Genomic DNA, 72089 nt, shown 5'->3' with positions numbered 1-72089 from the left:
ACAATAGGAAAGCACGCCTCAGGTTCTTCAAAATTGGGGACTTCATGCTTAAAAAGGTTTTTCAATCTACAAAGGCAGCTAACGCAGGTAAATTAAGTCCAACATGTGAAGGACCCTATAGAGTTCGTGATATTACAGGAAAAGGAGCATATGAACTGGAGACAATGTATGGAATGATACTACCTTCACATTGGAATGTTGTTCACTTGAAGAGATACTATTTCTAAGGAATACCCAGGTCAGGTATCAACATTTTGAATTTAATTTTTGAATTGTTAAAATTTTACTAACGATTTTAGATGATAGGCAAAACGTTAACCCGTACTAAATGATGAGTCAGGACCTATAAGGCACACAGAATAAACTAAAATTCCTGGCCTAGGGTTACAATTATTCTGATAGAAATACGAACGGGTTAAGCAGTCTTCATCTATAATCATACCTCCGAGTCTCGTATGTTTTCCTTTTCAGGAAAAGGACCGAATGAGAGAAACAATCAAGTGCTCGAGGCTTCATACTTCAACACTCAAACACTTGGGGGACTACATAATATACACGTACATGTTATAAAGAAGGCAAAGCAGATGGAGGAAAAATCAAGCCTGAAAGAGTCAAGTGCAGAGTAAAAGTCACGAAGTTACGAGCCAAGGCCAAAGAAAACCTTACTATAGTTAGGGTAAAGGCTATGTACTAAAATAGGTTATAAATAAAAACCTCGTGTTTATTATTTTTACTTTTTAAATCTGTTACAAGAAAAATAGTTACGAGAAAGTTATAGATGTACTTTAAATACATGTAAAGTATTATTCAAAACTAGACAAAGTTCAAATAAAAACTTGTCAAAGTTATTTCAAAGAAACATGTGTGTTCCTATTTCTTTTATCGTATGTTAACACCATTATGAAGTTGAGACGTCTTCTTCATTAAGTGTCGAATATAAAAGGGCCCTCTTTTATAAAACTCATATTCAAATTAATTAGTCATGAAGATAACAGAAGCATTTTCGATGAACAAAAATTCAAATTATTCTGTAAATCCTTAAAAATAAAGGCAAGAATAAAATAAACAGAAGTTCAAGATAATAACATGAAAAACTTCTTAATATTTAAAAACTTAAGACTAAGTACGAATTTAGTCACAAAACTATGAATTGTTTATACAAACTGCCCCATAAAAGGTCTGGGGATTTTAATTCTCAAAATAAACCCTTAAATGGAGCCAAGGGTTTCACCACAATTTTTCAAATGAAACAAAAACAAAGTTATTCAAATAACTAAGGCTGATCACTGAGAAATTGGAGGAACTGAAGTAGAAACATCAACAACAACGAGCTCAACTTGGGAAGGAGTATCAACAGTTGCCGGCTCAATTTAACCTGCAGCAACAGGCTCGACTGGACTTGAAATAGTTGGGATACTCGTATCGACTTCAAAATCCACGGAAGCTTCGGCCACGGGAGAAGGAAAATCTTGAGTTTGCTGAATTTTCTCAATAGTTTCATTGATTTTTGCCCACTCAGATTCCAAGTTGAAATTTTCTTGGCCATCTTCAAGTAGGGTATCACGGCGTGAATTCAAAAACGCCCAACTTATTTTAATAGCAGATTTATCTTCAAGGATCTCATAATCCCTTTCCCAGTCATCAATTTCGTTCTTTAACTTCTCATTTTCAGCCAAGGCAAATGTGTAAGAAGTCTGGAGAGAGTCATGGGAGCTTTCTAAAGAACGCACCCTATCAGAAAGAAGCTCGAAGGTCTTCTTGTGCCTGAGTCAAATTTTGTACGAGCTCCCCAGCGTAAGCTTACTTTTTATTCAAAAGAGCCTTCAACTCTCTGATTTCTTTACTAGCCTTGGATAGCTATTCTGAATATGAAGTTTCAAGGCGAGTTTGTCTTTATCTGCTTGGCCTAAGGAAGCCTTTTCAACTGCCAACTCCGAAGTCAAAGCTAGTACCTGCTGCTCCAAGGTACTCTTGCTCTCTTCTAAATATTCCACATCAATTTGCAAGCTCTCAAATTGTTCCTTTCAATTGCACGCCTCTAACTTAGAATCACGCACTAATTGATCTGAGTGGGCAATTCTTTCATCATCTTTGTGCCGATAAGGTTGGCCTAAAAAGGGGAAAAAGAAAAAAGAATCCTCAAAGATAGAAAAATTACAAAGTAAAAAAAAGAGAAAGGGAATACCTTCAAAGTGGCGTGCACAATATCGTTCATCAGGGTCAAGGAACTATGGCTCTCTAGCTTAGCTTTCTCAATTGGGCCAATTAAAGGCTCTAGCCATACATCTGCTTGACCTGATTTCCTTAAGAGACTGCCCTTAGCAGGAACTTCAATGACTACTCGCCTCATAGCAGCATTCTTACTTGAGGAGCCAACCTCAGTGCGATGAATGTTGGAGGAGGAATTATCGAAGGAGGAACATAAGAGGTGGTAAAAATAGTCTGGGGAGGAACAGAAACAATCGAAATTGGCAAAGAATGAGTTACAGACACGGGTGTCGAAAAAGAAGCCAAGGGTCCTTCATCCAAAACAGGACCTAAGCCTTCACTACCAAACCCGCTAATAAAAAGTTGCTCAGCAGAGTCATGAGCAGCAGCGGGAGCAACGTCATCATCAAGAATTAGTACCGGAATCTCAGCAGACTCGGTAAGAGGAACAGAACGACGGGGGGATGCCTTTGCTTCATCATCAGAAATGATGCATCTTCGAGCTCGTGGCCTTGTCACCAAAGAGCCCCCCCTCTTCCTCCTCTTCAGAGTCTTGTTCCTCAACGGCAACGACTTTTCTTTTTTGTAGAAGAACCCAAGATTATTTCTTGAGCCCTTTCCAAAGAGATGCGGGAAGCCACGACTGCCTCGGCAGTGACTCCGCGAATAGCAAATCCTGATAAAAAGATGGATTGAAATTAGTGCAATAAAAAAGAATATACACGAAAAGATGAAATAACTTACCATGAGTTTTTACTTTCCAACCAAAATGGTTAGAAATTATCTTTCAAGACCTACCATCCATTGGTGCGGTCCTCAATAACTTGTCTACCCAATCACGGAAATTGGGAACGTCTTCCACAACTCCCATGGTTGCTAAAAAAAAGAAGCAAAATTAGAAAAGTTGACAAATTTGAAGAAAAAAGGTACGAGAAAGTTAAAAAGACTTACGTGCAAAATTCCACTTCTTAGGGAAGGGAACATTATCATCACCCACTAAACCAACAGTAGGGGCAGCAACAAACCTGGCATACCAGCCACGGTCTTTGTCATCCTCAGGGCTCACCAAAACTCTCTTGCTCCTGGTTACTAGTGTGAAAACACCATTGCGGAAGAGTCTAGGGGAGTAAAGGTGAATCAAATGAGGGAAAGTAAAGGGAACACCGACTGTGTTGGTCAAATGCCTCAAACAGGCAATAGCCCTCCCTATGATTGGGCCAATTTGACCCAAGCAAACATCGAAGAAATGACAGAACTCGAGAATAACAGGGTCAATAGATGGTCTAAACCCTAAGGTGAAAGGGTATGTATAAATAAAAGAAAACCCGGTTATGTAAGAGGTGATTCTTTGATTAGGATTAGGGATAATAATATTGAAATCACTATTCCAATGACAGTCTCTACGAACTACAGAAATCAAACCTTCTGTAATTTGAGTGGGATAAATATCAACACGATCTAAACAAGAGAGTTGGTTCCTAAGAGATTCTCTGTCATGATAAAAAGATAGTTCCGTAGGAACTATCTCCTCTACTGTAGGCTCACGAAGAGGTTCAGAAGGTTCTTTACCTCTTGAATAAGATCTTTGTGAAAGTGAACCCCTAGTTCTAGAAGAAGGGCCAGAACTAGGTAAAGGATTGGAAGAATCACGAACAAATCCTAAATTACGAAGTCTACCTCCCCTTCTGCTTCTAATGGGGGCATTAGGGAAGGAATCAACTATAGGATCCTTCTAGGGTTAGAATTTGAAGAAGACATGATGAAGAAGGATGATACGATAAAGAAGCAAACAGGGATTTGAGAGGTTGAATATTCAGTAAACTTTATGTGGAAAAGACAAAGAAAGAAGTTATATTTATACTGATAAGCGACCGTCGAAGGAAAAAGTGTGATGGTGGAAGTACCATAATAATGATAACTGACGTTTCGTGAATAATGGAGCCATGAAAAAGCCTTAAAAGGGCTGCAGAATTGCAGAACTAATAAAAAGGTGACACGTGTAAAGAGCATTAAATAGAAGTGACAATTGAAGCATCAATTTTGTCATAGCATTAATGGTGACAAAAATTCTCGTTTTAATGAAATCTACTTCCCAAATATTCAATTGATGAATAAATGGCAAGTGGGGGACTATCTGTATTGGGAAAAATTGAGTTTACATATTAAAGTGGAATAAAGATGACGTGTCAAGACACGTAGATTAGTCACAGAGTTACAACTGGCAAAGAGACACGAGTTGCAACAGATACGAGCAAAGGCAAAGGAAGAGACACGGGCAAATATTCAAAGGACTCGGCGCCCGTATCTATTTAAGTCATTTAGGTAAGGGAATTAAGGGGAATGAATCTGACAATATATGAGAGTACAGATACAGTATTTAATGAGCATTAAATACTGAATATGTTAGAAAATCTGTATTAAATACAATGATTGTGTAACGTAGCATTCAATGTCTTTAATTACTCATAATAGCCTTATTAAGACAAGGGCAAAATGCATATCTCCCAAATAGCTATAAAAGGGAGATAATTGAGATCAATTGTAGGGACACGAAACACTATTGGAATATATTTTGGTTTACTTGTTTTTCTCCTGATTATATTCTTGCTACCCAAATTACTCTCTTTTACATATTCTTTCGATTATCAGTAACTCGTGTTCTTCTAAATTCTAGCTTTGACTAAAATTCCATTTTTTTGGTTAAACAGTTTGGTACGAGGAAGAAAGAATAATTAATCTCAAAATTAAATTTGAGATGAATTTATCCCACGTTTCGTTGGGATAATTAATTGCAGAGTAAGTAAAATAAAATCGCGGTATAACTAATCCCGTGATTAGTTATCCGGAGATTGTAGTGTATTTTTATCCCTATGTGAAGGTGGGATAATAATTCCGGGATAACTGATTGGTGTAATTAATCTTGGGATAATTTGCCCAATCAAACGACTCCTAAGCGTTTAAATTAAATACACTTGCATCCTGCTTACTACTCTATTCTCTAGGCCATCATGATATGAAAAATTTCAGACTTTACCTCTTAGCACGGTAATAAAATGCATAAAACATAAATTCATGTTATAACCTGTCAGAAATATTAGGTCGACTCGGCTTATTATCGTAGCCCAAATCTACCGTTTAAATCTTGAACCTCGTCTTCACGTAGACGGCACAACTTAACAACGTTATATTTTTAGGAAAATATCTCTTGTAGCATTAAAAGATGAAACACTAAATGCTTGAAATGATGTAACACTACACCTACTAGGTAGTATCGTCCCTTGGATATTGAAGCATTGCTGCCTTCATATTTCAAGATGTTAATAAATGCATTCAATTCCCAGTCACGAGCACTGCAACAACTGGTTTACTTGATCCAACCTTTGGCATTTTTCATGCAAATATTAGAGACGCCAAAAGAATTCTCAATAGATTCGTAATCATACAAAAATAATTCCAGAGTAACTGCATGGTTGATTTTTGGACTAGCATTAAAAGGTTGCTCACTATTCAAGAATATGATCAAATTTCTTTTCATAATCTAGAGTGCAACCTCCTACTCATAGAGAACAATATAATGTGGGAATTCAATCACTGAGATTTGTAGTATATATAGAGAGAAGAAATAGTTGATAATCAAAAGCTTCTGCATACCGCGTGAATGATACTTAAAACTGAAATAGAACAAGAGATGGGACTGTCAAATTTTCAAAAATCAAAGATTGTTGTTACATGCTTTCACCATTTTACAAGCGGCGAAAATTGCACGATCATCAGCCGATGAAGTCGAGTCCATGGCTACCATTCTCACAGGAATTGAAGCTGCAACTACTGTTAGCAGTACTATTGCTATAGCCATGAGGTGAAGGTAAATTAGTAGCATTTCCAAGACACAATGCTTCACCTAAAGGACCTCCTGGTGCTGTTGAACTCATCCAAGAAACAGGGCTAAGCCACTGTGACCTCAAAACCTCGTCACTACTTCTCTCGGAATCCAGCATTCTATTAATGCTCACTTGCGCATGTTCGTTATCCTCATCCATTCCATGATTCCAACCAGACATTGATAACGTTAGCGAAGTAAAAGACCCGTTGTTGCTTATACCATCATTAAGTCCGTCTTTTGACCAAGCATCGATGAAATCCCTAGTCGTTCTTCCCTGTAATGAGGCAATTACCGAGTCACTACACTCTTCATTCTTTAGAGGACTACTTTCCAATGTCTGGCCACTACTCCTATTTGATATGTACTGATTAAAGTTGTTCATAGGATATAATTTTGCCTCGTCTTGCATTTGAAATGCTGGTGTATTTCTTCTGTTAAGGTCCGTGTGGTCATTGTTGAATCCCATTCCAGAAGATGATTGCATGAGTTGCTGCAAATTTTGCTGGTTACAACTAATGATAGGGATAGTGCCACCTCGGTCTCCTCTCCCTAACCACTCAATGCACCTTTCATAAAAGCAGAAAAAGAAAACCAATCAATTTCACATTTATTTGCATAGGTATAAAAGTCCAGAAAAGACTAGTCCCACCCACATAACTCCTTAAGATAAGAACAAAAAGTGAATCAATAAGATACCCACATAGGAAATTTAAGTATAGTCACATCACATATGAATGAACATGGAAAATTGAAATGTTCGAAGGCAGCCCGGTCTATTAAGCTTTCGCTATGTACGGGTCCGAGAAAAAGCTAGACGACAAGGCATAACTTTACCCTACATTTCTGCAATTTGTACGAGGGACTATTTTCACGGCTCGAATCTGTAACCTCTAAATCACATGACATCAAGTTTACCAATTAAGCCAAGTCTCCCTTCAAGATTGAAATGTAAGATTCAAAGGAAAGATCTTTCAAAAAACTACACACCTGGTTTGTTCAGAGAGTTGCACAGTTGGAAATTGTAAAGAGCGGTGGTGGTTGCGAGTAGTAGGAGGAGGAGGGTGTCGATTATTGGAATTGTTGTTGGTATTGTGAATTTCCACAGGCTTTCTTGAACGGGGTTTGCTTTTATGAGCATGACGCTCACAATATTTCTGATCAGGAGCTACATCCCTTGTGCACCTCCATTTTTTACCGTCTGTTCTCTTACACCTCCATGGCTCTGGATCTGACCCTCTTGAGAACTTCAAATCCAAACCCGATGCTACACATACAAAACAAACATTCGCACCCTTTTAACATACAAATAGTGCAATAAAAAAGGTAAAGAGGATACATTAATATAGACAAATTTAAAAGGACAAGATTTACTGTTAGATTGAGGGAGGTGAGCTGAAGATGGATTATTAGACAAAGGTAGGAGTAGCTGGGGAGGAACAGGAACGGAAGCCATTATGTATTTGCATATTATTGTCTGTCTTTGAAACTCCTGCAGCTGCGACGCTGTAAAAGGAGCTTTTCCAGAAAGAAACATGCTTTCTCCTGCAAAAACAAAATAATCCCAAAACCTCAAATCTTGTTTTTTTCTTCTGCAACTCTTCTTTTTTGGTACCCAAAAAAAAGAGAATATGTAACAGAGAGATTGAAAAAACGTACTAGCAGAACAGCTGAAAGGTTGCAAAGCCCTAGATGAAAGTGCTGCTGCAGCGTAGCTATCGCTCCCCACAAAATCCCCGGGCCCACCGCCGCCTCCGCCGCCGCTTCCTCCGTCATCAGCAAGACAAGTACTATTACTGCTAGTCTCTTTATCAAAAGCAGCCAAGTGAGGATGAGAAGAGGGGGACATGAACATAGTTCTTTTATAAGGGTATGAAGATGGTGATGATTCAGTGGTTTTCATCTTCAAATCCAGAAGCTCAGTGTTTTCGCCGTTCCCCATATTCTCCAGCAAAAGCTCTCTAATTTACTACAGTAAACTCCAAAAAAAAAAGTTGTAGCTAAAAGCCCTGGGATTTTTTAAAGCTAGGTAGAGCCAAAGCTGAAACAAAGTTTTGTTTTCTTATCTAAAAAAGAGACAGAAATTGAGATAAATAAGTACAGATTACAGAGGCGGTTCAAGAGTTGTAAAGATTAGCTTAAGTTGCCGCCATTTTACAGCAGATATTTGCTGCTGCGTTGCTTCCTATAGTTCCAACATTCGAACCCCGTTGTGGTATTACGGGACAAACCCATTAATTGGTCCCCTCGTGCCTCATCCTTCTACCCCAACTATTATTATGTAAGTCATATTCCAAATATAAAAGACAAAATAAAAATATTTTGAAAATAAAGGAGTAAGAAAATAGAAGAATTGCGCGTTGTTGGACTACCAAATACCTTCTTTACTAAATTATGTAAGAGGGGCGGAGCTAACCTATTAGGTGCTGAGTTTGGTCAAATTCAGTCATTTTTGCGCAATCAATATATATTTGTATCGAGAAGTTTATTAAATACATATTAATATTTAATTGTGAATCTATTAACTAAGATGAGCTGTGGGTTTTGTTGGATTTAAAATTTAGATTCGGGTTCAACTAATTAGATTCGAAAGAAATAGAGTCAATCTTAATTAATATGAATATCCAAAAATAAATTAATCGATATTGTAGTTGATAATATATATGTTTGACCGAAAGGCAATAGATGTTGAAGATACTAACAATGTTCAATGACCTAAAAGGTGGAGGATGACATTAAATAGTATTCCCTCTGTTACAGTTTATGTAAACCTATTTCTTTTTTGGTCCGTTCTAAAAAGAATAACCCCTTTCTAAATTTGGTAACAATTTAGCTAAAGGTTACAATTCTATCTTTAATGAGAAACTTTTATAACCACACAAATACTCTAGGCCCCCTTTTGAGTTGTTTAAGACCATAAATTCCAAAAGTCTTTATTTTTTCCTAAACTCCGTGCCCAGTCAAATATGTTCACATAAATTGGAACTGATGGAGTAATAAATAACAATGAATGGCAATCAAGTAAATAAGAACATGCAAATCACCCGAAAAGGTGTGAGATTTGAGGATATTCCTTCTGACAATGATGAATGATTGATGAGCTTTCGAATATTCAAGTAGTTATTGGATTAACTGGAAAATTTATACGAGAATCTTAGTGAAAAAGATATTTCTCGTACCCTTGCAGATAAGCCAGATTCTTCTTTTAAAGTCAATGTGTTTTCTTACAAGTGAATATCCCCCTATCATTGTGTCTCTTTCTATTTATAAGGAACATATTCCTAAAAATCATAATAGTACAGGTGCAGAAAATATCAACTAGAATATTCTTTCTTTTTTTTGTCTTATCCCAAAACTAGCCCTTACAACTCTATCTAAGATGCTCGACTTCGACCTTAATCTATGATGACTCTTCGATCGTTCCCTTCGTCACTTGAGAGACCACTTGGATCTTGGGCAAGTCTTTTTTGAAGTCGAACTGATGATACGTGGCAGTTTGCGAGTGCCTCCTTAATATTAGCATAGTTGGATCATATCAAAGGTAATTTTCGGCCCATACAAGTTCCATAGAAAATTTATAAGCTTCAAATTCTGGGTCTGCTTCTATAAGAAAATAGAAGGAATACGTATTATTGGACTGTCAATTAGTATCTTCTTTTATAGTTTACTATAATTTGAAACTAAAAGGATTTCTCAATATAGAATTGAAAATAGACGCTATTCCACAAGGATTAATTTCTACTTCAAAAATTATTCCAAGCAAAGGAGGAGTTAGAATTTAAACCCTATGGTTTTGTATTTTAGAACAATGATTTCAAATATTAATAACTAAATTTAATATTTGTACATATTTAATAAACTTTTTAAAATAAATACACAGTCTAAACAAAAATTATTGGATTCATTCGAACTCGTTGCGAGACTACTAGCTTCACCCTCCCTTTTGGTTAAGAAAAAATTAGTATCCCCGATGATAATACGACTAATTTAAGTTAGAGGAGTTTTACTTTTCTTATTAACTCCTTTGTTATTGGGATGCGAGTGAGCTCGTGAATATTGAAAGAGGCTTGGGTATTAAAATAGAAAACCTTTATAGAATTGCAACCTTAAGCCTAAATTGTGTAAACTGGAGCTGTCTACTATTCTAATTCCATAAGAAGAATTTTAGGTGCAAATAGAAAATCACATGAACCAGATACCAGATTATCAATTTGGAAGTGGCAAAAAGGGAGATTCCTCAGGCTCACTAGATATTAGTGACGCATAGTTATTGCTATCTCGCAATACAACTGTGTTTTGTGAGACAATTATTAAAAGGGAATTTAAACTTTGTAAACACTTAATGTAGAGAAAGACATTCCATTTGTCCAGAGGCGGATCTAGGATTTAAAGGTGGTGGATGTCAAAATTTTCTTTAATGTACACCTTATAATAACTACTAATATATAGTTTGTTCGGAACGTTTGGCCGGTTCATTTTTTTTAGTTTACTTGGGCAATATAATAAGCACTTTATTTGCAAATATAAAAATTACATCAATTTTCCAGACCCTACTTATAGAATTTCATTGGGTATATATATGTTATTATTGTCGTATGAAAATTACATCCCAGACATTAAGAAGCAAACATAATTAACATTTTAAAGAAGGAATCACACTTTTATTATTAATAATACAAGTAAAATCATTATTTTCACTAGGAACTATATTTTTTTGTATGCTAAAAATAAATTTGCGCAAGTAAAATAAAATCTTTAATAAGGGAACTCCACCGATCAGAATAAGAAAAATAAAAAAAATATCTTCAATAGATAAATTATACCCAATAAGTAAATGCAGAATTAGATAAACTATAAGATCTATAAAAAAAAATCATAAATCTAATGCTTGTGAAATATTCATCATAATTTATTACTAAAGAGATTTAAATTGTATTTAACAATCATAGAATAACACAAATTTTTATGTTATAATTAAAAAATTATAAATTAATTTTGATCTCAATCTAAATACCAAGACTCAAGTTTTTCGATTTTGAAAGAAGAAAACTAAAAGATTCGAGATTAAGAGAAATACTTATATTATGAAATTTTTAAATTTTGGAGCCTTTGTTTTTAGTTTTCTTGCTAAATATCACAGATTACGTAATAGAATAGAGGGAAAAAATAAAAATAATAAACGACAAATATGAAATTGGGGGTAGCCAAAAGGAAAATGACCGGGAGCAAAGAATTAAATAAAAGCACAACGAAATGGGAAAGTAAGAGAAGGTTCAAGATAAATTCGAACTTGAATTTTACACACGAGAAAAGCTTTCAAAAAAATTTATCAATCATGACACATTTGTCTAGTATGTGAATGGGAGTGACAAGATCATATATTTAACCTAATTTAAATTTTTTATACATAAATATATGATAATTTTACCAACCGAGTGGGTGCCCTACCACCCCACCCACAAGGGTGGATCCGCCCCTGCATTTGTCATAAACTTAGAGATTTTAACTAAATAAACTTTTAATAGTATATGACCAAACCTTCCATAAACAAGGTTAGTAAGGGTACACGTTTATGTGTACTCTATCTATAATTGTTAAAAGCTTAAAGTCAATTCACTTGAAAGAACTGTACCCCTGCATTTGAAATTTATTTATGTAATTAATTGACCAAAACAGAGGTAAAAAGAGGAGTAGATTAGACAGGAAACAGAAAGGAAATTACTGTAAAAGTAAAATAGTCAACGCCGAAAAAGAGTAAAATAGATGGAGTAGTTGAAAGCATCGTAGAAAGTGTTAGTAGGAAGAAAAGCAAAGTAGCCGTCGTTGTAACGAGGCGTGGTTTGATTCATTGAGGTGACGGTGATGTGCGTGACAACAAATACGTCCATATTTATTTACAGTAGGGCAATGCATGCCTATTGCTATATTTGGCATTGGGAAACGTAATTTTGGAGGCCCACTGTGCTTAGATGAAGTGGGGACCAAAACCTGTCCACGTCTAAGAGCCCCATGGGTTTGGTTTATTGCATTTAAGCCTCATCCTTTTGATGTTATTACATTTAGCGTCATCCTTTTACAACATTGCACTAACTACAGATATTTTTTGGTACAAAATCAATGAGTGATGCTAAGTAAGCGTTTGAACATAAAAATTATAATATTTTAATAAAATAATATTTGAAGTTAAGTTTAAAAATTATATTTTGACGTATATTTCACTTAAAAAATATTACGTACAATTTTATGAGTGGGAAAAAAAATATCCCGAAAACTGAAAAGTCAATCACTTTTTGATCTTTGAAAAACTCATTTTCGAAAAATCTTCAAAAATTTACAAATTTTCTTAGACAAATATGTCTTTGGAAAAAAAATCCAGAAATAACGCAAAAAAAGTCTATGGAGAAACGGTCCTTAATCGATCGCCATTTGAGGTAGCAGTGCCTATTATCATCCAATCCTTCATTTATAATTTGGTACTTCATCTGTCTCAAATTATCTGTCGTGTTTCTCTTTTATACGTTTCTTAAGAAAATATTAAATAGGAAAGTTTTTTGACTATTTTACCCTTATTTATTTCTTAAAATATAATCTCTCTTCATTTTATACTTACTCATAATTAAGGTATTTATAATCTTCAAGAACAATTAAACGAATAATTTGGGAGTGGTGTTGCATTTGTTAACGAAAATGTCAATTATGTGACCTCGAGACGAGTTACATAGTCAATTAAAACCATAGTAGGTAATGTCATAGGAAGTGGAAGTTAAATTTGATTACGTACTTAGCATTTCAAGTGTAATGCCACATAATCTTTCCAACTGTTTGTGATAATATATACTAGAAATCTCCTCATTGAAGCTGATCACAAGAAACAAATATTTTGTAGTTAGGGTATTACAGTTGTGTGACATTTAAGACTTTCAAATGGCCAATTGAATGGTTAAATACTTGTTATATAAGCTTTAGATGTATTTATTAGGAGTCACATGTTCAATTGTCTAATTAGTTATGTGCACGTGTGAGTTGAGTGATGAGTGTATATATGTATTGTTTCCTCCTTGAATGAAGATATCTGAATTTTATTTTGCATCATCTCTTTTTCCTTCTCTCTTCTCTGCTATCTTCTAGAATGTGTGATGACCTCCAATGGAGGTTCCTTATTCTAACATGGTATCAGAGCAACGAAATACTAAATTGATACTGCTTCTTCTTCACTCAGCCGATTCACAATTATAAGTTATAGAAAAATTTGACATAGGAGATACCTCTATACCTCAAATTGACCATCGTCATCCTCTCTACCTTCAGTCGTCTGATACATCTGGAGAAATTTTGATAAATATCAAGCTCACAGGTCTAGAAAATTATGGATTGTGGAGTAGGTCGATGCATTTGGCTTTATTTGGGAAGAACAAGTTAGGTTTCATAAAAGGAATGTGTGAAGAGCTTGTACAAAGGCGACTTAGCAGATCTGTGAGAGCAATGTAATGTTGTGGTACTTTCGTGGATTGGAAGGAGTGTTTCGCAAGAATTACTGTCGACCATAGTCTATGCATCAGATGCTTCAAAGGTGTGGGCTGAGTTCAAGGAAAGGTTTTGCAAATCGAATTTGACCAGATTCTATCATCTTTGGACTCAAATTGGAACCCTAACTCAAGGTACAGATTTAATTACTACATATTTCACTAGAATGAAGGACCTTTGGGATGAACCAGGCACCTTGATACCAGATCGTAAGTGTAATTGCAAAGAATCAGAACCATTCTTTGAAACATTCTATCAACAATACCTAATGCAATTTGTTCTGGGATTAAATGGGACTTATGCTCATGTTCATAGTGAAATAATATTGAAAACTCATGTACTAACAGTAAACCAAACATATGCCTTAGTAATACAGGAAGAGAGCAATGGGCTCTTGGTGTAGTGGACTTGAATAAGGAACCTATTAGCTGGAAGAGGACAAATGATGAAAGGAAAGAAACCTGGTGTAATTTTATGAACACTGTGGGTATAAGGGATATCAAAAGGAAAATTGTTACAAAATTATGGGGTACCCACCTGATTTCAAAAGTAAAAAGAAACCAATGCAGGGTACTGGTTTTAGAACCTATGTGAACAACACAACAATTGAGGGAACTAACTCTACTGAAGGTCAATCACAAGGCCATTTCCTTACAGAAGAGGAGTATAATCAGGTGGTGAATTTGTTAAACAAATCAGCATCATCTGGTGACTGTAGAGCCAATATGGCAGGTATTGTTTCCCTGCTATCCAAAACCTGTGGAATTGAATGTATTATAGATTTTAAGGCATCTCGTCATATTATTTCCCGTAAAGTAAAACCAGTTGACATTAGGAAACTAGGGAATCTGGAAGGTAGAAAAGTACAGGTGCCAAATGGGAACAAGTCACAGATAACTGATATAGGAGATGCAAAAATTTTAGGAGGTCATAGGATCAAAAAATGTCCTACATGTGCTAGATTTCAAGTTTAATCTGCTTTCAGTAGTCAAGCTAACCAGGTTTAATTCTTTCCGAATTTCTGTCTTCTTCAGGGTCTTTATAGCTGCAAGGTGATGGGGATTGATAGAGAATCTGATGGTCTCTACCTTCTCCAGAAGATACAAAACTAGTATTAGGAGCAGCAGTAATTAAAGGGAGACATGACAAAAAAATGTGGCAATCAAGAGTAGGGTATCCTTCTATGAAGGCAAAGCAACACATATCTGTTTTGAGAAATCTAGCATATGAGTATGTCCAACAGGAGTGTCAAGTATGTCCAATGGAAAGCCAAAATAGATCAATATTACCTGTTAGTAGCAGTAAATCAGAGTGTATATCACGCCCTGAATCATGGTCTGAGCGTAACACGACACTCAGTGCCTTATTGCATGTGACCGAGCGAACCAACTAGATGGATGGATCAACATGTGGTATAAATGTAAGCTGAATATAAACATGCAAGATGTTAATCTACTAAAGAGTTTGACTGAAATATCATAAATACGGAAAGTACTGAAAAGTCTGCAAGTATAAATGAGAAACTGGCAAGGCTAATACATAAAAGACTACTAACATCTGACTGACTAGACTATAGTCTACGAAGCCTCTAAAGAATACTGAAATGCGAATTGTAAACATGGACAAGGTACCCGACATACATTCTTAATTGAAATACTATAAAGACTGAAAAAATGGATAATGCCCTAAAAGACTAGGGGCCACCAATAGTTGATACAAGATGTCCTAGCAAGTAGAATCGTCAACCTATAAATCATTACCTGCATCGCGAGATGCACGATCGGAGCAAAAGGGACGTCAGTATATTTGAATTGTACTGGTATGTAAAACAACTGAAAGAAAGAACTGTAAATACTGAAATTGAAATTTTGAGCTGATAACTGATAAACTAAACTGAACAAAGGAAGTAAGGAAATGAATACTCCCTCTTCTGAATGATGAACTACTTGTTTATCTGAAAAAATAAACTGTGGCCTTAGGCCCAATATATATGTGCACAAACTGCAGCCTCGGTCCCAAGTATACGTATACATAACTGCAGCCTCAAGCCCAAAAATGCATAAAGTATAAACTGCGGCCTCAGGCCCAAAAATGCATAAAGTATAAACTGCGATCTCATGCCCAAATACAAGTGTTCAACATTCAGGATTTAAAATCAGGAACTGAGAATCATACTGCAATACATGGTACTGAAATACCGAATCATACTGAGGTACATGATACTGGAATGCTGAATAGAACTAGACTGAGACATGTACTCATAATAAAATAATTTGTCATACCTGATACTCATAAGATATTGAACGAAATATGCAACTACGACATCTAGAGAATAGAAGTTCTACAACTATTCATAGAACTGAGGCATAATTACTTTTTGAGAAAATCCGTAATAGTCATAAAGAATGAAACGTAGGGAGAATTATAAACATTCCCAAACGTAGAGAGTTAGCCTCACATACCTTAACTTTCTGCTCTTTAGCGTAATACAACGTTTGTCAACCCTTTCAATTTAATATATAGCAGTTCAAGTCAAAGGGATTCCATATTAACAATAATACTCATATTTTGGTCACTTGGGCATTTTATCAAATACTTGGCAGGTATAAAGCTTTATAGCCCTTATTAATGGTGTTTCTACACCCAACAACCTATTATCTTCCTCCTAGATAAATTCTAAAATCTCAAATGGTTACAATCAACATAATTCTTCATCACCTATAAGATAAACAACACCCTTAACCAACAATCAACAATTAGTAACCCAAACCTATAATTGTTCATGCTTTTCTGTCAAAACCATCAACTCATATCTCATGAACTAGAGTCTATAATAATTAATCCACTACTATAATCAAGTAGAGGGTGAAAATATTACCTTTTTTTATATTCAAACCTCTTGAATTCGAGTTCTATAGTTTCTTTTCTCAACAATGATGTCCCAATCCAAAATCTAATGATTTCAAAGGTTTACCCATGTTAATAAGGTGTTGAAGAATTGAAATTAACTTAGAATCACCATTAGAACTCATCTTGGATGGTGGAGGGACCTTGGGTGAGGTTAGGTTCTTGAGAGCTTCCTTTTCTAGAGCAAGTTTTTGTATTTTGGGGTGTGGGAGATGAAGCAGGGCTTTTAAAATGACCCCTCGGGTGCGTTCCCGCAAAGCTGAAGGCCCAAACGCGCACCTGAATGTGCATTAAGGGATGTAGCACTACTACAAATGGGCGGCCACGCACAAGACCATTTGGGCGCGCACCTGAGCACACATACTGTGGATTATTCAGTAAAACACACATAACTTTTTGCACAGAAGTCTCTTCAGGCTCTATTGTATATCACTGGAAAGATATTTCAAAGGTATACAATGTTTATATTTTAATTATTCTCAAATTCCTAATATATTTACATGAAATTAGGTTGGAACACAGACCTTCCATAAACTTAGTCGATTTTTGTCGAATCTTATGCACCTTACCTTCCGTTTTGATTCCAAAATAACTATTTTCATCCATACTCATCTCAATAGGGCTTCACATGTCTAAAATGTCATACTAATTGTCACACCTCCTTTTTCACCAGCGCCCGCAGGGGCGTAGATGGGAGTTTTTCCATTTAAAGGACAACCGAAACAGGATTTGTTCACTTAATTCAGAGTCGCCACTTGGGAGATTTATGGTGTCACAAGTCACCGGTTGAATCCCGAATCGAGGAAAAGAAATGACTCTGTATTACAGTCCGCGAACCAGAAATCCGGATAAGGAATTCTGTTAACCCGGGAGAAGGTGTTAGGCATTTCCGAGTTCCGTGGTTCTAGCACGGTCGCTCAAATGTCATATTCGGCTTATTTATCTGATTTTAATACATGCTGAACATATGTGCAAATTTTAACTTTTTACCGCTTTTATTATTACTATTTTTAATGAGAATTGCAACGCCGTGAAAACACATCTCGAACCCCGTCACATCAATGCACCTGTGGTTATTGACACATTCTAACTCCGTTGAGATTTGGATTTGGGTCACATAAATGTGCACCCGAGTTTAAGAAAGTACTTTATTAAAAGCGCGCATAAAGTGACTAGCGCGTTATTATTTTGAGGAAAGCTGTGAAATTCATTAGACGGTTCGTCCCGAATCTAAAGTATTTTAACGCAATATTTATTGAGGGCCCCACAACTTCTGCGTTTTATTTGGCGAGGTTCGTCTCATTTATTATTTAAAGGCTAATCCTAAAACGACTATTATTCTTCTATTTATTTGTCTTTAAAGAAATAACAAGGGCCCTAATTAGTCAATATTAGAAAATTCTATAGTCTAGTAATTGAAAATTAGTAGACCAAATGCCATTTCAACTTTTGGGCCCAATGGAACCCAATCCAGGCGATGGACAAGGGTTCTTATTAAATGCGTGGTATTGGGCCTAGGACAGGCCCAAGCTAGATTGGGCGAAATCAGCCGCACAGACGGGGCTAAGGGGGCGAACCCTTGCAGCCGGGCAAGCCAAGGAACAGCTCACAAATGTGCTCCTCATTTAATCAGACATATTTAAACAGTGGATACGTTTTGCTTCGTAATTTATACTTTCTTCCTTCAGCTTCCTGTTATTAGAGCAGATATGAAATGTGGTACTCGACATCCCTTTTTAGGGCTAATTGAAAAGAAAGGTAACTACTGAAGGTTTATATTATTATTGGCTTACTTTTTCAAACATATTTACAACACAAGATGATAGGCAACTAGCTGAAGCTAACCCAACTTATTCTACCAATTTAAATGAATCTAATTACAACTAACACTTAAACTGCAGAAGAAAGCTCATATACATTTGAGACAAAATGATTAACATTCCATGCTAATACAAACAGTTTTTAATTTATTAAAACAATTTTGATCCACCTAGTACAACTCTAAGCAAAGGTCTTAATAACGTTAAGAAGTCAAACGTTCTGATACGTAAACTAGAAAACTAAATTAAGTGGTCTCATGCTTCAATTACAGGTTCATTCTTTGCATTTCAGTTCACAATTACCCAAGATTAAGCTGTGTACCTGGAAATTAGTTACAATGGAAGAAGAAGAGATCAACCACAACAATGCAACAATAGCAGCAATAAACAATAACACCAGCAGGTTGACAATCAACAACAGCAAACAGGGCCAAGCTCAAGACCAAACCACAGTCACAAAGCCCAAGAAGAAAGAAGCTTAACCAAAACACTGAATCTACTAGAAATTAAACTAGGCAGTCATAGGACACCTTTCAGCACTCAGATAATACCCAGCCCCCTCGAGTAAATCACCAAATATCTTCAAATGCCCTGAACATCCAAGCACAGAACAGGAGCAGAAAGATTTGAACTACTTCTGCTCTTGAGATCAATGGAACAGTGTGAGCTGGTTGTCTAAAGCACTCTCTCAAACTCTTAAGATTTCAAAGTGTAGAAGAATTCCACTTTAAAAGCTCTCAAGAAAACTGATTCTCAAACCCTCTCTATGAGTTCTAGTTCTCAGAAACTGATTCAAGAAAGAAGACCCTCTCTCAAAGACTGAAACCCCAGGACTCTGTTAGCAATGCTCTTCCAATACTCTAAAAAAAAAATCCCCCCATGTTTTTTCCTCTTCCAGCTCTCTGTCCCAAGTCCCTCCACTTATACCCAAACACTGGCCTTACCAGCTCTCAAGAGCACTCAGGCAGAATTTAGAAATTGATTCTGCCCATGATCCTCTTTTAGAACTCCACTAGAGTATGTTTTTTTTCCATTATCCCTTATCTTTTCCTTATTTAAAGTTCAAACAGGTATGGACAACATATTTTAATCAATGCCTTTTAAACATCCCCATACCATTATGTTTTGTTCCCCACTAATACATTAGATTAATGGTTAATTAAGTGTTTTACTGACAACCCACTTAGCAAGACCATTTTGCCAAACCTTTAAACCCCAAATTACCCCTGAAATTACTGTGATTTACTGTCCTAGTCCAATCCCCTTTCAATCTGCACCCAAAACCTATCGGCTATAACTCATTCCCTAATCAAATAACTAAGTTGATTCCTAATTGATCACCAAACTACAACAGGTATAACCAATTTAATTCAAATTCACTTTGCAGTTCGAACTTAAAACTCAGATTAGATCAAATGGTATACAAATGAAGGCCAATGAATCAGGACAAAACATATTTGAACATAACCAGGTTAAAACTTCTAACCATGATTGACACATTACGTGGGAATGATTAACTATATTCACAACTCTAAACTAAACAAAATAAATGAAATACTGTCATATACTGGACGAAAATAAACTGAATTTATATGTAAAATGATGAACAACAAAAAACAAGGAGCCAAACATCACAGAAAATGAGACCATTTGAACTAGTAATACTAGTAACCAATTACAAGACTAGACACAGTTTTTGTACAGGAATATTACGGACACTGACTTTTACAACCAAACTAAAAAACAAACATACTCAAACGATTCAACATATGCCAATCGACCAAGATGAGAAAACTGGACCAGAAAAAGGTCCGAAAGAGGAGGAGGATTAACTGACATAAATGACGAACTAATCAGTCAGAAATAAAACAACAACAAAAAAAAGGCAAACAAAAGAAATACCTCGAAACTTCAAATCAAACCCAATCCGTTTAAGTCTGAACTTTGTCTTGAAACTTTGAAGCCAAAACGGACCTTAATCGAGTGTTCTCGTCTGAAAACACTCGACTAAAGTCGGTTAAGACCTCAAATTTCCCCTTTACTCGGACATGTACCAGGTTTTGGCTCTCTAGGGTTCTTCAATAGATTTAAAATTCGACCAGTTCTAGCAAGATTCGAGCCAGAGTAAGGGTGATTTGGGAATGAGGGAGGTCAGATGGAGCTGGGGTGTGAACTTGAGACTGGTTGGGTAGGTTTAGGGTTTTGCTCGAATCTTCAATTGAAGATTCGAAACAAACCGGGCTGATTCGAGGTTAAAGGGATAGGGATTTGTGTTGAGGGTGGTTAGAAGGTTCAGGGGTGTAAATTTCGTGGTCACCAGCATCGTTGCCGCCGGCTTTCAAGCGAAGAGGTATGAGGGCGGGTAGGGTTTGGTTGGGTCGTTTGGTTCGTCTCTGAAAGAGACGAAAGGGTGAAAATGAGGCGGGTGAAGGGGTTTGGGGTGTTTTGACATATTGAAAACAAGTTGGTTAATCTGGGCCGTTGGATGATGGGAACCAACGGTCCAGATTAATTCACTTAAGACAAACTGGGTCATTTAGTAGTAACGGGGTCGGGGCGGGTACAGGGAATGGGTCAACACGGGTTATGGGAGGGGTGATCTGGACCGTTAGATAAAGTAATATCAATGGTCCAAATTGAAACGCCTGAAACGGCGTCGTTTGGTTGAGGCTGGAGACGAGTCTGGGCTAGTTGGGCCAGTTTCGAATGGGTTTGGACGGTTTTCTCATGGGTTTGGACTGGTTTTGTGTTTGGGCTGGGGATTTTTGGCCCAGATCTTGTTTCCTCTCTTTTATTAATTCTCTCTTTACTTTCTTCCTAAATTATTTTCTAAAATTATAAACCAAGTTAACTTATTAAAAATACTAATTATCGTCTAATAACATTTATCACATATAATTAAATTCCAATTAACAATAAAATCACACAATTCAACATTAAATGCTAAAAAATGCAAAATACATTATTTTTTATGATTTTTCATTTTCGTAAAACAAGTTACTTAATTAATCCTATCTGTAAAAATTAAATCCTAAATGCACATGCAACATATAATTTTTCGTATTTTTTTCATTAATCAAAACAAAATAAACATGCCCATCCAAATACAACAATTAACCAAAAACGCAACGAAAAATTCTCAAAATTGCACAGGTGCTGGTTAGTGTGGTTGTTTAAGACAATTTTTTTGATGTGCTGGTTATGGGCCGTTTTCTCAGCCTTTGGATAATTTATTTTTTGTTGTGCTATTTTTTTGTGGGCTGTTTTCTCAGCCATTAGATAATTCCTATAACTCTCCTGTTTAATGCTTTATATTCTGTTTAGTTCTTAGTTTGTTCCCTTTTTGCTGATGCCAGAAAGGGGGAGAAAAAGTATATATTGTATCTGCACAGGTGCAGTTCGTTGGCAGGAGTCGACTCTAACAATGGACTAGTCAACTGCATGAACTGAGGGGGAGTACCATGGACTAGTCAACTACATACATTAAGGGGGAGTAAAACAGGGAAGTCAACTGGTGTTTACACCTACATATTATTTTGTCATCATCAAAAAGGGGAAGATTGTTAGTCCAGTTTTAATGATGCAAATAATATACCTATGCAGGAAATCAATTACAGAAGGATAAGGAATCAAGAAGATACTACAAGATCGCTGGAGTCAATCTTGATGCTTAAGGAAAGAAATCAATCAGCAAAGATTATAAACCAATCTGCAAATCTAGATGCCTAAGGAAAGAAATCAATCAGCAAAGATTAACGGACAACTGTGAATCAAGCAAGCCTAAACTTAAGGCATGAATCAAGGCCAACATATCCGGAAGATCGAAGATCCTGTAAAGATTGATAAGCGGCTAATTTCGAAAAGACCAACAATCAAGGAGCAAGCCTTCATTATATACAACTGATAAAGGAAGGATATCAAGGAAGAGCAACGACTAGCTATCTTATTCTTGGAAAGAATCAATCTCTTTCCAAGGATCAAATCTCTTGGGTTGTCAAGCCTCGACCTTCACCAAAGTATTTATACCCAGCTTTAAACCTTAGACACATATACTATGATCGAACCAAAAAACCCTCTCTTTGTTCTACTGCAAACAAACATTGTAGTTCACTAAGATCTGCTATGTAACAAGTTAGAGAAAACGGAGAGTATAACACTGGTGAGACATTGTATCAAAAAGAAACGAGTGTTAGAGGAACTATATTATCAAGTCATTTCCACTGTACTCGGAGAAACACATTTACTAAAGAGAACTCTCTTGCAACCCAAGGGGACTGGACTAGGATTCACATTGAATCCGAACCAGTATAAAATTCCGGTGTCTTTAATTCTTGCATTTACTTTCTGCATCTTACTTTCTGTCATTATAATTGTTAGGTTATTACATCTAGTCGACTATTTGATAAACTAGTCAACTAATAACCGATTAAGTTTAAAAATATGCAATCCCCCCTGTACTTTCAGAATACACCTACCATTTTTAAAAATTCCTATTCTAATTCAAATTCATAGGGTAGTATTTACAATCCTTCTTCCCTTAATGAAAAAAAAATCGAACTAGTCAAGAATTGAGTCTAATTGGCGCTAGATGTATCATTTACATCCTAACGAACAATGTACATCCCAAGTACGGTAGTAGTAATAAACTATGCGAGTGATTCGAGTGATGCAAAATTGACGGATTATTACGAGTTCATTTACTACTTTCATCATTAACGGATAAGTATTTCTATGTTCAACCAAATTGCACCAACAAAAAGAATAGCGTCGGCAATGATGCTTGGGGCTACTTAAATGATGACACTTTCCTTAATGATGAAACTAACAATTGCTCATCTGGAAATGTCGAAATTTCCCCCGTTTAGAATATATATGCTACTATTACCTCATCAATCATATTCATTCTCTTTATTGTTACTTTTATTTAAATGGCAACAATAAAAAACACAGTTTTTTCTCCACAAGATCCAAGTAAATTATGAGCCATTTTTAGGACATTCAGTTGTAAGATGAATAGTTGAATATGTTAATAATAATATGTGTATGAGTCCATAGTCCGCTCCAATAATGATAGTATGATACCAAGGGTACAACCATGATCATCTAGCTTCCAAGTGAACTATAGATCATACTTCATATAAGATTTTACATTTACATTATAACAAAATCACATAAACTCATATATCACGAAAACAATATATTCTCGCTCTAGGCCTAAGAGAAAATTCAATCAAGACTTAAAGAAGAAAAAAAATGGCACACCAAAGTTACAAACTTTATGCATATTAGCTTGTCATTAGACCATTGGATCGAATAGGACACTTCTGTTTCAGTAATATCCTTAGCTGAGCCTTTTGACACTCCAATTTTGTACCCCAATGTCTGCTCTTAGAACTAATGGCTCGGACAACCTTTGGAAATTCGACAAATCCTTTGATCCCTCGTTTGATATGTGGATTTTCAGGTTCTGGTGATTGGTTTCTTCTATGAATTGTCACTTGGTAATTAAAAGAAGCACTGTTTCCCTGACTTGTACTATTGCAAATGGACTTCTGATCAACTATTTCACACCTTTTCTTTGTTTCTTGATCACATGCAGCTGATGAGATGTTATGGTTCATGTCTTGTTGAATTTTGGCTTCAGTCTTGGCATTAGATGGCAACATTTTTTTAGTTTCTTCCAATTCTAACAACTTCTCTTCTAATAAAAATTTAGCATCATTAAGCTTCATTTGGACTCGTTCCTCTCTCATAACCTCAGCCATTCTTAGCATTTTCCTCTCTTCTTCCGTTTCTTTCCTCAATCGACTGATCTCTGCTCTATCCAACGATATATGATTGGCAAGTTCTTCACAGACTCGCTCCAATGCTTCTCTCCCTTTTCTCTCTTCAGACAACTCTCTTGCAATCTTCTTGTTCATTGATTCCAACTTTCTACGTGCCTTTCGCTCATGTTCTAACTTAGCCTTCAATTCAGCGATTTGGGCTCGAGACATTTCAAGCTCCGAATCCATGAAAGGTCTAATAAAGGTAAGATCCCAAAAAGATGCTGCAATTTTCCTAGCAGATATGGGGAGGTTTAGTCGATGAATTTGCTTATTGTTATGACTTTTGAATAGAGTGTGGTTGGTTTCTTCTTGATGTGGAATTGTGGGGTTGTGACGTTGCTTTTGTGAATTATAGAAAGGGTTCTCGTACAGTTTCCAGGTTGGACATATAGAAGTAGGGATAATGTGATCATCTGAGATACCAAAGGACTTATTTCTGGGATTTTCTTGGTTTCTGATCATCATCATCTTCTCTTCCAATTGGGACTGTATTTTAGCCTTTTAGTAGAAGGTGGGGAGTTTCTTGCTTTTCTATATCACCTTTGCTGCTGTGCACTCCTTGCTTTTTCTAATCCATTTGAGCTAACTTTCTTGCTTTTGCTTTATTACAACCTTTTAATATAATAGGAGTAGGGTCATGATGTTCTATCTTATTGCCCTTTCAGCTGCTAAAAATTGTAAAAAGTGGAAAAAGATGTTCAGCCTCACATGTACCTCTGCTATTTAATGTCACTTATAGAGGTGCCCACTTTCTCACTTAGTCCTCCCCCCCCCACCAACAACCCCCACCCCACACCCCCTTTACATCACTCTTTCACTCTCTTCGGTTGTATATTTTCTTGATCATATTGTAAATTGAAATGATTTTAATATTTTCATACATAGCTTGTGACATGGAATTTGGTGGTAGCAAATTGTTATGTCTCTTAATTAGAAATGGAGTAAAAGAGACTGCATATTCCAAGAACCATAGGATGCTTCGCTTTGACGATACTATTAAAGCAATGATTTACGTGATTTGCAATCATGTTTCATTATTTAAGAATCTTTCATTCAAATCTGCCTCAACTGTAATTGCATTAGTATTACAAAACAGAACACTCTTATTATTATAAAAAGCTATAATATCATACTTCTGGTCCTGAGGTAGACGCACATAAATAGTTACTTTTTGTGTGATCGTGGGCAAAGTAATGAATTTCTCTAGGGGTGTTCAAACTTGAAAGAAATAAAAAAGAATTCCAATAAATGATGTTCAATGTATGTTATATATCTTTATACGTCAGTGTAATTTTTCAACGACGTGTCAATTGACCATCCTTTAAGACATGTAGCTTCGCTCTTGCGTGCGAGATGAATAAAGAGAGCAGTTTTATCTTGATCAAATGGCATGTAGGATAATTTTGTCTATTACAACTCAGGATGCTCTGTCCTATGGAGCTTTTAGCGAGAAAAGGGTAAAGTCATATGATTATAGTGATAAGAGGATTGAGGGAGGGGTCCAAATAGTTGTCTAATGATTGTACAAATTTTCCACATGGATGGTCTCCCTTTGTGTTTCTTCTGTGTCGTCTTCCTTCATTAGCGTGATTTAACACTTGGTTCAATCACCAATACTTAGGCAATAAACTTGTTAGCATGTGCAGGGCCGTGGTGATGTATTTTGCAAGAATACTTGTCCAGAACACAGCAACTTTATGGAGGGGCAATAGAAGCAGTTTGTGTTTGACTAATTAATTTGAAAAATACTTCTGAGCAGCAATTAATGTTTGACCAAACTTTTAAAAGTGCTTCTAAGTGTATTTTTCTCAGAAGTGGTTCTCAAAAAAGTTCTTTTGAAAAGAAGTTACTTTTTTCTGCTTATCCAAAATTGATTTTGCTTCTACTCAAAAACACTTTTGTTTTTCTTATAAAAACTTGGCCAAACATTTCAACTTTAAAAAAAATAAAATACTTTTAACTTTAGATAAGCCTAGCGAAACATGCGATTAATCGGAAAGAGACACTCATGATACAATGCACTTGGAGTTAGATTTGGACCGATAAAACTTAGCCGCATATCAAAAGAGAGTAGCAATAAGTGGCGCTAATTAGATTGAAGAAAAAAAATGATTGTTGCATAGTACAAATTCTTCTATTCTACTAAAGTTTTATACATAAAAATGTACCTAGAAATGATATCTATGGTGAAGTTGTTATCGGGGAAATGTAACTCAATTGATGTGTTTTTCGTTATCTTTTTAACTTGATATGATGATGACAGAATGAACCGGAGAAAAATGGAGAAATCAAGAACAAGCTTATAAATAAGAAAGAGGAATAGCCCCTTAAAATGCCACACTCACTAAAGGTCTACAGTAGGGGACTAGGAATATGTTCCATAAACAAGTTCAATGTCCATTAGGGCCAGAGAGGATGTCAATAGCCCCAGCATTACTGGCTTGAAGTCAATAGTCATTCTATACATAAGCACGAGGGAGAAATTCAAAAATAGCCAGATTTACAACGGGTCGTTCAAATATAGCCCAGTTTCAAAAATAATCGAAATTTAGCTACTTTTCATGTAAAGATAAATCTGAGCGAAAACACTGTTCAAAATCCGGAAAATACGCAAGTATATTATACTGGAGTTCCAGCATAAGTATGTTTGAACTCTAGCATAAGTACACTAAAACTCCAGCATAATATACTGGAGTTCCAGCAAGTATAATTGTCCAGTATAATATACTGGAGTTTGGAGCATCGGTGCTCTAGTCTCCAGTATATTATACTGGAGTCAGCAAAGTATACCGGTCCAGCATAATATGCTGGAGTTCATACACAGATGCACCGAACTCCAATATATTATGCTGGATCGATCTCTGTTGCAGCAAAATAGTGGCTACTTTTCATTAACTTCGTAAATGCTAGCTATTTTTGAATGACCAGTCCAAAAACTGGTTATACCATGATATTACCCCTAAGCAGGATATCCACAACCACAAGATCAGAGGCCGATGGAGCATAGCTTTTATACGTCCAAGTAAATTTGTTAAATGGGTCGACCCGATGCGATCTGGATCGTTAACACTTAACCCGTGTGTCTTTAACCGGACTGGTCCGATTCATTTTCTTATAGGGGATCTGAGTTTGACCCATTAATGAGATAATTTTACATAAATACAACTCACACACGTGACTTGCAATATAATAGCCTAGATATCACTTTGCAAATCTATAGCCCAATATCTAATATTTTAAATTGTGTTATACAATTAAGTGCAAATCCTTGAAAAATAAAACTTAGTAGGATAAAAGAGATCAAATCAACGAAAAGCTTACTTTTACTAATTTTTCAAATTTGACTTCTAATTTTTGAATATAAACGTAAATTCTATTTCTTACAAATTGAATTACTTCAAATTTAAAATACTTAAGAACAAAATGAAGCAAACACAGGATCTCATGATTAACAAATGATAAAAATTTAATACTTTATACATATACGAACTGGAAAGTAATATATGAACTCTTGAAATTTATTAGAATAAAAATGAAAGAAAAATTATACTTTATTAACATTAAAATTTGAGTAGCATACGGAATTAGAGAATGGGAAATGGGGGTTGAAGGAATTTAGTTTCTTCTTTTTTTAAATAGGTGTACTTACATAGAAAATTAATGGCTTATCGGGTCGGTCTGGGCCGATTGAACCGCAAGTCAACTATCGGTTATGGTCGTTTCGGTTCAATGAGTTAAAATATTACAGCCCGGCCCAAACCCCCTAGATTAATTGGTTGGTCCAGTTAGGGGTTAGCGGGTCGTAGGCCAGTTGAGGGGTCCATTTTGATGGGTTATTTGGGCCTGCTCATGGGTTGACCCGGCCCATTTGATAGGTCTAGGTCCAAGTGCGTCCAGTATTTTTTTTACATATAATATAAGTATACATGTAAAAATTCACTAAAATAATAACCTTTGAATCAATTGTTTCAAAAGTACAATGAGTTGATACTAAAATACCTCAAATCACCAACCATTATCCATTGAGTTAAAAATGGTGATACTCCATTAGTGTTGAAAACTGTTGGTGCTAGAGTTTACAGTTAAACTAATTTAAATGAACACTTAGGTTCAACCAATGTGGAGTTATGAATTTGGCATCATAAAGGGACAAAACCTAACTTGAGCAAGGAATACCGTTATGAGGCTTGTACATATGACACACAAAGAGTTAGAAAGCCAAACTTAATAATAAGATATCAATTTAGCAGTCATCCGAAAATTCATTTCAAGCATTTTAAGGGTCAAGAATCCCTCTGGAAATCTCATGTTTACATGCTGAATGCATAAAAGTAAAAATAAGAACATAAAATCCGAATATCTAGTGTAACTTTCTTGTCACAATTATCTTGAGCGGCCATAGGACCATATGGATTTCCCGATCCACTTCCTCTGCTACAAGACCAAAGGCTGAACTCCAGTCAACCAAATATGTTATCCAATATACTGCTTAGATAGATTCTGCAGATAAGAAAGCAAGAGCTCCAACTAGTGGTGCATTAATATATGTAGCAGGCTCTGATTGCTCATAATTATTCCTGTCGTCTTCGAAGTTATCTTTACTGTCAGGACCACCTACGATGGCTCCGACAAGAATGTTTGGATTAGGCGAGCCCGAGTTCAAAGACTGGAATCCGTCGTTGCAGCCAATGTGACCAGGATGTGTATGCACTGAAGGTAGAGATGAACCTCTATGGTGCACACGTAGCGGATACCTCTGTCCGAAACCAACCATGTACGATATTCTTGCTGGATTATCTCCTAATATGTAGTCTACTTGTTTTTTTGCGAGTTCAACTAGCTTCTCTGCCGGATATCTTGAAGCTCCACATGAGACAGCTCCTCCATTTGTCTTCAAGTATTTGGCATAGGTTAATAGGAGAAATGATGATGATGTTACGTATTGGAGATTGCTTGCACTTCCTTTAAATAGAAGCCCCCCTGCAGACATTTCTCTCGGACGTTAGTACCCAAAATTTAAGTTAGAGGTAAGATTTACGTACACACTACCCTCATAAGATAGGCGTATGGTCTGCATATACAGTACCCTCCCCAAACCCCCACTTGTAGGATTTCAATGGGTTTGTTGTTGTTATTAGTACCCGAAACTTAAGTAATGTTGATAATTGCTGGCTCTCTACGTGTCCTAAAAAATCATGCCAAAAAGGTGAAGGAAAATGCAACTACTGACCTGGGGTATACTGAGCTTGAAAGCTAGGTGAACCTGGAATTAAAGAGCAGATATAGTTGTCTGAGTGAACTTTGTATGCTTGGAATTCTTGAGTACTCTTTTCCAAGAAGTCCTGTTAAAATTAGCAGGGGAGGGGAAAATGAGTGAGTTTAATTATGGCTGAAAAGTTTAAAGTTGGACTGAGGCTAAAAGAAAATAATTAAAAGAACCTTTGAGAGGACAATTTTGGTTCCAGGTCTCTTGTCATCCCAACTGAAGGAATAATCATCTTCAGTAGCTCCCAAAGTTTGGCCATTTGATTGAATATAAGCAAGATAGGAAGCATCTTGTGAAGCTCTATGAAGCCATGATGCTCCCCACAAAAGTTCATCCTGAATATTTCATAATGTATTTATGGTCAAACATCAATAAGAGTTACATTATGAAATTAATAGGTACGGTATTTACTATACTGCTTATTATCAGTTTCAGTATTCTTATTCTGACATGTAACTACTTACATAAATTATTTGTTGCACTTAAAAATACTTCTCAGCAGTCGATGCTTATCAGCTACTTTTAATAAACGGACTATAACTATAGTATCAACTAATGTTTCATCTTACATGGTATCCAGAGTAAGAGCAATAAAATGGGCAGACCACTGAGCTGAGACTATCACTATAAGAACCTCTATACCTGTCCGCAAAATCAAACACCTGTAACACGCAAGTCAAATCTGTTAGAATATACATATAATGCATAAGAATCACAAAAGAAGAGAAATGTGCAGGACAATGCTAGTTAGCTGTTGTGCAGTATGCAATAATTTAGAAGAATAAGAAGGATCAGAATCTTTGAACACAATAGAGGCAGCAGCCAAAGCAGCAGCAGTTTCAGCTGCAACATCAGAACCTGGATTTTGTGGCGATACTTTGTACACATTGCGCGGTGTGTCCATATCCTCAGGTCTTTCCCAACACTTGTGATCTTCGTTTGGATCTCCTACTTGCACGTATAGCGTGTTGGGGCTCGCTGTAGCTGCTTTAAGAAGATAATCAGTACTCCAACGAATCGCTTCTTTAGCATTTTCAAGTTGGCCGTGCATGGAATTTCCAAATTCGATTACACTCCATGCTAGTAGAGTTGTTGTAAATGCCATCGGCAGCCCAAACTTAATATTGTCCCCTGCATCATAATATCCTCCTACTAGGTCAACCTAAAACCAACAAAAGCAGTTAGTAATTAGTCGTGTTATCATTAAAATGTAGTAGAAATTAGTGGACCAATTAATAATGTTAGAATATCTAAGGATTATACATGGTAACCGGAACCATCGGACAAGCCAGAATCACCCCTCCATTTAAGGCGTTGATTTGCAGGCAGCTTTCCCGACCTCTGTCCCTCAAAAAAGCGAATTGATTTCTCAAGAGCAACAGAGTAATCTTGAGAAGTGAAAGCAAAGGCAAAATTATGAGAAAGGTTAAGTAAGAGGAAGAAGGTGAAGCATAAAATCAGCATGTTTATAGGATGGGCCATTTATGTTATACTACTATGGCTAGCTCGAAAGTTTTGAGTTATATTGGAGGGAAGCACCCGTTTATATAGTAATTTAGTTGGTAGTTGAGAGTTCGTTGGTCGTTGTAGAGTTCTTAGAAGGTTTACTTATTTATTTACCTGAAAAGTATGATAAAAGGTTTAAATATACCTTTGTCATAATACTATTTGGTTCAAATATACACATATTCTGTTAAGTTTTTTGAAGGTGGACATCCAATCCTATGTGACACTGATATTTGATGAGGTGAATGCCATGTGACACGCCATCTCAGTGCCCCTAATTCATATATAAAAGACTAAAATTTGAAAGTAGCGGTAATGGTGGCAATAGTGGTGGAAGAAAAGGAAATTTTAGTGGTGGAAAAAAATAGAAGGGAGGGGTAAAATGGGTTAGAGGCGCTTAGATGGCAAGTCATGTTGACATCCACCTCATCAAATATCAATGTCACATAGGATTGGATGTCCACTTTGGACAAACTTAACAGAAAAGGGGTATATTGGAATCAATAATATAACGATAGGCGTATATTTAGATTCAAAGTATAACGAATAATATACTTAAATATTTTCTGATAGTATATGAGTATATTTGACCCTTTTTCCGCTTATTTATTTATTTATTAAATAAGTGGTGGAAGCATAGAGTATCATTCACGGGATCAACTGCGACAAATGAGACGAATTTATTGCAAGAAAAGAGCTAAAAGTAATCAAAAGGTAGCAGTGGAGGGTGAGAAAGCACAAATTTTTTTATATCTGTTTTGGAGTGTTGACATAAAGACAATGACGACAAGAATGGACTACTCAATATTCTTACTGTTAAATCTCGTGTATAACTATTTTTACTCACATTTTTTTCCGCCGTTAGACTTCATTTTCATTGGAGATTAGACCCTATGCATTCACGACCTGATTTAAATATGTTGAAATACTTTATTCCACGATGAATTTAGAAAGAAAAAAAAACCTAATTTGCACAGATAATAATAATGTGCTTTGGCGGAGTAGATGTTAGAAATTATCCTCTTTTCTAGAGACTTTTAATGTGACTCACATATAAGGTAATAAATTATTTACCTTGTCTCCCAAAGAAAATAATATATCAGATAATATTCTTAGTTATGCATATATGGTAGTTTCTTTGATGGAAAGAAATTATCATATATTAAGAATTCCTAGGGTAATTATAATTTATGGAGAAGTCCCTAGGGCTAAAGTATTTGCCTAAGAGTCCCTAGCCTACCTGTAAATACGTCTGTGACTCCATCAGTCTGACATCCTACGATAGAGACAGGCTAGAAGGCTCCTAGGTTTTCTGCAAATGTTTTACGAATGTGATTCCCTACAACACTTGAACAACTATGGCTGAAGGTACGTTCCTTATTTAATTTCCGCTGCGTTGGCTCTGTGTATGTGTTTAAATTACGACAGTAGAAAGTTAGGCTTAAAAATTTGGTCTTGTTAGACTTAGTCTCTTTGTAGTTGGACCTTAAATGGTTTGGCAACTAAAATACATTCATCTACGAACAAAAATCACATTGATTCAGAACTTGCCATCTGAGCTAAGTAATTTTTAACATGTTGAAGACCGTAGTGGGCTAAAGTCTCATAAGGTCATGAGGAGACTTTCGTCACATATACACTTTAATTTATATGCCCAAAATGTACTCTTTGTACCTTGGATTTATCCTATTATCAGGGACATTTTGTTTAAATTTTCTTTTATGTATTAAATGAATAAGTTATATGATATATTGGCGTTCTATAACTAAGTAATTTAGTACTCTTATATAACTATGAGGCACTATTATTACTTGTTATTAGTACTTCTTTCTGATGGATTATAATAAACAGCGGAAGCAATCCCAGTATCAAAATCACGTGTAATCTAGACAATTAGTATATACGGAGTTTACGGGTTACCTCTTGAAGCGTGAACATATCTCTTCTATCACGTGAGTCTTCAGTTCCATAACTTCTCAATGGAATCTCCATCACCCGCACAATCGTGATCCTCGAACGTTCCACGGTCTTCTACTGTGTTACCCAAATAATACCGGAAATAGAAATTTCGTGTGGGCGAAATTTCTAGGAAAGCTTGGCTCAAAAATTTCAGCCACCATGTACAACTGCTTCTAGGTGGAAAAACTTATGTATTTATAGCACAAGTTTTAAGGGTTAAGACCCTTTTCCAAAACCTGTTGGGTTTTCTTTTCCACCAGAAAAATGATTCCTTTATTTCCTATTATTTAGGCACAGTAGGGACCACATAATTTAATTAACAAAGCTTCAATTATGGAATTAATTTCTAATTTTCGAAATTAATATCTACCATAATTAATTATGAATTATTCCACTAAAAATTCGTAATTGCACTCCTTATCCAATTTCGAAATTCATCCATTAAATCTTATTTAACTCCCCATATTAAGATTCAGATACTAATCAAGTAAATTAAATTACTGATGATTTAATTTATTGATTATTTCCTTTAGACTTTCGCTTAACTTATTTTATGTGTCGGATATAAAATCCACCGGCCGGGTTTACACATGAAAACTTATAAGCTTTCATAAAGGTGTATCATCAATCTCTAAACCGAAACATGGATTCCATCAACTAGCTATTACTTCACCAATGTACATTATTATTATCCAATTTACCAGGCATATTGACCCACGAAAGAATCTCGCCTTTTAATAAATTAAAACAATAATAATATACACAGCTAATAATAATTATATCAAGATTAAGAGTATAAGTACATTTAATGGCTAGAGAGTTTATTCTTTTAAATCAGTATAAAATACTTATCTCTACCTGGTTCGTTCAATACATACAAAATGTATTAGCACAAGAAGTTGGAATTAAACCATTCCCATAATCAAGATAAATTATATTTAATCTTGTGCTACAATCATTCCTGATGGTTTGTCCAATTCCATCATTAGATTATGAACTCAAACTTTATACTTATAAGAACCGATGATTTAATCTTCCGTATATAAGCTAAACTATATACACTAAATCATCTACTATATAAGCAAAAGATACAGACTAATATATGATCTATTTAAAACTTTATTAAAACTGAATAAACAATTATTTCGTAATAAATACTATATCTAAATCAAACTCATGGTTAATAGTATATATCCCAACACTTTCATCTTCTTTTTTGCTATTTTGGATTTAGTTTTCTAAATATCTTGTATGGTTATTACTGGATATCAGTGCTTCTTCCATCTTTACTTTAGTCGAGGGTCTATCAGAAACAATTTCTCTACCGTTTTAGGATAGGGGTAAGGCTGCGTATATCCTACCCCCTCAAATCCTATTTGTGAGAATACACTGGGTTGTTGTTGTTGTTGTTTATATAACTACGAGAATCCGCAACCAAAGATGGAATTAGCGGAGTTGTGAAAAGGGCAAAAGCAAATGGTTAATTAGGATTAATCATTTGTTAGCGTCAAATTAATGTAAACACATGCTAGAACTAGTTGAAGCGTGATTTGGTAAATGTGGGAAGAAAATAAAGAAGCGTAATAAAGGGGTTGGAAAGTAGTAACAAAATAGCGACTTTGTCAGAAAGAAACTTGGAATGTTGTTTTGGCGTTAGTGTTTGTATGTTTCCTGTCCACATTAAGTCACGAGACTATGTTTCCATTCACGTGTATTCCCAAATTAATGTAGACATACAATATCCCTACAAAGTATAGAGGTGAGCACAGGACTAGAAGCCATCACTTTGGAACAAAAAAGATATAAAAGTTTGGCTCCCTAACCTGTTTACTCAATATATTCATGTGATTGAAACCAATCCTTACTGACACCGTAACCATAGTCCTTAAAACTACTCTCTCTCTTGGTTATCGGATGTTTACACCATATGAAACAAAACATATGTGTATACATTCATTTTTATTACATAACCATGGTTAATTAATTGATATTTTTACTTTGTTAAAGTCTTCAAAGCGTTAGGCACTTTTATCTTTCAAATATCAACTAATATTAGTATTATCATTTTATTCTTAATAACATGATTGTTGCCTAACATACTCTTGATATAAAAGTTCATTCCTTTTTAAGGAGAAAGAGAATGAAAAAACATGTAAATTCTAGTTAACCATCACTGATTCAAAATGATAATTTTGGTACTTTACATATATTTGACTTAAAAGTCATTTTCTATTTTTTAATTTTCATGCTCAAGTAAATATATCCACATCAAGTGGAACGGATGGAAATTTTAAATATATCCACATTAACTAAAGTCGTTGTATGCAAAACCGTTAATATTATAATACCATATGGAGTAGTACTTAGCTCCTATTTGGACAATGATATTTTTTACTTTCTTTTCAAAATCTTGTTGAAATCATTAATTGGGGGCATTTGCATCTATACTCGTTTTTTGTGTCACGTTTTAACTTGTGTCCGTATTACCAAAAAAATTGCAAGTGTACCCGCTTTTTCGCATAACTTCAGCATACGGGGCTGAAATAGCAAAGACAATCACGCAAAACTTTAGCATTCTAGTAGCCGGGCCTGAAATTCAGCTCTAGAGCTGAAGTTTTTGTTTTGTAACTGTCGAACTTCAGCTCTATAGCTGAAGTTTTTGTTTGTAAGCTTCAGCTCTAGAGCTGAAGTTTTTGTTTGTAACTGGCTTTTTGTTTGTAAGCTTCAACTCTAGAGCTGAAGTTTTTGTTTTGTAACTGTCGTTTTTATTTGTAACTGGCTTTTTGTTTGTAACCTTCAGCTCTAGAGCTGAAGTTTTTGTTTTGTAACTGTCGAACTTCAGCTCTAGAGCTGAAGTTTTTGTTTGCACTAATATTTTACTTGGCTAATAATGCAGACAAAGCATCCTAGACACCATCATTTGCTATTACAAGTATTCTTCCAGCTGATGATAACTGTTTGAACAAAAAAAATATTAAAAGAAAGCTTGTGTAGCATTAAAACATTAAAAGATTCAGACACATTTAGAGGCTTTCATTCAAAGAAAAGAATTTCTTCACAATATTAGGAGATTTCAGAGGCTCTGGGAAGCAAGAAAATGAATTGTTTCAATTAAAATAACTTTTTGTTTACAAATATTACCTAAAAATTTACTTTGATTCAGCAATCATGCACTATATGAACAATTTCAGCTCCGTCTTCTCTCACTATGAGTAATTAAAAATGGAAAGTATAACTCGACTATCATAATTTGCTATAACTTTTTCAATACAGAGGTTCAAAAAGATATTAGGTCATTCTGGGACTCTTGCTCCAGTGGTTTAGTTCCTGCCTTATTTCTTCTAGGTCTAGGGATCAATCCTCCTTAGTAATTCTTTTTTGGCTATTTTTGAAGCTTATTTTGTTTGGAAAAAAAAGTAGGTTGCGCAGGATTTGAACTCTTGATCCTTTAAACAAAAAATTCTTATAACCAGTGGAATAATGGCCAATCTATTTTTTACTGTGGAGAAAATAAATAATAAGTAATTAGGCTATTTGTTCCTTCTTTAAATATGACATCGCTTGCAAAAAGTTCTGCGTACGCCCCTGGGGTGACCAAATAGGGCGCCCCATGCAATTTTTACCATTAATTGTTCATGGAATTTGATCAGTTTATTTAAAAAATTAATAAAAAAATTTCAAGTTTCAAAAATTGATTTGGGCTAGTTTTTGGGTGAAATTTTTTCTTCCACTCACAAAACTTCAACTTTTTTTCAAGAAAACTGCATATCCAAACACAATTTTAACTTTCAAAAATTATTTTCAACACAACTTTAAAAACTATTTTTTGTTTAAGATTCCAAACGCCTACTTAATTTTTAAACTGATCAAAGGTCAGAAATTCTCATCATTCCATAGAGTGGCTATCTGAAAAATCGTTTCCATTTCCTTCATCTTAATCTCTTTCACAAGAACGTTTTCGGCGAGAAATCATGAGAGCATGTGTCTTTTTGACTTATTTGTCAACTAAAACATGAATAAACAGGAAAATTGGAGGCGCATAGACACACTAATTCTAATCTTTTGGATTTACTATGGACTTACTTGTTGAATTAGGCAAAGAAAGAAGAAAATAAGTAATGTAGCATGTGTTAGCCCTGTGCTTTAATTAAGACAGACTTGTGCGGCTTGATTTCTGCAGCTTTTTCAGATGTTCTACCAAATTAGACAAAGACCAATTATAGTTCTTTACTCTTCTCTTGCTTCAACCTTATAGCATAGACTTCGTTCATCTAAAAATCGTAACAGGTCTAAAGTAACAAACAGTATCAGTCTTTTAATTTGAACAAAATCCCCGCGCTAATCATGCATAGAGTAGCTAAGGAACAAACTATATATCTCAATTTCCTTCACATAAAAAATATTTGTCTCTTTCATGGCTACTTATATTCATTATTTGCTCATCTTCAACGTACCTTTATGTATCATATCAAACGAGTTAAATTTTGCAGTTCAATTTGTAGTCCAAATAAGAGTATAACATAATTAACAAGCTAGAAAAGCTCCTATATTTGTTCCATTCCAGTTAATACGAGCAGCAAATATCATTTTCAATGTTATTATAAAGAAAACGGGTTGATTATCTTTTATTTTTATTTTTATTCCTGACATAAACAGGAGTTTGATTGTTATTGTTATATTAATATACTACCAGATGATGGCTACATAAGCTGGTTTGCCCGAGAGGTTAAGGGGGAAGACTTAAGATCTTCTGCACATAAGTGCGCATGGGTTCGAACCCCATAGCCAGCATATAATTAAATAAAGTTTTTCCCAATCTTAGGATGACAGAACTTTTTTCTTTTAATTTTTTCCCCCTCCCAATACTTTAGGATTATCTGCACTATGACATCTATGTGGGTTTTTCTATGTCATCCATGGCTTTAACTTCAAGGAATTACCAATCAATAACTGAAATAAAGCTTTCTAGCACGACTTTTTGACTTATCTAAGTTGTTTGATAAATTATAAAAGTGCTTTTAAGTCAAAACTAGTTAGTCACTTCTAACTTGTGATTTTTCAACTTATAAGCATTTTTGTAGTTTCTTTCATTTTTGATTAGCTTAGGAGAAGTTTTGCATGTTTGTGAAGATAAATTCTTGTCACTCAATTTTCAAAGCGAAGCCAAATGATTCAATGGTTTCCGTCTCTTCGTATAATTCGAACAAGACCTTTCTCAAACTTAGTAGGCTTTGGACATAAGAATTGTAAAATTCCAAAAAATGGTGAAAATGGTATTTGAAATTTAGAGTTGTGTTTGGACATAAATTTTAGTTTTGGTTGTTTTTGAAGTTTTGTGAGTCATTTGAGTGAAAATTTTGAAAAACAGCTTTTTGCAGTTTTTCAAATTTTCGAAAATTTTCAAAATGCATCTTCAAGTGAAAATTGGAAATTTTATGAACAAACGCTAATTTAGAAAAAAAGTGAATTTTTTTTAAAAAAAATGTTACATCAAATTTTATGTCCAAATAGGCACTTAGTTTCTTTAACTTTTATTCTCGGGTTATATAGATCCACCGGTCTCGGTAATTCTTACGCACATAGATAGACAGCTTTTGACATAATTCCAATTTGTTTAAAGTTAATCATATAAGCAGGGGATGTAGCTCAGATGGTAGAGCGCTCGCTTAGCATGCGAGAGGTACGGGGATCGATACCCCGCATCTCCATTCAATTTATTGTGATTTTCTTTTCTGGGCAAATGCTGCTGGCTGCTGAACCTTTGCATTTCAAAAATGTTGCACACAACTATGTACAGTACAGGCATACCTTTACATTAGGAATTGGCGTACTGAAACATGAAGATTGCTTGTTTTCCTTTTTTTTGGCGTAAATATTGTAATCTGAGGTTTCTAACCTCGAATTCAGTAACATGGATGATTAAGCTACCATAATAAGGGGAAGAGAGCAGCTCAGAAAGCCAAGTTACAACACATGGTAGCAGATTAAGTTACAAGCCCTCTTTGTAATTTGTAATAGGACTCCAAGAAGAAAAAAGTAGACAGCAGTAATTAATCTTACATCCATATTATACTTTCTCATCTCCTTTATTCAAGAAACCTTCAATCCAAAACGTGTCGCATCACATCTCCTTTTTTTTCCGTTTGGTAAATAGGTTTCATAACTTCTTATACCACAGAAATCAGAAGGCACTTATTTAGGACCTTAACCCCTTTTGCTAATTTGTTTCCTCCGAAAGCTCTCATAAGCTAGAGTCTTGATTGCTCGGTATGACCAACTATTGTGCTTAAACCTAAAGACATGCTAAAATATTGAAATTGCAGTTTTGCTTCCTAAGAAGCTCGGGCATGGTTTAAACCACATTGGTGTTGCAAAGAAAGATGAATAACCAGAGGAACAACCTAGGGGCCTTAACTGATGGTACATTTATCCAGGCATCAATAACCCGGAACCATCCCATAGTGAAACAATCTATTAGCAACAGAAACGGGTCAGAAGAAGCATCAGATGTTAAGAGGTACAAGTTTATCACCTCCACTTTCTGAATAATGAATTGACAATGGAAGACAAAACTCAGCAAATACTTAAAGAAATATTTATCAAAACAGAACTGCCAAGTGCGATTCAAGGTATATCCAGAATCACCAATAATGATCATTTTAGCCTATGATCATCCAAATAATAGCTAGCTGAGGAATTCGTTGTTCAAGCTTTAATCTTATTGTAAAGAAGGGCAGTAGTACATTTCATAGGTTCAGAAACGCAAAGAATCAAAATTGACTTCAAGTTCACATTACCGCTTCCAGAAAACCGTGCCTTTTGACCCATCATACAGCAAAACAAAAGAAAAAGCTCAACTTTATGTAGTAGATCAAATACATCATAATGGAGTCAGAAGCAACTACATCCTATGGAATCTATTTTGATGTCTCAACAGGACAAGTATCCATCGGGAACCACATAGAACTTCTACTCAGTAGCTTCCCCGTGTTTTGCAGCATCAGCTTCTTTCAGCCTTTCCAAAGCGGAAATGCGTCCATTCAGAGATTCATAAACATCATTCATCTGGAATTTAGAAAAAAGTGAATATCATGTAGACAGAAGAGATTTAGTCCAGCTGGGGCAACATACTTTACTTAACCAAGGCTACGTGATATGTCTCCTCAATCTAATTTGCATCTCTTAAGATTAAATTGCTTAGTCTATTAGGTGTGGATTCACCTCTTTTACCATCAATGCTGCACTTATTTTGGACGTTAAACCCCCAAAATGCTCATGACCACTGAAATGATCCTTATAAGACTACTAATGGTAGAAATAGAGAAGAATAAAACTGTGCTAAGAAGATAAGAACTGGTTTTTAACTTTGGGGAAAGGAAAGTGAAATTGAGAAAACAAGCACAAAACTTTGAAAACAAGTTATAAAATTATTTGTGCACTGACTGCAGTCCAACATTAGTGGTTCTAAAAGAGAATAACAACAACAACGACCCAGTAAAATCTCACAAGTGGGGTCTGGGGAGGGTAGGGTGTACGCAGACCTTACCCCTACCCGATAAAGTAGAGAGGTTGTTTCCGATAGACCACCGAGTCAAGATTGTTCTAAAAGAGAATGGTGAAAGGAATTCAAGTAGTGGTCACATTTGTAAATAATTAGGCCAAATACAAGACAACCTCCTAAAGTTGGCACATAATTTCATTTTGACACCTCAACTGAGTCTGTTTCCTACTAGACACCTAACGCATGTCCAAGATGTACCTATTGAACAACACATTAACAACCAATCAAAAAACTAAAATGCGTTTAATTCACACGGGATGATGTGGCAAAGTTACGAACGAAACAAGGACATGCAACATTTAGACCCACATAATTATTTTAAAACGAGGCTTGAGAAGAAAAAAAAAGGAAAAAGAAAATCTATTTCAACATAAATTCCCCCGCTGTTCCTTCGTCCTAGCCAGATCCCTCTTCCGTTTCCACACCACCGCTCCACCATACACCTTCCACTATAGTCACCATCAACGCCATCTTCTCCACCTAAAACCATCGTATTCTTATTCCATCCAAGAATAATATGCTCCAGGCCACTAGCTATCTTACATCAACACGTTCGTCTTGCAAACACTAAAGAGGCTAACAACAACAACAACAACAACAACAACCACCCAGTATAATCTCAGAAGTGGGGTCTGGAGAGGGTAGTATATACGCAGACCTTACCCCTACCCTGGGGGCAGGGAGGTTGTTTCCGAATAGATCCTCGGCACAAGAAGATGAGATGCGATAATAGAATAATAACAACAACATAACCAGAAAGATAGTACCAGCGAGCCACGAGTCAGAAAATATACCTGAAAGCACAATATCAATAATCAATGCAGTGACAAGGTCCTAGAAAATAATACGAGCACAACACGAACCTCTAGCATACTAAAACACGACACTGACCGACTAGACTTACACACAGAACAGTGTAGAAAAACGGTCAACTACCTACTTACCTTCAACCCTAATAATCTCCCTCCATACTTTTCTATCAAGGGCCATGTCCTCGGTGAGCTCAAGTTGCGTCATGTCCTGCCTGATCACCTCTCCCCAATACTTCTTTGGATGCCCTTTACCTCTCCTCATACTTGTCAGAGCCAACGACTCGCATCACCTAACCGGGGCATCTAGGCTTCTCCTCTGCACGTGCCTGAACCATCTAAGCCTCAGTTCCCGCATTTTGTCTTCCATGGGAGCCACGCCCACCCTTGCTCGAATATCTTCATTCCTAATCTTATCCAACCTCGTGTGCCCGCACATACATCTCAACATTCTCATTTCTGCTACTTTCATCTTCTGAATATGGGCAAGCTTAACTGGCCAATATTCTGGCCTATACAATATGGTCGGTCTAACCACCGCTCTGTAAAACTTGCCTTTAAGTCCCCGGAGCACCTTTTTGTCACACAAAATGCCAGATGTTAACCTCCATTTCATCCAACCTGCCCCTATACGGTGTGTGACATCCTCATAGATCTCAAGAGTCTGTCTCCAAACCTCCAGCCTCTCGTCAACACCTCCTCGTGTCTCATCAATCAGAACTATATCATCAGCAAATAACATACCCCATGGCACCTCCCCTTGAATATGGTGTGTCAGTGTGTCCATTGCCAGAACAAATAAGAAAGAGTTGAGCGCAGATCCTTGGTGTAACCCCATAACCACCGGAAAATGCTCCGAGTCTCCTCATAGTGTCCTAACCTGAGTCTTGTCTCCATCATACATGTCCTTAATCACACTAATGTAAGCTAGCGGGACACTTTTTACCTCCAAGCATCTCCAAAGAACCTCCCTTGGTACCTTGTCGTACGCTTTCTCTAGGTCAATAAACACTATGTGCAAATCCTTCCTCCTATCCCTGTACCCCGGATAAGATGAATAGCTTCCGTAGTTGAACGACCCGACATGAATCCAAATTGGTTCTCAGATATAGACACCGACCTCCTCACCCTCGCTTCCACCACCCTCTCCCACAGTTTCATCGTATGGCATTAAAGAGGCTAACCAGAGTGGATTTAAAAGCTTAATATATTTGCTGGGAATTTAGCCAACAGTTACTACATCTTAAAACCCTCAGCCGAGATTTATTTTTCCTAATTTGTTTTGAAATGGTTATGTTTCCCTAATTTGTTTCAAATTAAGCACAGTAGTCTGTTATTTCAATCAAGCCCCAGACTTTGGTTCAGCGACAAATGTAGTACACTCAGGAATCAGGATATGTAGAAAATTCGAAGCTATTTACTTATATTTTCAAAAGAAACATTAAAAGTTTGAATCTTTGCTGGTGAACCAATTGCAATTTAAGTAGAGAAGGGTTAAAGGTAACGGGCAGCCCATAGGCTTTATCCACCATATTTTGAAATTGGAAAACAGCACATTTCTCAGTTAATAAAAAAAATGTTATTTCAATCAATCAACATAATTCAATTGACTCCACCTTAATCCGAAACTAGTCGAGATCAGCTATATAAAACCTCCGTATTCATTTCACTTTATTCAGGCCCATTTCATTACAAAATTAAACAAAACACGGTACTTTAAATATATATAAAAAAAAAAAGCATATCAGAAAGGAGAGAAAGTGGATTGAAAGTCAAAAGAACCTGTTGAGTGAGGGAGTGGTGGGCGGTTTGATAATCCTTGTGGAGCACGTAGAGACCAACGGCCGACGCCACCGCAGCACCGGCGAAAAACGATGCAAATCTCACCCTTAGCACGTATCCCATTTTTTTCTGAATTGAGAACCTACACAAGCTGTCTTTTTTTTTTTTGGGTATTTAGGGAAGGAAGGGGAAGAACTGAAATTAGAAAGTGAAAAGATGTACCCGAATTCTTCTATTGTCTCGATTTATACCTTGTATGCACTAACCAATTAAAAAGTACTCCTCTGTTTCATTTTATTTGAATTTTTAATTGTTTTAATTAACAATAAAATGATATTGTTAACTTTAATTTAATTATTAAAAATATAACAAATACTACTAGATTCTTTACTCAAAGGGCAACTTTGTAAAAATTTCTTTATTATATATAATAAAATTAAATATTGTGAAACACAAGAAAAATATCAAAAATTCAATTAAAATGGACCGGAGAGAGTATTTATAAGATCATTTAGTAGAAATTACAGGTAAACTTTTAATAATATTTATTGCTGATTTATTAAAAATCATGGTGTAAAAGTAGTTTTACACTATTAGTGCATATACAAAATTAGGTGATAAACTTGTCCATAATACACAAAACTAAGAAATAAAAATAAAATACAAGTAAAAGTTGTGCATTAATGAATAGGTAATTTTCTTAAAAATCTTTTTGTTGGTTTTACCCCCTTTATTTTTCGTTAGCTTTTGGCTCTAAATTGATAGTTTCATTTTTGTCTTAGACTATTCGATAGAAATAATGAAAAATATAAAAATTTGGCTGTGGGTGTTTTGGCACAACAAAGGTTTCATCAAGTCGAATTAAGCACACTATCAAAGGATGTGGTGCAGTGAATGAGACTGCTATATAGTCGGGTTCTAATGCAAGCACCGAACAGCGGGTGGGAAATCAAAAAAAAAGTTTTATTAAGCACAATTTAGAATTGGATAATATAGGCCATAGTAAATGCGAGACAATAAGTAATTAATCTGTAGGTTTTGTTTGTTGAAATGGATCGGATTTGCTGCTTTAGAACGTTCACGGTTTTCTTTACAACTTGGGCCTTCGGGGAATTCAGCCCACTCTGACCATGTACAATGTTTTGGATTTGGACATGCAAGGCCCAGTTGAAACAGGTCTTTCCGGTCGAAGCGCACAAATAGCCTTTTTAAGACCCCTATTTAAAGAATAATCAATATTTGTAAAGAATAATCAATGTTTTGGATTAATATTTGTATTTAACCATCTCACAATCAACTTCAAATATATAAATTATTGAAGCTGCAAGTCTGAAGTTTCAAATTCAGACTTATGGGGAAGTTGGGCTCTGCCAACGCCTAACTTCAAGCCTCGAGTCTCTTGAAGTAATGAAGTTAGGCTTTAACGGAGCCCGACTTCTGACCTCAAGCTCTAAATTTGAACTTTAAATTTTAAAACTTCAAACCTTGAGGTATAAAAGTTAGGCTCTGACAAAGCCTAACTTCATACCCAAAGGACGGGAGGTCCAATTTGAAATTTGCTAAAACCGAATAAATTTTAAATTATTATAAAACAATAAAAGAAGAATATTGTAAAGAAAGAGAGAATTCTTATGGATTTGAGATTAATTATAATGGAATAAGACCCCTCTATTTATAGGGAAAGAATGACTTAATCACAAAGTAAAATTCTTAAAATCTCTGTAAAATATCGACATTCATCTTAAATAAAACTCTATTTATAACATAAATAACTATTAAAAACTAGTATATTTTTAATAGACGTGTTTACAAGCGGATACCTAGCTAGTGTCATTTCTATGGTCATTTCTTCACATTTATTATCCGGAGCCCGGTTGATCCAGGTCAAAAGCCAAACTAATGTATAGTACATAGTTGAAAAAGATAAAAAAGAAGGCAACTACATTCTTTTTCATCATTTGGAGAGAGGATAAGGCAGAATGGAAGTTCACAAAGAGAAAAAATTTGATAAACAAGACTGGATTTCTGGTAACAACTTCAAGTTAAGTATAGTGGTGGAGTCAGGATTTTCATTAAGGGAAGTCAAAATATAAAGAAAGAAACTCACCAAGAAATTAATAATGGGTGTCATTATATAATATTTATACATATTTTAAAGAAATTACCAAACTATACAGTGTAAGTTTTCGGCGAAGGAGTGTCAATTAACACCTTATTGGTGCATGTAGCTCCGCCACTGGTTACACATGGCAGCTGGAACTCCATTAATACGAGTCAGCAAGTGGTTGACTTATAGTATCTTGCTATACAGTTGACCATGCAAAGGAATTAAAGAGAGAGGCTCGATCTCCACCCAACAGCCAACCACTTTGGTTTTCCCTTTGGGCTTTCTGATATATCTCTTAAGTCTAGCTTACAAAAATAATGGAATAATAATTGTAATAAGGGTTAATGTTTAAAGCGCGTTTGGCCAAGCTGTAAAAATTAAAGTTTTTTTTTCAAAAGTACTTTTGGTTAGAAACAGTTTATGGTTGACTAATTAGTTTGAAAAGCACTTCTGAGCAGCAATTAGTGTTTGGTCAAGCTTTAAAAAACTGCTTCTAAGTGTATTTTTCTCAAAAGTGCTTCTCAAAAAAGTGTTTTTGGAGAGAAGCTACTTTTTTCTGATTCTCCAAAACAAAAACACTTTTTTTCCTTTCAAAAACTTGGCCAAACACCTCAATTTTTTGCCAAAAGTGCTTTTGGCAAAAAAGAAGAAGAAAAAACAACATTTTTGGCCAAAAGAAGCTTGGCGAAATATGCTATTATACACTAAGAAAGATTGCAACTATCAACTATTTATAAGTAAGTACAACTAACTGTCTACCTCACACCTTAGGGATGCAACCTTTTATCGAACCCTACGTGAATGCGGGATATTTTGTCCACCGAACTATCCTTTTTACAAGTAAATAACTGTTTATACTAAGCGGTGATTGATGACTTAAAAAATGGATAGATGACCTGCTAAAACTGTTAAATTATATTGGTATTGTGAAATTAAATTATTTTTAAAACGCACACTTGAATAGCGGCAACTTCCCATTGAAACACATATCGGAATGGCACATAAATGGTGCTTGGGAGAAACCAACTCAGTATTATTCATACCTTAGCTCATTGGTTCTTGAATTAATGAACAGTTTATATATATAAAAAGAATGAATTAGGTTGTTTGAAATAGTCAGATCTGGGCAGAGAAACATGATATAACCACGCTAGCTCATGCATCGGCTTTAGCATTGGCAACCTCCAACAGCTCATCTTCATCCTCAATTTCTTATCAAAATTTCCCCAACTATTCTATTCAATGCAGCTTCTCCTTCATTTAAGACGACACTTCTCTTCATTCTTCTTTTGTTTTTTCTCTTTTCTTTTTTCTACTTCTTTATTTATCTGTACATGTAATGTTATGAGTGTGAAGCTTTGGGAAGACAAAAGCTGCGCTGTTTCAATCATTTTTTTTCTTTTCTGAGACATATTAAAAAATATGAACTATTAAAACAATTGTGATGGTCCTATAGCTAGTTCTTGCAAGAGAAAACAAGAACTAAAAACCCTTTTCTAATAATCTCTGATACTCTTCTGGGAAAGTGGCGTAAAATCGATCAATTTAATTCATGAGAGTTGACTTGCTATCATTTTAATTATTATGCCAGAAACTTTTGCCTTTTGACTTCTCACTGTAGCTCTCATATATATCTGCATTTACTTCTGTGCTTTTTAAAAAAAAAAAATCATTTGTTTTTTTTTATTTCTTTTCTAGTGGGATGGGTGAGGAATTGTAGCATAGATTATGCATTAAAGGATTCAGCAGCAGCATATTCATATACGGAGTAGTAAATTTTGAACGTGGCATTAATTCATTGCTCCGATCCATAGGAACCATGCATATAGGTGAAGCTGCCGAAAGTTAATAAGAAAAATTAAAGTTATTTCATCATTGAGCAACTAGAACATTAGGTGCTAGATGATAGGCGTACCAAAACACATTCTTTTCTTCATCATAACAAATCACTGTGTTTGTATTCAAATCATCTATTATATGTGGCATTAGAATACAGAGTATCAGGATTCAGGATGTGGGATAGATATTCCTGTTTATAATCCCAGAATTGCCTGGTTTTGAACCAAAGGATCCTAAAGGTTTTATAACCAAGATACATAATTGCCAGGCTCTTTTAGCCAATCTAATTAAATAACATACGGACAAATAAAGATTTATCAGCTACTTTGTGGAATTGGAAAAATTAACTGAGTTGGTACGATAACATGAAATCTTTTAATAGCTAGACTTGTATGGGAAGGTAATCCGGAGCGTGCGCAGAACTTTTGTAAGTGATGTCGAAATTTATATGAGAACGAGAATAATAAATAACTTTAATTATCATACTTCTAGACAATAAATAACATTAATCCATTAGTTTTGTTTAGTCTTAAGTTAGAAACGGTCTTGAGTTCATTTCTACTTAATCACAATTTTTAATTGCAAAGGCTCTCTCAAATATTTGCAAACAATATGTGCAAGTTAAAGTTCAAACCTCAAACCTCTTAGAGCAAAATCAAATACATAATCAACACATCAGTAGACAAACTGTACCAAATGGTGTCAACTTTTCCTAGTTATCCATTACGTACCTCATAATATTACGGATTCCGAATTTAAAACAACAAATTCTTATAGCAACTTCAAGTTGATATATAATAATAATAATAATAATAATAATAATAATAATAATAATAATAATAATAATAATAATAATAATAATAATAATTGGATTTACAATCGCCTCTCCGACGAATTAGATATATTACTGTTCTTGCAAGTTAATATTCGGAAAGATAGATTAACCTCGTCGTAAATGAATTCATGACATCAGACACATCAATTTTAATAAATATGCTACAAATATTTTGTAGATTCTACATTAAACATCAGTGATTATTGATTAGACAAGCACCGAAAGATTAGAGAAGCCCCAAAAGATGGTGAAATTTAACAAGCCACATGATCGATCAATGATCCCTCGCCACCTATTAAAACAAAGAAAAAGAGAAGTCAAGAAAGTCCAAATCCACGAGCTTGGTATTATAGCAGTGGGCGATTCAAGAAAAGGAGTAGCAAACATCGCACTCACTATACTAATAGTAATAGTCGCTGCCTAGCAAGTAGCTATGCACAGGCATTGTTGCAAACTGCAGACCACATGGTCATGGAGAAAAACACAACACATTTCCACAAGTTCTGGAAAATTCACACCCACCCACATGAGCTTATCCAAGAATTGACGGTAGTGGATCACATGAGTGAGTACTGTTCAACCAGTGCCCCATCGAACATTAATAATCTTGAAAGTTTCAAGCAAAATATATATATATAATCATTTTCAATATATATGCACATAGTACATATTTAGAATTTTTGTCAATGTTAACATGGTCGGCTAACCCCTCTTCCTTCATTACATATTGCATTCAATTTTTTGATCATTTTATACAAGTATAAGAATGGCAAAAAGCCTAAAATTTTGATTTACTATGTTACATTAGCATGTGACACAAAGATGTAATTAAATCGAAGAAAGATGATAATTGGTAAGGGCATTTTCCCTCCTTAATTTGGTTATTATCCACCTCAAAAAAGCTCAAAACAAAATTTAATCAAATCAAATGAGATCATAAGCATAACCTCTACGCCTAGATTTTTCAATTTGTAGGTTAAAAACGGAAAGGAGATCAAGGAATAGCACGGGATTTTCGTGAAATTATTCACTTGTACCACAGTACCAGTCGTAACTTTTGTTCTTTTTGTTGCTTCGTTTATTTTTCATGAATCACGCTTAATGCTAGAGCGACTCTAACTTGTAGCCTAGGCAGCTAGGCTAATACACCATTTACCTTTGCTGGCCAGCTAGATATTACTTATAAGACTAAGGCTCTTTTTATTAATTTATAGAGATTAGATGTTGAATTCCCTAATTTATTCACATTTTTTTTAAAGGGATGACAAGATGCGAAAAGTTCTTCGACATGGCGTTTTAGCTTGAAAAAGCGGATGCGGATATAGTGTTTCGACTATGAGTTCATATGAGCACTTTTTGGTCAATCTAATGGTATTCTAACGAATTAGCCAAATGAAGCAGAATTGAGCAATGATATCTGATGAACAAAAGCTCTGCTCAAATTATGAGACCGCTATATGTATATAGAATGCTTGTACGTAGATTACAAGTGTTAGGGATATATTAGATATGCCCTAGATCCAATCTCATGTTTGATGATTTGAACATATTTTTCATGAATGTTATTTCATATAAAATATATATGGGGCATTTGATATTCTTTTATCATTATTATTAATTGCTTGATTATTTTGATAAGGTCCTTGATTAAATTTTGAGACTTGTCATCGTGATTGAGATCATGATAATGAGAGTAAAGTTTCTTATAATTTAATATAAATTTAGTTCTTGATCATAGGATTATTAATTTGGACATTAATAATCCGGTTAGATCAATATCTATGTGATCGTCTTTATAGGATAAAGATTGGTTGATCTCATTAACTGAATCACATAGATAGATGATGCATATAGAGATATGATCATTGAACCGACTCATTGGATAATTCCTAATGGTTAGAATTACCATAAACTGTCAATAGGACATTCTCTTGAAGAATTGTGATGTAAGAGTTTCCTTTGACCTGAGATAATCATTGTAATTGACAAGTTATTTATTGTGCTTTGATACTAGACACCTATGGCCTTAGGGCGATAGTTGAAAGGATATTGGGTACGATTAAATACTTGTAGAATTAGTGATTGATCAAGATGAAATCTGTCAACTCTTGGTAATGAGTTTAAGCTTCATGTTGTCATGAATTATAAACGACCAAACTAAGACTTTGGCCATGGCAATTGAATGAAAGAAGAAATGGGTTTCATAGGTCATTCAATGGTCGATTATATTTAACATGAACACATAGTTGGTCGCCTATTTGGATTTGACAGCTGAACCATATCCTAAGGTGATCCAAAGCTATAAGGACAGAAGGAATTACTACATTATTCTTCTACTGGTTCTTGAGAGTAAATTGTATACTTCATTCTATCGAGTTGTTAAGGAGTGTTGTTAGACGCCACCCTTGATTAGTATATTGATGCAATCAATTTACTACCGGCTTAGTGTTGAACCTATGGGGTCGCTCACTAACGAGTGTTTTGATCATTGCTAAAGGATTAATTACTTTATTATTTGATAATTAAATTAAGGAATTTAATTAGTCAAATAAATTTAGTTATTAGTCCAAATGAAATATTATTATATTATTTGTTAACACAGACAACAACAACAACAACAACAACAACAACAACAACAACCCAGTATGATCCCACACGTGGGGTCTGGGGAGGGTAATATGTACGCAGACCTTACCCCTACCCCGAAGGGTAGAGAGGCCAATATAATTGAAGTTTAACAACACAGAGAATATAATTAATATTGTGAATAAATTGAAGTTTCTATTTGGATAAAAAATTAAATTGTATCTCTTGGTTGAAATATATATATGTGATATATATAATTAATATTTGATTATATAAGGTGTATATATATAATATTAATGAAGAACACTTGGTCCAATTTTGATTGGACATGGAATTCCATGAAGGAATTCCTACGGCAGAATTTCAATTCAAACTCTTCAAGATCTTGGAAGATTCATCCCATTAGAATGAGATATTTTTCAATGGAAAACTTTTATAAAGTTAATAAAGGAAGTTTGTCATAATCATCCCACTTAGAATGGGATATATTTTTCAATAGAAAACTTTTATAAAGTTAATAAAGGAAGTTTGTCATAATCATCCCACTTAGAATGGGATATATTTTTTAATGAATTCAATTTTTATATTAAAAGACTTACTCTTGATTGAGAATCGGATGACATTCAATTGCAGTAGCAAAAACTCTCTATTCTTCCCCTTTTTTAGCTTCTATTTTTGAAGTGAAAATAACAGGTTTGAGAAGCCATAAAAATCAAGAGACAAACATTTTTGACAATAACAATTCTTGTCGTGTAACATTGAGTTACAATAGTTTGTTCAATTTTGTTCACGGGTTTCATTGATCAAAGAGTTGATAGCAAGGATCGGTCTCGGCGTGGATACGCATAGAGTTTTCGCACAATCGAAGAAATTTTTTGAAACAAGACTCTCTTCACCAGGTACGTCTTAGATCCGATCTTTGACATGTAAATAAATTTTAAACACGAAAAGTTCTGCCTAGGATTGTTATTGCCTTCCGCTGCGTGTTATGAACACCTATATGCAATCCTACACTAATTTCCAGCTTCCAAGTGCTTCTTAGCTGTCTAAAATTTATTTATGAAATATTTTTTCATTTGAAAAGTTCAAACCATAATACATGTATCTTGTGCAATAGACAAATTCTTTGAATATATTGATTAATATTATTTTATTGTGAATAAAATATGTATTTATATAAGTTAAACTACTAAGATAGTTCGTAACTTAAAGTTTGAAATTTCGTATAAGATACGACGATAATCTGTAATAGGTTATTAGGTTATACAGTTGTTTTAATTGTTATTAATTTATAAGGTATTAACTAATAATAATTTTCTGGCATGTATTATTTTATGTGATTTATAAGATAAACATGTTAGAAGTATGTTGAATTTCATTTTTATGTCACATGCTTGTTCGGCATATGATTTTGAATTATTTATCACATGTAATGTAAATTAATTTTGGACTAAGCATGTAGACAACTTGAATTAAATTCATATTCTATAAAGATTTGATCTTCATGTTATTAAAATTTATTTTTGTAACAATTCCCTCCTATTAAAATTTGAGTTCTTAAATAATAAATATAAGATATTTTATTGTAGAGCTATCCATCAAAGTAAATAATTTTACTTATTTCTTGTTTATAAGGAGCGGTATGACTACCAGGAGACTTATAGTTTGAGAATATGTTAAAATTATTTATTGCATGAGATGCATAGATTGAAAGAATTATTTAATTTTACATTAGACGCCTGGATTACCTGGGGAGTATAAAATTTAATAAATTCTTTGCTATCATGATGGTTGAACTCAACTATGCCAATAGGATCGACCTGACTACCAAGGGACTAATTGACATAGAGTTATTTAAGGAAATTGTATGGGGATACAATTGGTAAGTGTACCTACCTTTAAAATATATGTGAGAAACGATTTGACTTCCAAGTGGCTCATACATATTGTTGAAGGTTTCTTTTACTCCACTAATAGAAATAAAGATTTCTTAAATTTTAATGAGGGTAAACAGTTTAAAATAATGAGTGAAAATATTATTTAGATAAAAGTCCATGTCTTTATGATATATTTAAATATGTTCTTATAATAATGTCTTTTCTTTTCTAATTTTAGATTTCTCAATATGTCTGTTATATCACTGCGTGGAATACTTGAGACCAACAAGTTGGTAGGACCAAACTTCGATGATTGGTACAAAAATTTGAGAATTGTTCTCGTGCATGAAAAACTTATTGATGTGATCGATAAGCCTGCCAAGGAAGTCCCAGATGAGAATGATGATGATTCCACCAAGATTTATCAGAAATACTTGGAAAAATGTCTTACTACCAAATGCATCCTTCTCGCTTCTATGAGTTCTGAGCTCTAGAGGAAACATCAGGATATGGATCCAACTGCAATCATTGAACATCTTAAGAAGATGTTTGGTACCAAAAGCAGGACATCAAGATATCAGCTATCTAAGGCTTTATTTGGATCCAAATTGACTGGAAACTCTCGAGTTGGACCCTATGTCAATCGTATGATTGATCTTCTTGAAGAACTTGAAAAGTTGGGGTGCAAATTGGGTAAAGAGCTTTCTCAAGATTTGATCTTGCAGTCACTCTCTGAATCTTTTTCACAATTTGTTATTAATTTTAATATGTATAAAATGGAGTGTGATCTTCATGAGATGCTTAATATGCTGATTAATTATGAGAATCAACTTGCATCTGAGAAGAAGAGAGAAACTGTCATGTTGGTTGGAAACTCTTCTAAGAAGAAGGGTAAGGGTAAAAATAAACCCAAGAAGAAACCTACTGCGCCTAAGGGTGGTGTGACCAAACCCAAAGGTAAAAGAGGAAAAGCGGACCAATCTGATGTTGAATGTTTCTACTGTAAGAAGATAGTACATTGGAAGAGAAACTGCCCAGAGTATCTTGCAACTCTAAATGATAAGAAACAAGTTAAGACTCAATTGAAAAATGATTTTAAAGTTTCTTTAACTACTATTGATGTTTCATTGCGGGTATTAGATACTGGCAGTGGTTATAACATCTGCAATATATTGCAGGGTTTCCAAATAAGTAGAAGGTTAAAGAAAGGAGAAGTTAATCTACAAGTTGGAAATGGTGCAAAAGTTGCGACCGTAGTTGTAGGATCAATTTCTTTAATAATGCCTACGGGAAAAGTACTTATGTTGGATGATTGTTATTACGTTCCTAAATTTGTTTCGAACATTATTTCAACTTCTATGTTAGACAAACGTGGTTTTCGCATTAATATAGGCAATGGTATTTGCTCTATTTATTATAGTGATAATTTATATGTGAATGGCTATCTCCAACATGATGTTTATGTCTTACCTAATGTGAATGCTAATTTGATTATGCATGTTTCAAGTCTTAAGAGGAAAAAATATGATCAAGTAAATCATACATATCTTTGGCATTGTAGGCTTGGTCATATTGGAGAGAAAAGAATTAACAAGTTGTACAAGGAAGGGTACCTTGACAAATATGATTTTGAATCATATCCAACTTGTGAATCTTGTCTCAAAGGAAAAATGACCAAATCTCCATTTACTGGAAGTGGAGAAAGAGCTTCTGAATTTTTGGGACTAATTCATACAGATGTTTGTGGTCCCATGAAAATTAAAGTTAAAGGTGGATATTCTTACTTCATAACCTTCACTGATGATATGTCAAGATATAGATTTGTGTATTTTATGAAACACAAGTCTGAATCTTTTGAAATGTTCAAAAGGTTCCATAGTGAAGTTGAGAAGTAGACTGGTAAAATATCAAAGTACTAAGGTTTGATAGAGGTGGAGAATATCTTAGTGAAAATTTTAACAGACATCTCAAAGAGTATGAGATTCTCTCACAGTGGACACCTCCAGGAACACCACAACACAATGCTATGTCTGAAAGGAGAAATCGAACCTTATTAGATATAGTAAGATCTATGATGGAGTTCACTAATCTTCCAATAAATTTATGGGGATATGCTTTAAAAGCATCAACATACTTACTTAATAAAGTTCCCACTAAGTTAGTCTCTACAACACCATATGAGATATGGAAAGGATGTAAGCCTAACCTTAAACATATTAAAGTTTGGGGTTGTCCAGCTTATGTTAGGAGACTACAGTCTGATAAACTTGACTCAAAATCTGATAAATGTAGGTTCATTTGGTATCCCAAGGAAACAATGGGATATTATTTCTATCATCTTTCTAACCATAAAGTGTTTGTAGCCAGAGGAGCAACCTTTTTGGAAAGGAAATTTCTTTTAGAAGGAAATTATAATGGAGAAATAGAACTTAATGAAGTTCAAGAAACTAATAAATCAACGCAATATAAAGATCATGATACCCAAGTTGAAGAACCGTTATTGGATGTTTTGAAGTTGCCAAGGAAGTTGCCATCTTCAACGGTTAAAGTTCAAGAACTAAATGAAGTTCAAGAACAGGTTAATGAACCAGTTCCAAACCAAATTGAACAACAACCAAATCTAGCACAAGGTGAACAGATTAAATTTAATGGTACAAGATGATGTATCAAATGAGGTTCATCATAATGATGATGACCCTAAGACCTATGAAGAGGCTATACAAAATTCTGATTATGAGAAGTGACAACAGGCCATGGAATCCAAAATGGAATCTATGAAGGAAAATAAAGTATGGACTTTAGTTGAACCTTCAACGGATATAAAACCTATAGGTTGTAAATGGATTTTTAAGAAAAAGATTGGAGCAGACGGAAAGGTGGAGACCTACAAAGCCCGTCTTGTTGCCAAGGGATATTGTCAGAAAGAAGGAGTCGACTATGACGAAACTTTCTCTCCCGTGGCAATGCTCAAATCAATTTGGATTTTGCTTGCTATAGCAGCTTACTATGATTATGAAATATGACAAATGAATGTGAAAACATCTTTCCTTAATGGTGAGCTAGAAGAGGATGTGCACATGACACAACCTGAAGGTTTCACATCTTCATCTGATCATAATAAAATTTGCAAACTACAAAGATCTATTTATGTACTAAAGCAAGCTTCTCGATGTTGGAATATTCGCTTTAACAAGACAATTGATAAGTTCAATTTTGTTAGATGCGAAGAAGAACCTTGTGTGTACAAAAAGGTTAATGGGAGCACAATTATATTCTTAGTGTTGTATGTTGATGATATATTGTTCATAGGGAATGACATACCAACATTACAAAGTACCAAGATTTGTCTATCTGAACAGTTCTCCATGAAAGACTTGGGAGAAACAGCTTATATATTAGGAATAAAGATCTATAGAGATAGATCTAGGAAGCTGCTTGGACTTTCCCAGTTTTTGTACATTGATACCATCTTAAAGAGGTATAACATGGATAATTCCAAAAGAGGCTATCTACCAATTGGCATTGTAATTACTCTCGGTAGGGAGGATTGTCCGAAAACACCTGAAGAGAGAGAACACATGAGTAGGATCCCATACGCTAGTGCAGTAGAAGCTATCATGTATACCATCACATTACACGTCCTGATATGGCTTATGCACTTGGAGTGACTAGCCGATATAAAGCAAATCCTGGTAAGGAATATTGGAAGGTGGTGAAGACCATTCTTAACTACTTAAGAAGGACTAAAGACCAATTCCTCATCTATGGCGATTCTGAGTTGAAACTTGAAGGTTATACTGATGCAAGTTTCTCTTCAAATAAAGATGATAGCAAGTCTATTTCTGGTTATGTATTCACTTTAAATGGTAGTGCAGTCAGTTGGAAAAGTTCCAAACAAGCTACAGTAGTTGATTCAGTGAATGAAGCAGAATATATAGCAGCTAGTGAAGCAGCTAAGGAAGCTGTATGAATGAAAAAGTTCTTAACTGAACTTGGTGTGGTTCCTTAAATAGAGGGTGCAGTTCCATTGTTGTGTTATAATACTGGAGCCATTGCTCAAGCAAAAGAACCAAGATCACACTAAAAATCCAAACACGTTCTGCGAAGGTATCACTTAATAAGAGAAATTATTGGACGTGGCGACATCGAGCTTCAAAAGGTTGATGGAAAGGAAACTGCTGCAGACCCATTCACTAAAGTTCTTATAGCAAAAGAGTTTGACAAGCACAAGTGGAAATTGGAAATGAAGTACAAGAGCGATTGGCTCTAGTACAAGTGGGAGATTGTTAGGGATATATTAGATATGTCCTAGATCCAATCTCATGTTTGATGATTTGAACATATTTTTCATGAATGTTATTTCATATAAAATATATATATATATGGCATTTGATATTCTTTTATCACTATTATATATATATATATATATATATATATATATATATGGCATTTGATATTCTTTTATCATTATTATTAATTGCTTGATTATTTTGATAAGGTCCTTGATTAAATTTTGAGACTTGTCATCGTGATGGAGATTATGATAATGAGAGTAAAGTTTCTTATAATTTAATATAAGTTTAGTTCTTGGTCAGAGGATTATTAATTTGGACATTAATAATCCGGTTAGATCAATATCTATGTGATCGTCTTTATAGGATAAAGATTGGTTGATCTCATTAACTGAATCACATAGATAGATGATGCATATAGAGATATGATCATTGAACCGACTCATTGGATAATTCCTAATGGTTAGAATTACCATAAATTGTCAATAGAATATTCTCTTGAAGAATGTGATGTAAGAGTTTTCATTGATCTGAGATCGTCATAGTAATTGACAAGTTATTTACTGTACTTTGATACTAGACACTTATGGCCCTAGGGCGATAGTTGAAAAGATATTGGGTACGATTAAATACTTGTAGAATTAGTGATTGATCCAAGATGGAATCTGTCAACTTTTGGTAATGAGTTTAAGCTTCATGTTGTCATGAATTATAAACGACCAAATTAAAACCTTCGCCAGGGCAATTGAATGAAAGAAGAAATGAGTTTCTTAGGTCATTCAATGGTCGATTATATTTGACATGAACACATAGTTGGTCGCCTATTTGGATTTGACAGTTGAACCATATCCTAGGGTGATCTAGATCTATAAGGACAGAAGGAATTATTAGATTATTCTTCTACTGGTTCTTGAGAGTAAATTGTATACTTCATTCTATCCGGTCATTAAGGAGTGTTGCTAGACGTCACCCTTTATTAGTATATTGATGCAATCAATTTACTACCGGCTTAGTATTGAACCTATGGGGTCGCTCACTAACGAGTGTTCTGATCATTGCTAAAGGATTAATTACTTTATTATTTGATAATTAAATTAAGGAATTTAATTAGTCAAATAAATTTAGTTATTAGTCCAAATAAAATATTATTATATTCTTTTCTAGCACAGATATTATAATTAATATTGTGAATAAATTGAAGTTTCTATTTGGACAAAAAATTAAATTGTATCTCTTGGTTGAAATATATATGTCACACCTCCTTTTTACCTACACCCCCCGGAAGGATGTATGTATAAGGGAGTTTTTTCCAATTTAAGTGACAATCGAAACGGGATTATTTATTTAAAATTCAGAGTTATCACTTGGGATAATTTATGGTGTCCCAAGTCACCGGTTCAAATCCTGAATCGAGGAAAAGATTGACTCTGTTTAACAGTCCGCGAACCAGAAAATTCGAGTAAGAAATTCTGTTAACCCGGGAGAAGGTGTTAGGCACTCCCGAGTTCCGTGGTTCTAGCATGGTAGCTCAACTGTTATATTCGGCTTAATTATCTGATTTTAAACAATTATGAACCTATGTGCAGATTTTAACTTTTATAACCTCTTTTGTTCAATTAATTTTAAGAAAAAATTCAACGTTATCAAAAATACGTCTTGAACCACGTCACATAAATGTACCCATGATCCGCAACATATTTTATCTAAAATTTTTGAGACTTGGATTTGGGTCACAAAAATGCACACCCGAATTAGGATTACGTATCACAACTACGTCACGGGAACCGTACCCGTAGCTATGATAATTTTATTATAATGCGCCTAAAACAACTAGCACATCTAAATTATTTTCCTAATCTTTGAGATTGTTGGGATGCCAAATTTATGAACAAGATATTATTGGGGAAAAGGGCTAGCTAACATGATCTATTACTTGGCCCAAATTCATTATGGTTCAAGACCCACCTTATGATCCATTTTTATTCCTTGTCAAGAAAGAAACAACTCCAATTTTTCATCTACCCAATTAAAAGCAATTATTCAAGAACCAAGATTATGCACATCACAATCGAAATACAAACTAATTAAAATAATTTAATTGAAAACTAAGACATGCCACTCAAACAACGTAGAAACAAAAATCAACCAACACGTGCACCGAGCTATCATAGCACAATAAAATGATAATGAAAATTGAGGAATGAACCTTTTATTGATGAACCAATCTGAAAATTGCAAGTCAATAGGGCTAAACAAAGCAACAATCCTTGAACCGAAACACCGAAATTATAAACCGAAACCTCGAATCGACGTCGGAATCAACCTCGGCGTGCGACTGAACACTGACGTCGAACCTCAGACCAAGTAAACTTTACATCATCGCCTATCTGAAATTTCCAACTTCGACGACAATGGCCTTACAACAAATTATGCAAATTTCACCATTGTATAAAACAAGATTGTGTGAACCTGTGCCAGTGAGAATCTCTACAAACAAATAGCTCTCATTAAATAGCTCACTCTAGTTCCTTTCCCTAGGTGTATGCATGAGTCTATTTTTGTGGATGGTAAAAATTTTGCAGCAATTGAAGTTGAACTTTCTTGGTATTCAGGGAAATGAATTTCAAATCTTGATGTAGGATTTGGAATTTATTTTAGGTCGGTATGGATTTTGAAATCCGAGATGTGATTGCATGTCAGGAATTCGCCGCTTTCATTGGAGTGTAGGTCTTAGGCGTAGGTCTCTTTCCCTTTTCTTTGTAATTTTTTTCTGATTTGATGAAGAACGAAGAAGAGGAGCTGTTTGCTTCTCTGATGAAAGGGGTCTATGGCACCATTTTTCTTTTTGTGTAGTCTAGGTATTGGAGATGAAAACTTAGGGTAGGGCTTATATAATTGGGTATTTTATATGAAAGTGGGAAAGGATGATGGTCATTCGATTAGAAGGAAATAGATGGCTAGGATTAAATCTTGCACCTAAATGGGCTAATGGGTTGGGAAGAATGGGCTAAGGGTAATTGGGTTGGACCATATCTTTTTGTGTCTCAATTTGGGCTAAGAAGACTCCAAAAATTATTATTTAAAACCATAGCTAAATTTCCTTAATATAAAATAACTATACTACATGATCCAAAAACAAATTCTAATTAATTAAACTAAACTATATTAGAACATGAAACTATTATATATATTCTTTTTGTATTTTTTTCAAGATTAAATAATGGTAAAAATAAGGTACTATTTTTGTATTTTTTTTACTTTATAAAAGGTACATAAAATAAAATATTTTTTGTAATTTTCATTTTCTTGTAATAAAATAAAGTAAAAGAGTAAAAATGAGTTGAAATAGCTATATTAGGCCTAAATTAAATATTCATATGCTAAAATATGAAAAATCTTGGGGAGGGTCAAAAATCACATGTCTACAGCTGCCCCTCTTTGACTCGAAAGACAAAGTATTTTCAGACAAAGAACGACTAGACAAGTTTTTTAACTCGGCCCTTATTTGGAGAGACTAAAACTAAGAGAGAGGGGAATGTGACCGAGATCTGATATCTGAGCTGCCTACATATCCTTGGCTATAAAGGAATTAGGCCACGTGTTGTTCAGAGATGAGTGAGATAACAGAGTATGCCGAGGTGGAGATCCGGTCGAGGTGTCGTTCTGCCAAGGTTCCGGTCCGCGGTTCCTGTTATTACATCAAAAGTCAAATGAAAAAGACTAACTAAACCTGTCAACTACGAGTTACAAGATTCCTATCTATAAGTTTTCTGAAGCTTGATCTTGAGTCTTGAATGGTTCTTCATGCAGACTTTTAGATTTGAACCTTGGCGCTTGTTAGCTGCAGGTGCTAGCTCGTTCTTCTACAGCTTTTTGGATCAAGACCAGACATGTAGTGCTTGTGACTTCCACCATGTCTTAAGCAGTTCACATCTTCCATCAACTTCTGCATTTGGATTCACTTCTTGCCCTTCTCCATTTTGTTTATTGTGACTAACTTCTGTTGATTACCTCGGATTGTTGACTCGCATTTTTGCCACGAGCTCCTTTGTTGCTGACTTGAATTGTAATTTGAGATGCTTTCCTTTCTCTAGGTGGATATTGATTGCTGAACTTGAATTGTACTTTGAGATGCTTTCCCTTTCTCCAAGTGGACGCCTGACTGCTAAAGTTGAACTGTATTCCCCTCCTCTCCTGGTGGGCGCCTGATTGCATGAACTTGAATTGTATTCCCTTGCTCTCCAGGTGGGAGCCTGACTTCAACAAAATAGACAAAACAAAGAAAATTTTTCAGCCCCAGTTTGGGTACCTGGACACATATGTAAGTGTAAAACGAACCACATTACCAAATATCAATAAGAACTTGAAAGTTAAAACTTGAGTTATACTCCTTTGTTCTCCAGGTGGGCTCCTGATTGCTGACTTGAAATGTATTTCCTGCTTTTCAGGCGGGCTCCTGATTGCTGACTTGAAATGTATTCCCTGCTCTCCAGGCGGGCTCCTGACTGCTGACTTGAAATATATTCCCTGCTCTCCAGGCGGGCTCCTGACTGCTGACTTGAAATGTATTCCCTGCTCTCCAAGCAGGCTCCTGATTGCTGAACTTGAAATGTATTCCCTGCTCTCCAAGCGGGCTTCTGACTGCTGACATGAAATGTATTCTCTGCTCTCCAGACGGGCTCCTGGCTGCTGACTTGAAATGTATTCCCTGCTCTCCAGGCGGTCTCCTGACTGCTAAACTTGAAATGTATTCCCTGCTCTCCAGGCGGGCCTTTGATTGCTGACTTGAAATGTATTCTCTGCTCTCCAGGCGGGCTCCTGATTGCTGACTTGAAATGTATTCCTTGCTCTCCAGGCGGGCTCCTGACTTCAACAAAATAGACAAAACAAAGAAAATTTTCTGCCCCAGTTTGGTGGTTGGGCACAGATGTGACTGTAAAACTAAATCATGTTACCAAATATCAATAAGAACTTGAAAGCTAAAACTTGAATTGTACTCCCTTGTTCTCCAGGTGGGCTCCTGATTGTTGACTTGAAATGTATTCCCTACTCTCCAGGCGGGCTCCTGACTGCCGACTTGAAATATATTCCCTGCTCTCCAGGCGGGCTCCTGATTGCTAAACTTAAATTTCTTCTCTCTGTTCTCCAAGTGGGTACCTGATTTCAACAAAATAGACAAACAAAGAAAATTTTCTGCCCCAGTTTGGTAGCTGGGCACATATGTCAGTGTTAAACTGAATCATATTACCATATATTACTAAGAATTTGAAAGCTAGGTCTCATTATCCAGGGGGGGTCCTGACAATTCTTACCTAAACGACAATTTTAAATCTAAGTTATATCTTCTAAAGGTGTGACTTCCGCTAAATCTTGTTATCTAAGAGAGTCTTAAAGCTATATCCCATTATCCAGGAGGGTCCTGAAAACTCCTAATTACATCCTATCTTAAATATGCAAACTTTGAAACCAACTTATATTTCTTGGGGTACATTTATGCTACGTATGATTGTTTCGATTTTTAAACTAGGTCCCATTTTACAGGAGGGTCCTGAAACCTCCTAATTGAATCCTATCTTAAACATGCAAACTTTGAAACCAACTTATATTCCTTTGTGGTACATTTATTCTAGATTATGCTACTCATGATTGTTTTGAATTTTAAACTAGGCCACATTTTCCAGGAAGGTCCTGAGAGTTTACAGTCAAACCTGTCTGGTGCTTGCTTTTCCTTGCGGAGGGTTTCTCCAAAAACAAACGAAATTTTCTGCCCATGTTTCAATCAAAGAAAAATCTTGTCAGTTTGAAATGCGGTGGTTGGTTTGTGGCCTTGACTTTTGAGGGCGATTGCTCCTCCACTTCCCATGATAACTTTGACTTCCAACCGAAGACCTTGCTAACCACTTTCTCTGTCATCCTTATCACAGAAAATACCTCTTCTCCGTTCAGACCCAATACCTTTTATCTGTTGCATTGCTTCATGAACTAACATTTACCAACCTTTGTATTTTACCGAAAATACCTTTGATCCGTCCACCTAACACCCTCCATCTATTGCATCGTGCTCTTGTGTTGACATGTACTGCACCTTTGTATTTCTCATGAATTCCAAAGCTCGTTAATTGACATCCACTTAGTGCGCATGCTATTTTTTCCCTGACTTAAATCACTAGCCTTGGCCTTGAAGTCTACTATTCCCTCACTTGTCACGATAACTTTGATTTCTGCTTGGAAGACCTCGCTTGTCACTGGTTAACCACTTTCTTTGTTGATCTTATCACAGAGAATACCTTTGACCCGTTCACGCAACATCCACTATCTGTTGCCCTGTTCACGAATTGAAATATACCAAACCTTTGTATTTCTCATGGACCCCAAAGCATATTGATTGTTACCAACTCAGTGCGTTTGTTGTTCTTTCTTGACTTATGACACTGATGTGCTGGCCAGATCCTGTTTTGTGCAATTGGAAAGCTGGTGGCAAATTTTGAAGTCATTTCTCACTTATTTTGACCAAACAGACTCAGGAAGAGGAGGTAAATAAGACAAAAGGAATAGAGTAAAGGACAAAGGAAAGAGGTGATTCCTAACAAGAAAACTACAAAGTAGAAACCTATCAGATGTGGATACCAACTATAATGACCATGCCATGCACCTGTGGCCTATTCTATTAGCAAGTCTGATGTTCAACACATGTTATACCCTAAAACCATGAAACTGAGCTTTAATTCTCCGATTATCCAATCTGATTCACAATCCTTATTCGACTTGTGGTGCCCGAAGGGTTTTCACCATCAAGCCTCTCTCATTTTGATTCTTTCTCTCCACTTACAATCGCCTTATGGTGCCCGCGGGGGTTTTCACCAATAAGAATCTCTCATTTTTGATTTCTCTCAGTTCTCATTGCCTTACGGTGCCCATGAGGGTTTTCACCAATAAGACTCTCTCATTTCCATTATTTTTCTGCTTGGACCAGAGTGTTGCCCCTGATATGAATTACCTCTCCTTGCTTGTTTTTTCATCTCTTGAAGACTGATCGGAAGGACTTTCTTTGGATCGTAATGTGGGCTTTTGGATGGGGTTAGAAAGAAAGGGTATCAAAAGGTTCAAAACAACTTATCATGGGTTCAAAATTATAACTTTCAGAACCAGATTTCTTACAGCTACCACAACTTCTGCCTCAGTTTCTTGCTTGGGGACTTTTGGATTTTTATTTTGATGGGACCGAACAGTGAGGTTGCCTACGTATCCTTAAAAGGAATCAGGTCGAACGTAATTCATGTCATAGGAATTGCTTTATTGTTGTGATTTTTCTTTTCTCTTTCTCTTTCTCTTTTCTTTTCTTTTCTTTTCTTTCTTCCTTTTTCTCTTTTTGTTGTTTTGTTGTTTTTTCTTTCTTCTTTTTCCTTTTGTTTTCTTTTTTTTTTCTTCAATTTTCATCTATTCTTTTCTCTCTTTTCCTTTACTTATCTTTCGCGCTTGCGTTTCTGATCTTTGCTACTGATTCCAAAAGAGGGGTATAAAAGGAAGTAAATAAGGTTCAAAGGGGGTAACAAAAGATAAAGTGTTTAGATAGCAGAACAAAATGTCTTCCTCATTCCAAACTTCAAGGCATGCCAGATGCAAACGGCACAATTAAACAAACCAAGGAAAATCACACCTAATATCTTTTGATTACATCAGAATTGATAGTCATATCCACACATTTTCCTTCTACATCTATTAAGTACAAAGCACCATTGGACAACACTCTCACTCTCATTACCACGAACGGCTCCTATCAATTTGGGAAACTTGCCTTTAGCTTCAATTCGATGCAGCATGATGCATTTCAATAGGGGTTCTTTATGTTCTATCTGCCCTAGTTTCACACAATTCAGGCTCGAAGTGATATTAAAATGCCTTTACTTATTTCTCTCAAACGTCCCTACATCTTCAACATTGTTTCATTGCTTTGTGATTAAACTAACTTTTAAAACCAGGCTGAGAATTACGCGTGCATGTCATGTCACTAGAGTCAACAGGAAAGGAACTATAAAAAGAAAAGAGAATTAAACGAAAGTGACTAGAAACCACAGAAAATAGAAAATTGCATTAGACAGACGGTGTAAGGGTTTGGACAACAAAACAAACAGACTAAACTGGGGTTACAAACCTAGAACAAACCTAGATAACACTAAACAGGCTACTATGACTAAACAAATTAGGCAAAATAAAAGGATAGAAGGGTTTGAGTCACAAGACAATATCTGGATTACAACCCTGAAATATCCCGGACAATAGAAATGACAACAAAATAAACCACCAAAACTCCTCCCTGACTAACCAAGAAATGAGCGTCTTTCCAATTGTCAAGCTCGACATCTTAGCCACTGAATTCCGCATCAACATTACTAGGACCCTCAAAAACCTCCATCACATTGTTCTTAATAAATTGCTTTTGGGTTCCCTTTGCTGGCTCGTTCTTAAGATCAACCTCTGATAGCACTAAAAACTTTGCAGCGCGTGGACCTTCGAGGATCTCAGAAGAATTCTCATATTTCTTTTCAAAACAATTCATACTCACCATATGCATCTCATTATGAACAAGCGATGGACTTTGGCTAGTGTCTGATGCATCTGGATTTTGCACGACAATGTCACCTGCATCAATAAGCTTCTGAATTGTTTTCTTCATATTCCAACACTTCTCTATGACATGCCCCTGGGCATCTGAGCAATATGCAAACCTTTGAGAAAAATCAAACTTCTTTGACAGAGGGTTTGACATTTTTATATGAATCGGCTTCAACATGTCCAATTGCTTCAACTTTTGGAACAAACTGGCGTGTGATTCCCCAATAGGGGTGAAAGCCTTTTCTTTTTTCAGCAACCTCTCATTCTTAAATGGTTGATTGGATCGGAAACCTAATTTAGGAGGTTTTCGATAGGCTCGTGGGGGTGGATAGGCATTTTGTGGAGCTGGGTACTGGGAAAGTGATGTACGAATTTGGGAGTTCCGTGGAGAGAAGTGGCATTGGGGAGGCTCATCTGGTGCATAAGGATATCCACGGGGACGATGTCGAGGCTGGAAGTGCTTATCGAGAAGGCCCATTGGATCATCTTTTCTTTTTCTCTTTCTTCCACCCAAGCTTACTGGGGTGTTCTGAATGTCTTTCGAACAACTCATGATTTTGCCTGACTTGATTCCCTCTTCCACTAGCTCCTCTATTTTTAACACATCTTTGAAAGGCTTTACAAGGCCGGGATCAAATTATTGAAGTAGGTGGGCCCCTGGGCTTGTAGGAAAAATTCAACCATTTCTTCTTCACTAATCGGGGTATTGACTCGAGTAGCTTGCTCCCTCCATCTAAGCCCAAACTCCCTAAAGCTTTCCTCCGGATTCTTTTCCATTTAGATAGGGAGGAGCGGTCTAGGGTAACACCTGATCTGTATTAAAAGTATCGAACAAAATCTTGAGTCATGTCACCCAATGTGGGCCACTTACCAACATCTTGACGATTATGCCGTTCCAAAGCTGCCCGGTCAGGCTCTCACTGAAGTACGCCATCAACAAATCATCTTTCTCGCCAACACTTCTCATTTCACTGCAATAATCCCTCAAATGGGCAACTGGATCTCCACACCCATCATATAAGTTAAATCTTGGCACTTTGAATCCCACGGGCAGGAGAATGTCAGGGGACACAGACAGTTCTTTGTAAGCCACGCTACCCTGGTCTCCCCTTCCCTGTTTGTTCTTTAAGGATTGTTCTATGCCTTTCAGCCTCCTAGGTATCCCATCTCGCCCTTTTCTTCCTGTGAACTCTTCATTTGAAACATAAAGCCCATCCTGCGGACCCTGCTTGTATGAGTTGGGAACCTTGTGGGCAACCTCTGAGGGGTAATATTGGGCATCATGAGCTTTGAGTGGGTGTTCATTGTTGGGGATGGTGGATAAGACCGGAGGGCAATTCTTTGGGAAAGGTAATTGGAAGATGAGTGATTAAGCTACTAGGGTGGTTGAGAAAGCCATGATAAACGGGTGGATCTGGAGAGTATAGGAGATCATCTGGCACTGTGACCGGTATTTGAGTAAGGGTAACATTTAGGAAGCTAGGTGGTGGCGGGGGTGGTGCCTTCCCAGTCATCCAGGCCTGATACATATCCGCTATGTGTTGCCTTAACATCCTCACCTCTTCAACCAACCCATAGTCGTGTTCAAACAATTGCTTTTAGGCACCTGTATCAACCAACTCAGTTTTGTTGTTGTCTGCCATTGCCTTTTGACTTTATGTTGTGGAGAGGAGTTACTACTCCGAGGACCACAAACCAACCACCTTTCTGCTATAAAGATATCAAAAGGAACAAAATGGGGTCATCCTGTTAGCGTTAGGGCATTTAACACCAGAAATATCACATTGCGTGCAATGCACCTAGCAACAATTAATGGTTCTAGAATGACTTCGAGGGTCATAAGGTCACTTGGCCCTCCCATAATTTCACCATCTTTTTTTTCTTTTTTCCCTTTTTTTTCTTTTTTTTTCTTTTAATAAATAAAAAATAATTCGATCGAACCCTATGTAGGTTGCCTACGTATCATGACGCCGCATGAATCAGATCTTTGCGTAGTTCGGGAAGATCGGGAATAAAGTAAACAAACTAATGTTCTCATTTTTTTTCTCCTTTTTTTTTACCTTAATGATACTCTGATGAGCAAAGAGAAATAAAAGAAGCAAATCTTTTTTCTTTTTTGAATTTTGTAGACTAAATGCTCTATAACCTATTCTAAACTCAAGCTTAATGAGCATGTTTTTTTTTGAAACAAATACTCTATTAAGGAAAATCCTATAAGAGAAAACCCCCTTTTTTTCATTTTTATGAAGAAAATCTAAAGAATAAACCACAGAAAATTATTTGAATTTTCATTTGATATCCTGATGCAAGATTTCGAAACAAGTAATAAACAAAATAAAACGAAATATTTTTGGATTTCAATTTTGATTGCCTAAAGGAAAAATTCTAATGATAGACAAAGACAAAGTATGTTATGTTTTTTATGTACAATATCCTAAAGTTCTAATGAAAATAAAAAGATTTTTTTTTATTTTTCACTAATTTCCCCAAGAAACTCCTCAAAAGAAAATCTTTTTGGATTTTTGGAATTAACACCTTAAAGAAAGCTTTTTAAAGAAAAAAAAATTCTTTTTTCTTTTGAATTTTGGTCCTAATATACTAAAGGAAACATAAAAACAATTCATTTTAAGTCCTAGTTATTAATTGCCTAAAGGAAAAACAACCTCAAAATTATTTTTCATTTCTAGAATTAGTATTCTAAAGAAAACTTATAACAAAAATATAAAATGCAACATCTTTTTTTTTGGGGGTTTTTAAGTTACAACATATTTTTTTAAATATAAAGCAGAAAATACAATAACAAAAAACTTGTCATTACTGTACAAAACTAGAAAGTAAAAGACGACATAAAATGAAGGATAAAACAAATCTCCTTAAGCAACTCCTGACTGGATGGTCACGGGGTGTCTATCATGCTCAAACTTCGATAAATAAATCTACACCTGTATGAGAAAACTTTAAATCAACACTATGTGAGACAATAACACTCCCTACTAGACACATGGAAGACGTGGTTGAGGCTATTTTTGTAAACTGGCTTATTTGGCTAAAAGGTGGCTAGAAGTGCAAAATCTGGCTATGACTCCGCAAAGCCAAGAACCTAAGATTTATTAGGAAGACCGGACCCTATGTGGGTTGCCTACGTATCAGGCCCCGAAAGACGAGAATCAGGTATGCGTAGTTCGGGCAGATTGGATACGGGCGAGAATAATAAAAAAACAATTGACATATAGAAAACACATTTTTTTTTTCGAAAAATGATGAAACATATAAAATCTTTTTGGATTTTCTTTTCTTTTTTTTTCGATTTTTTTATTTTTGAAAAATGATAAAAAATGCAAAATCTTTTTGAAGTTTCCATGCTCTTTTTTTCTTAATAAAATATAACAAAAATATAATTGGGCCCTACTCGCTTCATCCTCACGCTTCAGCCTCTCTTTTTTTTCTCTTTTTTTTTTCATTAGTCCTCAATTATCATTGGTCCGCCAAATAACTCTTTTACCCTTGAAGAAATGCAACATGTAGCACATAGGATGCATCAAGATGATCTGTTATTTTGGGTACACCTGACCTTGACGGATCCAACCTCTGTGTTGAGTTCCCAAAGTCAGATGCACATGATGCAAACAAACGTTCCTACTAGAGATCCAGCATGAGGCTGAGTTATTCTAGGTTCAAAAACTTGGGTATGTGTTCTAGACTGTGTACCCGAGCGGACAACTCGAGCCGAGGAAGGGGCTACGTACCGGGAACCAAAAGGCCATCCGGCTTAGTAACTTATCCGAGCCTCTTTCTTATTTCAAGGTATGACACTAACAGAATAGGGAGTCTCGACCAGCGAGCACATCCCCGAAGATGAAAAGAGAAGGATTTCGTAGCAGTTTATATACAGTTCAGATAATATCAAAGCGGTAAAAACAACATTTTGCACATTAGACCCAACACATGTAATAAAATCAGATAATAAACAAAGATAATTATAACAATTATTCTAAGCTCGAATTCTTGAACCCTGAACCAGAAGTTCTGGGTTCTTTTCCCCAACAGAGTCGCCAGAGCTGTCACACCTCCTTTTTACCTACACCCCCCGGAAGGATGTATGTATAAGGGAGTTTTTTCCAATTTAAGTGACAATCGAAACAGGATTATTTATTTAAAATTCAGAGTCGCCACTTGGGATAATTTATAGTGTCCCAAGTCACCGGTTCAAATCCCGAATCGAGGAAAAGATTGACTCTGTTTAACAGTCCGCGAACCAAAAATCCTAGTAAGGAATTCTGTTAACCCGGGAGAAGGTGTTAGTCACTCCCGAGTTCCATGGCTCTAGCACGGTCGCTCAACTGTTATATTCGACTTAATTATCTGATTTTAAACAATTATGAACCTATGCGCAAATTTTAACTTTTATAACCGCTTTTGTTCCATTAATTTTAAGAAAAAATTCAACGTTATCAAAAATACGTCTTGAACCACGTCACATAAATACACCCATGGTCCGCAACATATTTTATCTAACATTGTTGAGACTTGGATTTGGGTCACATAAATGCGCACTCGAATTAGGATTACGTATCACAACTATGTCACGGGAACCGTACCCGTAGCTATGATAGTTTTATTATAATGCGCCTAAAACAACTAGCGCATCTAAATTATTTTCCTAATCTTTGAGATTGTTGGGATTCAAAATTTATGAACAAGATATTATTGGGGCAAAGGGCTAGCTAACATGATCTATTACTTGGCCCAAATTCCTTATGGTTCAAGACCCACCTTATGACCCATTTTTATTCCTTGCCAAGAAAGAAACAACTCCAATTTTCCATCTACCCAATTAAAAGCAATTATTCAAGAACCAAGATTATGCACATCACAATCGAAATACAAACTAATTAAAACAATTTAATTGAAAACTAAGACATGCCACTCAAACAACGTAGAAACAAAAATCAAACAACACGCGCACCGAGCTATCATAGCACAATAAAATGCGAATGGAAATTGAGGAATGAACCTTTTATTGATGAACCAATCTGAAAATTGCAAGTCAATTGGGCTAAACAAAGCAACAATTCTTGAACCGAAATACCGAAATTACAAACCGGAACCTCGAATCGATGTCAGAATCAACCTCAGTGTGCGACTGAACACTGACGCCATACCTCAGACCAAGTAAACTTTACATCATCGCCTATCTGAAACTTCCAACTTCGACGACAATGGCCTTACAACAAATTATGCAAATTTCACCATTGTATAGAACAAGATTATATGAACCTGTGCCAGTGAGAATCTCTACAAACAAATAGCTCTCATTAAACAGCTCACTCTAGTTCCTTTCTCTAGGTGTATGCGTGAGTCTATTTTTGTGGATGGTAAAATTTTTGCAGCAATTGAAGTTGAACTTTCTTGGTATTCAGGGAAATGAATTTCGAATCTTGATGTAGGACTTGGAATCTTTTTTAGGTCGGTATGGATTTTGAAATCCGAGATGTGATTGCATGTCAGGAATTCGCCGCTTTCATTGGAGTGTAGGTCTTAGGCGTAGGTCTCTTTCCTTTTTCTTTGTAATTTTTTTCTGATTTGATGAAGAACGAAAAAGAGGAGCTGTTTGCTTCTCTGATGAAAAGGGTCTATGGCGCCGTTTTTCTTTTTGTGTAGTCTAGGTATTGGAGATGAAAACTTAGGGTAGAGCTTCTATAATTGGGTATTTTATATGGAAGTGGAAAATGATGATGGCCATTGGATTAGAAGGAAATAGATGACTAGGATTAAATCTTGCACCTAAATGGGCTAATGGGTTGGGAAGAATGGGCTAAGGGTAATTGGGTTGGACCATGTCTTTTTGTGTCTCAATTTAGGCTAAGAAGACTCCAAAAATTATTATTTAAAACCATAGCTAAATTCCCATAATATAAAATAACTATACTACATGATCCAAAAATAAATTCTAATTAATTAAACTAAACTATATTAGAACATGAAACTATTATATATATTCTTTTTGTATTTTTTTCAAGATTAAATAATGGTAAAATTAAGGTACTATTTTTGTATTTTTTTTTACTTTATGAAAGGTACATAAAATAAAATATTTTTTGTAATTTTCATTTTTTTGTAATAAAATAAAGTAAAATAGTAAAAATGAGTTGAAATAGCTATATTAGGCCTAAATTAAATATTTATATGCTAAAATATGAAAAATCTTGGGGAGGGTCATATATATATATATATATATATATATATATATATATATATATATATATATATATATATATATATATATATATGTGTGTGTGTGTGTGTGTGTGTGTGTGTGTGTGTGTGTGTGTGTGTGTGTATATAATTAATATTTGTTTATATAAGGTGTATATATATAATATTAATGAAGAACACTTGATCCAATTTTGATTGGACATGGAATTCCATGAAGGAATTCCTACGGCAAAATTTCAATTCAAACTCTTCAAGATCTTGGAAGATTCATCCCATTAGAATGAGATATATTTTTTAATGGAAAACTTTTATAAAGTTAATAAAGGAAGTTTGTCATAATCATCCCACTTAGAATGAGATATATTTTTCAATGGAAAACTTTTATAAAGTTAATAAAGGAAGTTAGAATGGGATATATTTTTCAATGGATTCAATTTTTATATTAAAAGACTTACTCTTGATTTAGAATCGGATGACATTCAATTGTAGTAGCAAAAACTCTCCATTCTTCCCCCTTTTTAGCTTCCATTTTTGAAGTGAAAATAACAGGTTTGAGAAGCCATAAAATCAAGAGACAAACATTCTTGACAATAAGAGTTCTTGTCGTGTAACATTGAGTTGAGATTTTTGAGAAAAATTTCAACACAATATTTTGTTCACGGGTTTCATTGATC

The 72089-nt window shown here is 35.4% G+C and overlaps 3 protein-coding genes, 1 long non-coding RNA gene and 2 other non-coding genes across 6 annotated transcripts; 2 read left to right on the top strand and 4 right to left on the bottom strand.

The window, feature by feature from the left end:
* Positions 1 to 5849: 5849 nt before the first annotated feature.
* Positions 5850 to 8363, bottom strand: LOC107769640 (growth-regulating factor 8-like). Its single transcript, XM_016588874.2, has 4 exons — positions 7748 to 8363; positions 7463 to 7633; positions 7079 to 7355; positions 5850 to 6657 (listed from the first exon to the last, which is right to left on the bottom strand). Exons 1-4 carry the CDS (start codon positions 8028 to 8030, stop codon positions 5979 to 5981), a joined length of 1410 nt encoding a protein of 469 aa, XP_016444360.1. The 5' UTR covers positions 8031 to 8363; the 3' UTR covers positions 5850 to 5978.
* A 15080-nt stretch (positions 8364 to 23443) lies between these two features.
* LOC107769636 (protein BRANCHLESS TRICHOME-like) lies at positions 23444 to 24980 on the bottom strand. The gene has a single exon (XM_016588870.2). It carries the CDS (start codon positions 24633 to 24635, stop codon positions 23625 to 23627), a length of 1011 nt encoding a protein of 336 aa, XP_016444356.1. The 5' UTR covers positions 24636 to 24980; the 3' UTR covers positions 23444 to 23624.
* Positions 24981 to 28398: 3418 nt separating this feature from the next.
* LOC107769637 (endoglucanase 1-like) lies at positions 28399 to 30997 on the bottom strand. The gene is made up of 6 exons (XM_016588871.2): positions 30697 to 30997; positions 30173 to 30595; positions 30003 to 30095; positions 29607 to 29768; positions 29398 to 29509; positions 28399 to 29147 (listed from the first exon to the last, which is right to left on the bottom strand). The coding sequence occupies exons 1-6, from the start codon at positions 30913 to 30915 to the stop codon at positions 28657 to 28659; spliced, it is 1500 nt and encodes a 499-aa protein (XP_016444357.1). The 5' UTR covers positions 30916 to 30997; the 3' UTR covers positions 28399 to 28656.
* Positions 30998 to 37606: 6609 nt separating this feature from the next.
* TRNAL-UAA (transfer RNA leucine (anticodon UAA)) lies at positions 37607 to 37689 on the top strand. The gene has a single exon. It is a non-coding gene; the product is annotated as a tRNA-Leu (tRNA).
* Positions 37690 to 38533: 844 nt separating this feature from the next.
* TRNAA-AGC (transfer RNA alanine (anticodon AGC)) lies at positions 38534 to 38606 on the top strand. The gene has a single exon. It is a non-coding gene; the product is annotated as a tRNA-Ala (tRNA).
* Positions 38607 to 39598: 992 nt separating this feature from the next.
* On the bottom strand, positions 39599 to 43298 carry LOC107769638 (uncharacterized). Its single transcript, XR_012696127.1, has 2 exons — positions 43051 to 43298; positions 39599 to 39963 (listed from the first exon to the last, which is right to left on the bottom strand). It is a non-coding gene; the product is annotated as an uncharacterized LOC107769638 (long non-coding RNA).
* Between the last annotated feature and the right edge of the window lie 28791 nt (positions 43299 to 72089).

This window comes from Nicotiana tabacum, chromosome 1 (assembly GCF_000715075.1).
Source record: "Nicotiana tabacum cultivar K326 chromosome 1, ASM71507v2, whole genome shotgun sequence".
Taxonomy (NCBI): domain Eukaryota; kingdom Viridiplantae; phylum Streptophyta; class Magnoliopsida; order Solanales; family Solanaceae; genus Nicotiana; species Nicotiana tabacum.
The sequence above is the reverse complement of the archived record's forward strand: the minus strand, read 5'-3'. Positions and strand labels throughout refer to the sequence as shown.

What these genes read in the sequence shown, in the direction of transcription:
- LOC107769640 (XM_016588874.2), bottom strand. Translation starts at nt 8,030, where the DNA reads ATGGGGAACGGCGAAAACACTGAGCTTCTGGATTTGAAGATGAAAACC. An exon ending in ACCTTTCAGCTGTTCTGCTA is followed by an intron (nt 7,634 to 7,747) that starts GTACGTTTTTTC and finishes TTGTTTTTGCAG; the next exon opens with GAGAAAGCATGTTTCTTTCT. An exon ending in TCACCTCCCTCAATCTAACA is followed by an intron (nt 7,356 to 7,462) that starts GTAAATCTTGTC and finishes TTGTATGTGTAG; the next exon opens with CATCGGGTTTGGATTTGAAG.
- LOC107769636 (XM_016588870.2), bottom strand. Translation starts at nt 24,635, where the DNA reads ATGATGATGATCAGAAACCAAGAAAATCCCAGAAATAAGTCCTTTGGT.
- LOC107769637 (XM_016588871.2), bottom strand. Translation starts at nt 30,915, where the DNA reads ATGGCCCATCCTATAAACATGCTGATTTTATGCTTCACCTTCTTCCTC. An exon ending in CCGATGGTTCCGGTTACCAT is followed by an intron (nt 30,596 to 30,696) that starts GTATAATCCTTA and finishes TGTTGGTTTTAG; the next exon opens with GTTGACCTAGTAGGAGGATA. An exon ending in TCAAGCTCAGTATACCCCAG is followed by an intron (nt 29,148 to 29,397) that starts GTCAGTAGTTGC and finishes AAATGTCTGCAG; the next exon opens with GGGGGCTTCTATTTAAAGGA.